Raw genomic sequence first — 55,924 nt, 5'->3', positions numbered from 1 at the left:
ATGTGCCTTTAACTGACCTATCAGGCACACCAGGGGAAGAAAAGTCACTCTCAGCATCCAAGCCATGATCGGCCTGGCTGTTTTCACGGCCTGCCACCTTCTGCTGGCATATGAGGTACTCAGGGAACTCAGACACGCTGGAATGGCCAAATGTGACTGCGTGTCTTAAACTTTTCATTTGTACTTCAGAGATAACAGGGGGACATCTGTGCTCCTAGCTCTCTTGGGAACCACTGCTTACAACCATGTGTCTTGTGTTTCATGACTCTCACCACTTCTCCCCAGTACGGAAGGTGAGCAGCCCAGTCATTGCTCCCACGGGAGACAAGTGAGGCTTTCCCCCAACTGCAACCATATGGCTGTTGCTTCCTCTCCCTCTCTTCAGAGAGAGCAGGAGAAGCGGGACAGAGAAGCTCCCAAAACTGCCAGTAAAAAACTCTCTCCAGACACAAGAGCCACTGGGATAGGTATATGCAGCAGGAGGGGACTAGCAGTTTCCCAGGGTGTGTCCTCAAGGCAGGAAAAATCAACAGTAACTTAAAGACAACTGGTCTTCCGTTAGAAACAGCCATGAGTCTGCCTGTCTGCACAGCTCTTTGGATTACCACACCAAAGCCACAGGCACAACAAATCCCCAAAGCAATTCCCTTCAGGATGCAGGACACTCGCCACTTGCACACTCCCCAGGCACTGCTCTGCTCACTGCCTTCCCCTGGCTCCTCAGCCCAGACACACACAGAAGCTCTTGTGGTGACACCAGAAAGTGGCCAAGGCTCTCTGGGCTCACAAGGTGTGTGGAAAAACCTGAGCACAACACCAGGGCCACAGCAAAGCTCCTTGGGCAATGCTGCTGCTTTTGGAGGGAAGGATGCTGCTCCCTGTGGGCACAGCAGGCTGGTGCCTCATCCCTGGACCCCACCATGCCATGAACCTCCACCTGGGGACAACGGTTAGGGGATCTGCTTTGTAACACTGCAGTTACAGACACAACTCAGAAATGCTTGGAGGTCCTGCAGGTCTCCTGAGCCCAAAGCAACCTCTGTCCCTTTCCTTTCATTAGTTGGACATGCAGGCTCTGTGAAGGGAGAAAGGATGCAGAGTCTTTGAACTGAGACCCAAGCAATGAGACTGCCCCAGACTGGAGCTCTGCTGAAACACCAGCTGCCCTGGGGGCACAGGCTCTGGAGCAGGAGATTTGCCTCTGCAGCTGGGTTTGTGGGACACTGGCTGATGTCTTGGTGCCACAGGCTGCCTGGCACTGGGCACATCTTCATCCCTTGCAGAGTGAGAAGCCCAAGCACTGTGAGACTTCCTCAGCCCACACACAGGAGGCTTTCAGGCACTTAGACACGGGCCTTCAAGACATGCTGCACTTTATGAGAAGAGTCTTTAATTCATCTTAATGGCCATTTTATAGGCCCCAAAGGAAAGGAGGGGGCACAATAGCATTCACTGAGCAGGCCAGTAGTAATAGCATTTGTGGCATGAGGAAGCAGAAGGAGAGCAGAGGTACCAGGAGGTGAACTCATACCTGTCACCCATGGCAGCCAGGTGCATTGAGGGGAGTCTTCACATCCATATATAGCCTCACTTCACTCACTCGCAACTGCTTTCAGAGGGTCACGATGTTTGCAATGATGTTGACAGCTACAGGGATGTACCCTGGCATCCTCCAACCAGCCATGCGGGCACTAGAACTCCACTGGGATCCTACATGAGTGTAGCAACCTAGAAAGAAAGAATTGGAGGGTTATCATAAGTTCTGCTGGCCTTACATAGTCACAGCAGCCCAGGGAAAATGTCTCCCCTCTGTACCGAACCGAACAATCATCAGAGCACAGACAGCTGGGCCCTTGCAGACACTGGACTCCTGGTTTTGGCAAAACTAAGACCCTTTTTTGGATGCTTGGTCTTGTCTGAGCTTCCCAGTTCCCAAAAGGCACTGACACACAGGAGAAAGTCCAGCACAAGGACACCAAAACGGTCAGGGGCTGAAGCATGGGGCAGATAAGGGGAGACTGCGAGAGCTGGGTATGTTCAGCCCAGGCAAGAGAAGGCCCAGAGAGATTGTGACTCTTCACCCTTGGAGATATTCAGAACTTGACGGGACAAGGACTGGAGCAACCTCACCCTCTGGGCCATGCCTTGATCAGGGTGCTGGACCCCCACCTCCACAGGTCCTCCACCACTGCAGGCTCAATACATTTGCTATTTTAGGACTGCATTCCCAAGGGACCAGTGGCTTTGGAGCTGCCACCTCAAGCACTGACCAAGGACAGTCACCTCAATGCCACCCATCACCCCAAGGGGCCTGACTTCCTGTGAGTTGGCATCCCCGCTATCTGTAAGGGTCTGGGCAGGCACAAAGAGGAGAAATGGCTCTGACTCATTTGAGTACCTCCCTATCTCTCTGAAGGACTAGAATGCCTTAGTGCCTGCGATGGGAAGATGCAATGAGTGTCCAGATTCAACAGAAAGTCATTAAGGCATCAACAAACAGTGAGCATCTCTGGGTCATAAAGGGATGCTCCAAGGAGGGAACACGGTCACCAACAATCCCCACATCACACCCCCAAGAAGGACACTGTGATGGCACACTGGGCCCTGGGAGTGCAGTCAGGTCCTCACCTTGCAGTGCTCCCTTCTCCCTGCCTGGCAGGGCTCCCATAGCACTGCTCCCTCCAGACACCTCCTCCTGCACCCAGCACCAACACACTGGGGCCCCCACCCCCACCACAGGGCACCCACTGTGCTGTGACACACTGCCTCCCGACATGCCTCACAGCAGATGTGGGAGAGCCAAGCTTGTTTTTACCCATTTTTGGTGCAAGACACTGTCCTCTAAACCGGCATGAGGGGGCAGGCTGGAGGAAGGACCATTTCTCTTTCCTCTCTTACAAAGAATTTGACCCTCAGTGCTCACCTCATGGGCACCCTGACTTCTCAGCACTGCAGGGAGACTATCCCCTCAGGCCGCAGCAGGAACGAGATCGAAAACAAGAGCGGTTACACTGCAAAAGCTCTGGGACTCTCCCCTCAAAAAAGGAGGGGCAACTCTAAAAGTGCTCAAGTAGAAAACACCAAGCATTAAGGGCTTCAAGCACACAAGGTCCCCAGTACCTGACCAAAAGATGGCAACTTCCTTGGATGACGGCTGTGCTCACCACCACTCCCTAGGCTCCAGCAACTTGCAGCAATGCATCTAGAGCTAAGTGGGGCTCCTCACACCCATCCAAGGCTCAGGAGAAAACACAGCGCCTTGCCCATGTCAGCAGTGGCAGCGTCTAACAACACCACACCTAGAACACTCCTGCCTGCACGTGGGCTGCTCTCTGTGTGCTGTCCTGCACAGACAGCAGGATGATAGAATTCAGAGACTGCAGCTGGGAGGAGGAGAGGTGCAGCTCTTGCAGGGCACTCTTGCTTGGCTTGCCTACTCAAAGGGACTCCTTGTCTAGGGAGATCTGGCACAGCAGGGGAGCAGCACCTTCCAATTCCTCTCCTAGGAACATACTTACCCGTATACAAAGACCCTCTCTCTGCAAAGCTTTCACTCCTCCAAGGAGCTTCCAGCACAGTAACGCCCAGCTGGCAATGAGCAACATACGTGGCCCTCTCCTCCCTCAGAAAACACTGCTGCAGGGGAAGGCTCTCATGAAGAAAAGCAAGCAAGCAGAAAGGGAAAAAGCAGCCTTGGTTCACACTTCAGAGCAAGCAGAAACACTCCCCGGACTTTAGGCAGCATCCTGCCTGCACATCCTGGCAAGAGCTGAGGAAACCCAAGGGCTGAACCTCATCGCAGAGAAGGCAGCAGGCTGCCAGCATCCCTGCCTCACACCATCAAGGCAGCCTGGGCCCTGCAAGCAAAGCCACCTCCTCACCACACAGTGATCCTCATCCCCTCAGCCTAAGGCACTCCTCACAAAGAGCTCTGCTCTCTCCAGACACCTCCTCCTGTGATGAGCACCAAGACACTGGGGTATCGTCTGTCCCCACAACAAGGTACCCCACCACTCTGATACACCACACACCCGTTCCTCACCTCACAGAGGGCTGCCACCCAACATGCAGCTATACATCAGGGACACAGGGCACACAACCAGTCATGGCTGCAGCTAGGGGACCCTCAGGACACATCAACCCTCAGAGATATCATCCACATCTCGGAGAAAAAGCTCAGCAGCCCCCTATGGTTTTGATGGGGCAGAGTTTTCTGCAGCACACAGACACTGGAAATCAGAGATTCCCAATGTCACTGCTCGCACCGGCTCTTAATTCATTTAGAAGCATAAAAATTCTGGCCGGACTCCCTCAGAGACTGGTGCAGGGGTGCAAGCCTGTCCTGAGGAAGAAGCCCCAAGCCAAACTTCAGGTCTGCGCTTACAGCCGTGAGGCTGATGCTGGCCCATCAGGGACTCAGGAAGAGATCACAGTCACCATCACAGCCACGTGCCTGTCACAGGAGCTGGGGAAAGGCCTGCAAGTGATTCTGGGGAGCATTTCCTGACAGCAGCATCGCACGGGAGCAGCGACCACGGGGCTGAAGGCAGCAGGGCCTCACGGCCCAGGCAGAGGGAAAAGCTGCCCCACAGCACAGGCATCTGGCTCCTTCCGCAGGGCTGAGCCACAGGCTGCGCTCCGATTGGCTGGTAGAGCCGTCAGTCAGACCCAGCCCCGCCCCCTGCCTTGCAGCCCTGGGGCGCTGCCATGGCAACACTGTATGCCCATGTGACCAGGCGGGAGCCCCGCCCCTCCCATCCCCTCCCTGCGCCCACGGGATGGTGCCATCTTGTGGGCAACAGTGCGGGGCACGACGGAGGCCTTGGGGCAGCCTGGCGCTGGGTGCCCGGGCAGTGTTGGGCCCCGGGGCCCAGCCGCTGCCCCACAGGGCTGGGCTCTGCCGCAGGGGCCCCATGGGGCTCCTCGCTGCCCTGCGCCCTGGGGCCGTGCCAGGCGTGGGGGACAGCCCTGGGGACTGTGCTGGTGCCAGCCCTGGTGCCGGCGTGGGGGCCCTGGGCATGGCTGGGATGCTGGAGCCCATGGGCAGTGTGCCCTTGCTCCCAGGGCAGGGCCATGTCCTCTCGCCCCTTCTGGCAATGCCCCCTCCTCACGGCAGCCCTGGGGCTCGGTAGCCCTTATGCTGTACCAGGTCATGGCCAGGCAGGGGCTGCTCTCTGTGGGGCTGGGCTGAGCCCCCGGGGGGTCACTCCACAGGGCTGAGGAGCCCCAGGAGCACAGGAGCCTTGGGGCTCAGGGCAGCCCCATTCCCAGGACCCAGCAGTCCTGGCTGCCACATTCTGCCCTGAACCAGGCAGCACCCTCAGGCAGGGCTCTTGTGACAGCCCCCACACTCTCCAGCCACCCCACAGATCAGGGCCCACAGCCATTTTTGCAGTTAACAGTCTCTGTGTGACGTATCAGGAAGGAGCCCCTGAAGCCCTTACCCTTGGTGAAGCGCATAGGACACTTGGGAATAAACAGCTGGAGTCTAAGCTGATAGTGTCACTGCAGGAGCCTCCATCTGGCTTGCTCCCTTGCCCTCAGTTCACCTCTCGATGAAGGGAGGAAGGATGCTCTTCTTGTCTGGTCACCCAAAACTCCTCTCCAACATGTCCCTGCTCCTCTGCCTGTTAGCGAGCAGTCCCAACATGTTCCCGCTGCCTCCTGTCCCTGTTCCTTGCCATGAAGCAGCTCTGAAGGGCAGCAGTGGGGAGGGTGAGAGCAGTGCCCAGCAGCGCCTGGGCCTCGCAGGGAAGTGAGGACATCACCATGTCACCAGGGAGACCTTCCTGTGATGTGTCACATCCCAGTGTGACCTCAGCTCATGTCACCTGGGGCTCAGTAGGTCATTGCCATGGAGATGGCACAGCCAGGGAGAGAGCAGAGAGATTTCCCCTCACATTCTGGAAAGTAGTCACCTCCCCTTACCCCAGTTAAGTTCCAAATATTTCTAATAAACCCTTCAGGAACATCTCCAGATGGTTCCAAAGGATGTGAAATATTTAAAATGAAACACTAGAGGGATCATTTTACGATCCTGCACGGACAGGTCTTTGCACTGGGCAGACCTCTGCAGGAAGCTGGGGCTTGGGGGTTGAATTGGAGGTTGACACCTTTCAAAGACAGGATCAGAGTCATATGGCATCCACATGACAGCACAAAGTCTGACCACGCACTGACATGCTTTTAGTGAGCTTCAAAACTGGTTTATTCTGTGGTTCGCTTTGGTGAGCTTCAAAACTGATAACTACTGTGGGTCACTCTCTTTGCAGAAGTAGGATGTAGAACAGTATAGGACAGGATGCGGTCTTCCTCCCTGAAGCACCAAACCAGATTCTTTGTTTTTAAAAGTGCTCAGCAAAGCTTTTCGTCTGCAGTGCTTGAGGTGGAGATGAGATGCCACAAAAGAGCAAACGTGCCCTTAGTACACATCATCCAGAGAGCTTTACCAGGGATGCTGATCCTTCCCAGGCTCCAAAGCCATAGGAGAGATCAGGTGGCAAATCTGGGGAAGTGTTCCCCTTTCCCATGAATTTTGTCCAGTTTTCCTCCTAGTTGAGCTTAGGGAAAGCAGTTCTCATCTTTGGACCTCTGTTGGCCCCAGGCTTTTCAGCATCAGCTCAGGGCAGTGTTTCTCCCCTGGGTACAGCCCCTGACACCTTGCATCCCCCTGGTGCCCTGCCTCTCCTGGGAAACTGTACTGGCTGGATCTCCCACCGCACCTGCCTCTCCTGGGAGACTGTACAGCCCAGGCTCCCTGAATCCTCCACATTTTTGAGTCTGGGCTTCTGAGGACATGCCCACAGACTGCAGTGTTGCTGTCCAGGCTCCGGTGCAGAGCTTGTAAGACAGTGCTGCACCTCAGGACCTGCGTTTTGGCTCATTTAGGTGTTTGCGATGGCAGCAGCTCCCATCTCTGCAGCTGCTGGAGTTTGAGAATGTCCCTACAACCAGCCTTCCTGCTCTTCCTCGTCTTTGCACTGTCCTGGGGTGACTCTTGCAGAAGGAAGGCTCCATCCCCCTTGAATACTGTGAGAGATCACAGAATCATAGAATGGTTGACATTGGAGAGGACCTTTGGAGATCCTCTGGTCCCACCCTCCTGCTCAATCAAGTCAACCAGAGCATGTTGGACAGGATTGTCTCAAGGTGCCTTTTGAATATCTCCAGAGAAGGAGATTCCATAGCCGCTCTGGGCAATCTATTCCAGTGTTCCGTCACTCTCACCATAAAGAAGTTCTTCCTTATATTCAGGTGGAACTTCCTGTGTTTAAGTTTTTGCCCATTGCCTCTTGCCCTGTCACTTGGCACCACGGAGAAGATTCCAGCCCCATCCACTAAACACCCTTCCTTAAGGTCTTTATAGACGTTGATAAGATCCCCTCTCAGGCTTCTCTTCTCCAGGTTAAACAGGCCCAACTGTCACAGCTTTCCTTCATAAGAGAGATGCTCCAGTCCTTTAATCATCTTTGTAGCCCTATGCTGGACTCTTTCCAGAAGTTCCCATGTCTCTCTTGTACTGGGGAGCCCAGAACTAGGGATACAGTACTCAAGATGAGGCCTCACCAGGGCTGAGTAGAGGGGCAGGATCACCTCCCTCAACCTGCTGGCAACAGTCTTCCTAATGCACCCCAGGATACCGTTGGCCTTCCTGGCCACAAGGGCACATTGCTGGCTCATAGAGGTGGGCCTTTCCGGGTCACCGCAAAAGGAAGGACTCCTTTACTTCCTTGGGTGCCTTATTCAGCCCTTGGCACCACCTAGATGATGCTGTGATCCTCAGACCTGCACCTTTAGCTTTCTGCCCTGTCTACTTTGTGTCTATGCAAGCAGAAGGAAAGCTGGGCAGTATTCATGGGAAAGGGGAAAATTTCCTCGGATTTGCTTCCTGGTCTCCCCCATGGCTTTGGAGACTGGCATGGACCAGGGTCCCAGATAAAGCCCTGTGGATGATGTGTATTAAGGGCACATTTGCTCTTTTCTGGCATCTCCTCTCGCTCTCAAGCACCGCGGACCAAGAAACTTTGCTGAGCACTTTTAAAAACAAGGACAAAGCTTGCACCCTGTCCCATATTGACCTGCATCCTTTTATTCTACACAGAACAGCCACCCACAGGAGAAACCAGTTTTGAGGTTCACCAAAGCAGCTCAGCACCTGGTCACACTTTATGTTGTCATGTGGCATGCCACATGACTTTGATCCTGGTCTTTGAAAAATACCAACCCTCAGTCCAGCCCCCAAAGCCCAGATTCCTGCACAGGTCTACCCAGTGCAGACCAGTCAGGTCAGGAGCACAAAAGTGACCTCTCCAGTGCCTCATTTTAAATATTTCACAGCTTTTGGCACCATCTGGTGATGTTCCTGAAGGATTTATCAGATTTTTTTGGAAAATAACTTAGATGAGGGGACGTGATTCCTTTCCAGAACATGATGGGAAATCTCTGTGCTCTCTCCCAGGCTGTGCCATCTCCATGGTGATGACCTACTGACGCCCCACATGACACAAACTGAGGTCAGAGTGGGACATGACACATCACAGAGTGGTCTCTCCCATGCCACAGCAGTGTCCTCACTTCCCTGTGAGCCCTGGGTGCTCCACCACTGCCCTTCAGAGCTGGTCCATGGGAAGGAGCAGGGACAGGAGGAAACAAGGCCACGTTGATGTTGCTCATCAACAGGCAGATGAACAAGGGACAGGTTGGAGAAAATTTTGGGGTTGAAAAGATAGGAAGACCATCCTTCCTCCCCGGATGGAGAGAAAGATGAGAGCAAGGAAGCAAGGCAGATGGAGGCCTCCTGGACTGATACCATCTACTTGCATTCCATTTCCTTTTTCCCAAGGCTCCTGCACCTCTCCAGCAAGGGTAAGGGCTTTGGGAGCTCCTTCCTGAGGTGTTGTATAAAGACTGTGAACTACAACAACAGCTGTGGATCCTGGGCTGTGAGGGTGGCTGGACAGTGTGGGGGCTGCCACAAGAGCCCTGCCTGAGGGTCCCATCTGGCTCAGGGGACAACGTGGCAGCCCAGCCTCCTGAGTCCCAGGGGTGGGGCTGCCCTGAGCCCCAAGGCTCCTGTGGGGCCAGCTCCATCCTCTCATGGTAGGAGGCTATCCAAGGCCAGTGTTCCTTGGGTGTGAGTCCCCATTTGGGAATTGGCTCTGACAGGAAATGTGTCCTGTGTCCTGGAAGCTGGGGTGTCCTGCAGGTCCCGTGGAACTCTATGTGTCTACTTCTGACACAGCAGAAAGACAGTCTGTTTGCGAGGACAGCTTGGAAACAGATGGAAGTGCCATCCTCATGCCATAGGTCCTCCACAGGTCCACCATCTCTAGCAACCTCCCTGGCCTGCTACCTTCCCCAGGAGATGCACACCAAATACCTGAGCCTGGCACAAGCACACACGGTCATGGGAGAGGGAAAATGCTGCCATTCAGCTACTGTGTGTGAATGCACAGTGTGGGAGCACAGAGCTGTGTGCTTGTGGGGCAAATGTAGGTGTCCTGGGAAAGGCACCAGGACATGGAAGGTGCAAGAGAGAAGAGCCCAGGGTGTTCCCTGTGTTGTATGGACACACTGGGGGAGCTGCCACAGGGCCATTGTCCCAGACCAGCCCCACACAGGTCTCTGTATCCTGACAGAGGGGAAAATACCAGCCTTGCAAGGCCCCTCTTTTCCCAGAAAATCCTGGAGTACAGCTCTCTGCTGACCCCCGTGTGGGGCATAGCCCAGGCTGGGCAGGGGCTGGATGCTCAGACACCCTCCCCCTCCAGACTCTAGGGGATCATTTCAGAGTCATTTAATAATACTCCAGCCCTTTCCGTGTGTGAGGTCTCTGGTGGCAGCTCCAGCTGATCTCTGGCTTTCCTCACTCCATCCCTGCATGCGCAGACAGAATCTTGATGCTCCCCCTAGGCAGCCTGGCCACCTTCCACCCTCTGTGTGCTTCCACCCTCACACCCTGAGTGCTGGTGCTGGTGGCAGGACAGATGTGGAGGATCCCCCGCAGCAGTTCCTGCAGGAGCTCCCCAGGGAAACGCTGTACCCAGCCCCACCTCAGCCCCAGCTGCAGCATGACAGAGGGGAGCTGCCCTGTCCCAGCCCACCCTGGTGGTGCCAGTTCCACCTCAGGCTGCTCCTGAAAGTCTCCAGCACAGCCCTGGAGGGAGCTGGAGTTGCCTCAGGCCCCAAGGTAGTCTGCAGGCAGGAGGGCTTGACTTGGGCACAGCAGCAGTGGTGGTGAGAGCAGAGGCAGGAGCAGGGAAATTGGGGTGAAGACCCCTGCCCTCAGCTGCATGGCTGGGACACTCGACAGCTGATGTCTTTGCAGCTGGCCAGGCCCCAGCTGTGGGGTAGATCCCTCCTTGAGGACAACAGCATCAGAATTGTCATGGGCTCCAGTGTAGCTGTGACTGTGGGGACAGAGCAGACCTAGGCACATGCAACTGCAAAGGCTGGTGGTGGAAAAGGCAGTGTGGGGCTGGTGAAGGCCCTCTCTCTCCTCTCCATGGGGAAGAGAGTCCCCAGGCAATCCTGGACTCCACCTTGGCCTATGGGAGGGGAACACATGGAGGGTGGAAGAGGCAGACAGAGCCTCTGGGAGCAGGGGTGTAAGGGAGTTTTCCAAAGCCCAGGTCTGAGCCTGGGACCTTTGGATCTTCCCCCAACACTCTCCCAACAGACTCAGTCTGCTCTGCCCTAGGTGCTCTCCTCCCCCTGCCACCCATGCCGGTGCAGAGGTAGAGGAGCAGGAATTCATGGAATTGCAGAAGAGTTTTGATGGGAAGAGACCTCTGGAGGTCTCCAGTCTGACCTCCCACACAAAGCAGGGCTGGGTGGAGCCCTCCAGTCCTATCTGGCCATCGCTGGACTGCACCTGATGCCAATTATTAGCCCCAAACCTGCTCTGCTCCTCTTGTCCAGGCAGTGCGGGACAGCACCTCTTGACAGTGGGTCACTTCCCTGACTACCTTGCCAGCACCCTTGACTCCTGGCTCCCTTTCCACATGGAGCAGCCTCACTCCTGCTGCTCCCAACAGCATCTTCTCTGTAGGAGGAACCCTGTCCCAAATGGTTCATAAGCAGGTGAGTTGTATCAGAGAAGGACCTTCTCTCCTGACTGTGCATCGTATAATCAGGCCCAGGCACTTGCCCTTGCTTTTCCATCCACTGAAGAGTCTCTGTTCAATGTTACCTGAGTAGGGGGCCAAATCTGAAATTCTCCTCACATCTTTACATTGGCTGTCAGGCAAGAGTTTCTGCATGGATACAGTAGTCACTTTTATACCCACAATGTTCTCTGTGTCATGCTTGGGTTGCAGCTTTCCTGGCCAAGGCTTTCTAGACTATAGTGAGGTGACAGGACCGAGGTAGAGATGAGGAATTAGGTCAGCAGGACAAGGACAGGGTCAGGTCAGGACTTGCGAGATGCGGGGCCAGGCACAGCCAAGCCCCACAGCGTTACTCAGGCCAGGCCCATGGAAAAGGGCAGCAGCTCCCCATCAAGGGGGATGAGGTCCTGCAGTGAGGCCTGTCACTATCTCCCTTGTTCTTGAGCCCAGCAGATCCTCCTCCTTGTCTGCCTGAAGGCCCTCCATGCCCACCTTGCTGCTGTGAACAGCATGAAAGCCCTGGCCTTGCAGCACCTCCAGCAGCTTCTGCTGCCCTGGGGACAGAGCTGCCTGCCCTAAGATGATACACAGAGGAATCAAGTTCTCCTTCTCTTTTCCTGTCTCTGAATACTGCCCTGCTATTTTGCTGTGACATCTCTGCTCCCCAGAGAACCTTTCTCCTGGTCAGAGTATCCATGCTGGCCTGGCCATTCCTGCACCCCTGCCCTGTGCTCCCTGCAGTGCCCCAGGGTGGTGGAGCTGAGCTCTCCTAATGGACACAGGACCCATGGTCTCACCTCATCGGTATTTATCTGAGCCTGACTCTGGGCCCCTGAGCTCCCTTGGTGTCACTACCAAAAGAGACACTGCAAAGGGAAACTCCTCTCATTGCACATGGGGCATCCAAGCGAGCTCAGCCTTGCAGGCTGTGAGGTTCCTCTGTTAAGAGTTATACTGATGAAACCCTCAAATACTTAACAAGGCTCAAGGACAAGGGAGAGAGGATATTGTAAAACAGTCTTGCAAAGGGCAACCAGCTCCAGTCGAATAATCTTGAGGAAACCACAACATTTTGAAGAATGTGAGGAGTCGACAAGACAAAAACAGCAAAACAGCCCAGAGTAACCTAGAAGTTCATTAAGGCTTATTAACATACTAAACTACACACTCTTAAATGAATAATGAGTATGGAGATGGTGGTGGGAGGCTGCAAATGAGCAGCTGAAAAGAGCCTTGTGTGTCCTTGGCTAGAAGGGGAGTGTGGAGAGCTCCCTCCGGTGCCTGGAGAAAGGGAGGAAAATTTGGAAACCTGCACTTGGTTGCAGGTTTGACATGCAATGACATGATAATGATGTTACAGCCTTCTTCTCTGCTTCTTAAGCTAATGAACAGGAATGTTAAACCACAAATGCAGAGTGAATATGTGATGTAATAAAACTGTAACCAATAGAAAAATTATATATAAAGCACTCCCTGAAAAGTGTGTGTAAGTAAAGAAAGAGAAAGGGAGAAGGTGTGCTAGCTTTGTGGATCTACCACCTAGCACCCATCTCTGTGCAGAAATGAAATAAACAAGTATCTTGAGCCAGTGTTACTTGCACACCGGGTAACAGCACCCAGTTTTGGGACAACACCTCCATCAGTGCCGATGAAGAGAGAAGCCGGGCTTCCTGCTTCAACATAGTCTCTGGGTCCAATTCAAATGAGAGATTTCTGGGGAGATGGAGTATGAACTGAATTTTTTGTTTGTTTTTAACATGGATGCAAAAGGGACAAGAAAGAAATGCACAACACACAGCCTTGGTTCTAGACATCCTAGTGAGTGAATGCACGTGGGCCAGTTATTGGTGCTGACCTTGTACCCATTGGATGAGTTTCCTCAGTGCATCCTTGAGCTCCTTGTTCCTCATGCTGTAGATGAGGGGGTTCACGGTTGGAGGCACCACCACGTACAGAACAGCCACCACCAGATCCAGAGGTGGGGAGGAGAGGGAGGGTAGCTTCAAGTGAGCAAAAAATATTGTGCTGACAAACAGGGAGACCGCAGCCAGGTGCAGGAGGCACATGGAAAAGGCTTTGTGCTGGCCCTGCTCAGAGGGCATCCTCAGCACAGCAGTGAAGACCTGCACATAGGACACCACGATGAAAACAAAACACCCTAAGCCTAAACAGGCAGTAATAACGATAAGCCCAACTTCTCTAAGGTAGGAGTCAGAGCAGGAGAGCCTGAGGATCTGAGGGATTTCACAGAACTGGACCATTGTGTTGCCTTCGCATAGTGGTATGGAAAATGTGTGGGCAGTGTGCAGGGCTGCATTGAGAAAACCACTGGCCCAGGCAGCTGCTGCCGTTTTGACACAGGCTCTGCTGCCCATGATTATGTTGTAGTGCAGGGGTTTGCAGTTGGCAACATAGCGGTCATAGGCCATGACTGTGAGAAGGTAATACTCTGTTGAACATAAGAAAATAAAGAAAAAGACTTGAGCAGCACATCCCAAGTAGGAAATGTCTCTGGTGTCCCACAGGGAATTGACCATGGATTTGGGGACAGTAACAGAGATGGTGCCAAGGTTCAGAACGGAGAGACTGAGGAGGAAGAAATATATGGGGGTGTGCAGGTGGGGGTCGCAGGTTACTGCTGTGATGATGAGGCCGTTGCCCAGGAGGGCAGCCAGGTAGGTGCCCAGGAAGAGTGAGAAGTGCAAGAGCTGCAGCTCTCGTGTGCCTGTGAATGCCAGAAGGAAGAACTCATTGAAGGAGCTGCCGTTGGACATCAGCTCCCACTGGGCACGGGGGGGCTGTCCAAGGAGGAAAAGACAGGGACAAGTTAGGAGAGACTTTTTAAAAAAACAAAACAAATAAAAAGAAATTAATAAATATTTACATTTGTTATTAAAAATCTAACATTGCATCTCTATTTGTGAATAGCTCTGACACTCTGTTTCTGTCAAATGAAATCCACTCATCTTGTGGCAGGGCTTTTCAGCATCTTCACATCACTTCTCAAGAATGGTGGTTACAGAAATGAGTTTCAGGGATTTTCTTAATATTGTTTATTTTCTTTGAGATGCCCCTGTCACCCCTGGAGAGTGCTCCTTAAGACCAGAAATCCTCGGCATTTCCCCTGCAAGTCCTCAGAGGAAAACATCCACTGGCACTTGGTGCAGAGTGGGGACAGTTCGCCTGTCTGTTTGTCTCATTCCCAGCCCTCCTGTGCTCCTGCCCATTTGAGTTGGAGGATGATGTTGCTCTAAAAAGCAGCCAGCCCCTGCTGAGAGCAGAGGAATCCTGTTTCCAAGTGCAGGTTTCCAAATTTTCCTCCCTTTCTCCAGGCACCGGAGGGAGCTCTCCACACTCCCCTTCTAGCCAAGGACACACAAGGCTCTTTTCAGCTGCTCATTTGCAGCCTCCCACCACCATCTCCATACTCCCAGCATCTCTGCACCTTCTGCATGGGGCTCTCAGATATCACAGCAATGATATAGGACAGAAGAGCCTTTCTATAGGGCAGCTTGTAGCCTGGCAGGACACTATAGGGAAACAGCCAAAGGACTCTTAGGACTGGAGATAGGCTCTCCTTAAGGGAGAGTCAGTTCATTTCCCAACCCCACAGATGCCTTTTTCTGGAGCTCCACAGATTAGCAGGGGCCTGGGGACACCTCACTCCCAAGCAGACCCCTCTGTTCCTGACTTGCAGCATCATCGTTTAAACTGCAGCTGAAAATTCCCAACCCCAGAAAGCCCAAAAGCAAGAACAGGAGCATCGTGGAGGGGAAACAAGGAGCAACAGCATGATCCTGCTGCCAAGGGAGGCAAGGGGAGAGAGGCAGATGGGAAGGCAGGCAAGGCTTCACCTTGCCCGGCTGGGCATGCCACCTCACTGACGGCAACATGGCAGGGCAGTGGATCTCCACCCCTTTGTGGGGCAGCGTGAGATGGGCTCGTGGCAAGAGAGATACCCCTCTCCTCTGCCAGAGGTCTGGCTGCAAAGGAGGGGGCTTATACCCTGGACCCCATGGCTGTCAGGGCAGGGACTCTTCTGAGTGGGAGGGGAGAAACTGGAGGCTTGCTCAGAGGAAGGTGTCTGCATCAGAGGGACTGACCTTCACTTGGCCAAATCCATCCTCCCATGATGATTCTGTTCACAGTTCCCTCTCATTCTCTGCCCATCTCTACTGCCTGCAGCTGTTCCTGCTGCCTGGAGCTTCCTCTGTCCAGATGTATTTCCCCTGTCAGTGCACACAGACCCTGTCCCTGTGTGCGCTCAGTTCTGCCCTACAGAAACTTCCCAGCACAGGGCACTGTCCAAGGGCATCTCTGTGCATGCAGGTCCTAAGGAGTAGGTCACAAAAGCCCTGAGAAGTCCATAGAGGTACAGTTGGTGCTGCTGTAGGGGGAAGGGGAGTTGAAGGGCTTTGATGATCTTTCTCACAGACCTGTTGATCTCTGAAAGTGAAGACTTGTGAATCCTAGTTTCTTGTCAAAAAGAGGAAACACTTTCCCTTTTTCTTCCTGTCAAAATTGGGAAACTGAAAGACCTGGAAGGAAAGCTCCTTCCCTTTTCTGTAGCCTTTTCTTCACCTTCCCTGCAGTGCAGGGACACTGCTCTGAATCACAGCGCTGGGCACACCTGGGTGCATATCCCAGCTTCACAGCCCTGCAGCCATCCTTGGGAGAAAGTAGCAGCATGCCCTGTGCTGTGGCAGTGTGGCAGGGGATCTCTGCTCTGAAGCATCCTGCTCTCCTCTACAAAGCAGAGTGATCCTTGAGGGATGTGAAAGTTTTAAGAGACCCCTCCAGGAACCCTCCATAGCATTGCCCTGCAGCCAGAGACTTACTGTGTCAAGGGCTGTGAAGATTTCTCCCACAAGGAGCTCTCCCCTGTCCTCTCATTCCACACAGCCTTTTACCTCTCTGTCATGTCTCATCTCACGTCACCAGCAGGAGGCAGTGCCCAGAGCCCTACTGTTCTTTGCAGAGGAGCTGCTCCTGCACGCAGCTGTCTCTGGGCAGTGCTGCAAGGTTGCCATGAGCTACCTCCATCCCAGGAGCCTGGCCCCACTCAGGAGCAGGGGCCCAGCTGAAGGCATGACTTTCTCTGTCCCTTGGGCTCCCTCCCCCTGCGAAATGTTCGCGGAGGTAAAGCAAAATGATCACCTTTGGTCCCTCTCTAAACAACACAGAGAGACCAGTTACAGCTTTGTCAGTTGTTTCATCAGAGGATGGTTATCTACAAGAGGTGGAAACATCCCACCCTGGAAATCCATATTCCCGTGTCTTAACGAGGGAGGATACCTAGATGGGGACAAGAAGGGAGCCCTTTGACATGAGCATTGACATGCTTCAGGTTCTCATTCAGATGACACAAGCTGGTCATTGCATGCCCATTTAGAAGGCCCTGGGCTGCAGCAGAATTCAGCTCCCTACTGTAAACTCCACTTACACACAGGAGGTGGGATTCCCCTTGCACAAGCTGAAATGGTGCACAGCAGAGAATGTCTGCATGGGTGCACGTTGGCTAAGCTCCATTATAATCACTGGAGATGAAGGCTGGCAGTCAGCTGCTCACATGCAAACACCTGGTGACACTGGAAGAGTCAGAGGTGGTACCAGGCCTGTGCACTGTCTGTTTGCTCTGGTGGAGCAACTGGGAGACCCACATCCTTATGGAGCATCAGCTAAGGGATAGGTAGGGGATTTCCTTGACCATCTCAAATGACAGCAGATGCCTTCTACAATTAGTGCTCCACTCACTCTGAAGCTCAGACATATGAAGATCCCAATGTTACAAACACAAACAGCTCATGTAATTCAGTACAGACACCTGATTTAATGACATAGAAATAGGCTGGCAGGGCCATGTCAGATGTTGCATGTCCAGCAAAACTACAGGTTTCTAGTAGTTACAGTTCGAGACCTAAGGAAAATTATGCTCCCTTGGAGATTTTGCTGGCAAGTGCCCCAGGGCATCTTGGGTTTTCCCCACGTGCCTAAACAACTGAATCCCACTACTGCCTTTAGGTGCAGTCTCTACTGTCTACGTCCAAGCATACTCCACAAATGGGAGGCACATCACACCAAGGCCTCCATTCAAGTCTCTGCACTTTGAAATCAGGCCTCAGGGACTTCTTGAGTGGCACTTTGTCCTGCCTGCAGATTGGTTCAAGTCTGTCACAGGCACCAAGGTGCCACAGAGTCAGCTAGGCAGCCAATCCCTCCCCTGTCAGTACTGGATAGCCCAGCTCTGTTTCTCCCTGGCCTTGGGCACTGTAGGGTCTGCTCTCTTAGCGGGAACCTCCTTTCACCATTACATTACCACCTGCTATCCATGCTGTGATGTCACCACCTGCAGTCAAAGCCTTTCCATACATATGGTTCTTGGCAACATGTTTCTTGGGACAAATCTTCAGCCAGCTCTGTACAGATGCTCTGTAGCCCAGATATACACAAACATATGCAGCCTGGGGTGCAACAAGAAGCAAGTGGAGATGCACAAGGTGTCACAGGAGTGCCACATGGTTAGAATTACAGAGATGTGGTGGGATCAATTGCATGACTGGAGTCCTTCACAAACAGGGTGCAAGTTCTTCAGCAGAGGCCACCAGGGAAAATGGGGAGAAGGATGCCCTGTGTGAGATGGGATAGCTTGGATTTACAGACCTCTTCCATGGGATGGACAAGGGTGGCATCTCTGAAGGGTAGAAGAGCCCAGAAAGGCTGGCAGTAATTAAGTACCTATCAAGCACAAGAATGCTCCATATGATCAGTTTGTAAAGTCAGTGGACATATCCGGAGTCAAGCTTGGCTAAAGAGGGAGCTCACACCTGATTTCCAAGCCAAAGGCTAAACACACTGCTCTCCCAGAGACCTTCCCGGAACCTCACGCCAGGAGCAGGAGGGGATGTACGGGCATGGCCATGTCCAAAAATAGCCTCCAAACAGAATCACTCAATCACAGAATGGCTGATGTTGGAAGGGATCTCTGGAGATCACCTAGTCCAACCTCCCTTCTCTAGCAGGGTTACCTACAGCATGGTAGACAGGGTTGCATCCAGGCGGGCCTTGGATATCCCCAGAGAAGGAGACTCCACAACCTCTCTGGGCAATCTGTTCCAGTGCTCTGTCACTCTCAGAGGAAAGAAATTATCCCTTACATTCAGGTGGAACTTCCTGTGGTTCTTCTTTTGCCCATTGCCTCTTGTCCTGTCACACGGGGCAGTTGAAAAGAGTTTGGCCCCATCCCCTCAACACCTTCCCTTCAGATACTTATACACATTGATAAGACCCCGCCCCCCCAGTCTTCTCTTCCCCAGGCTAAACAGGCCCAGCTCTCGCAGCCGTTCCTCATAGGGCAGAGGACCTCCAGCCCTCTGATCATCCTCGTAGCCCTACACTGGACTCTCTCCAGTAGCTCCATGTCTCACTCATACTGGGGAGCCCAGAACTGGACACAGTACTCAAGAGGTGGCCTCCCCAGGTCTGAGCAGAGCGGCAGGATCACCTCCCTCGACCTGATGGCAACAGTCTTTGTAATGCACCACAGGAGATCATTGGCCTTCCTGGCCACAAGTTCATGCTGCTGGCTCATAGGCAAATGTTTGTCCACCAGCACTCCCCGGTCCTTCTCTGCAGAGCTGCTCTCCAGCAGATCAGCCCCCAGCCTCTACTGGTGCAAGGAGTTATTCCTTGCTAGGAGCAGGAGCCTGCACTTGCCCTTGTTGAACGTGAGGAGGTTCCTCTCTGCCCAGCTCTCCAGCCTGTCCAGGTCTCTCTGAATGGCAGCACAGCCCTCAGGTGTATCAGCCACTCCTCCCAGCTTGGTATCATCAGCAAACTTGCTGAGGAGGCACTCTGTCCCTTCGTCCAGGTCATTGATGAAGAAGTCGAACAGGATGGGACCCAGTCCTGAGCCCTGGGGAACTCCACTAGCCACAGGCCTCCAACTACACTCCGCACCACTGGTGATAACCCTCTGAGCTCTGCTATTCAGCCAGTTCTCAATCCACCTTACTGCCCACTCATCTAACCCACACTTCCTGAGCTTCTCTAGGAGGATGTTATGGGAGACAGCGTCAAAAGCTTTGCTGAAGTCAAGGTACTCAACGTCCACTGCTCTCCCCTCATCTACCCAGCCAGTCATGCCATCCTAGCATAGCATCCTAGGCTATCAGATTGGTTAAGCAGGATTTCCCCTTGGGGAATCCATGCTGACTACTCCTGACCTCTCCTCCATATGCTTGGAGATGACATCCAGAATGAGCTGTTCCATCCCCTTTCCAGGGATGGAGGTGAGGCTGACCTGGATTTGCCTGGGTCCTCCTTCTTGCCCTTTCTGAAGACTGGAGTAACATTGGCTTTCTTCCAGTCCTCCGGCACCTCTTCAGTTCTCCACAACCTTTCAGAGATGATGGAGTGGCCTGGCAACAACGTCCGCCAGCTCCCTCAGTATCCGTGGGGACATCCCTTCAGGACTCACCGAGCTGTGGACATCAGGTTTGCCCAGATCGCTAACCTGATCGTCCTTGACCAAAGGAAACTCTTCCCTTCTCCAGACTTTCTCCCTAACATCCAGGCTGCAGGATTCATAAGGGCTGCCCTTAGCAGTGAAAACTAAAGCAAAGAAGGCATTCAGTAATACTGCCTTCTCTGGAGCCTTTGTCACCAGGGCCCCCGCCTCATTCAGTAGTGGGCCCACACTTTCCCCAGTCCTCCTCTTGCTACTGATGTATTTGAAGAAGCCCTCCCTATTGTCCTTAACGTCCCTTGCCAGACTCAATTCCAACTGAAGGATGAGAACAGTTTGGGAAAACTGTTACTGGTAGGTAACATGGGTCATACGGGCAGAATCGCTTATCTCTAATAAACTCCTGTACTTGACAAACAATTTCTCTCAAGCTCAGTGTGACTAATCCTGGAATCTGAAAGACTCCCGAATGTTCCTCTATTGCTGCGTCACAGCCATGTACCTCCTGCTGGTCTACCAGGTACTGAGGTTGAAGTGACCTCACAAGCACAAACAGCAGCCATGGGCCTGGCACTGACCTACCACGGCCACAGGCACAAGTGACCTCACCATCTGCATCAAAGCCATGTGACCGCTCCCGGTCCATCAGGGACTGAGGCAACGCTTTACAAGCGTTAACCGCACCAATATGCCTGTGCTGGCCAGTGAGGGGCTGAGGCAGAAAGGACCCCACAAGAACAAACAGCAGCAAGGTGCCAGCTACTGGTCTAGCACGTCTTGAGACACAATGACCTCAGCATCATCACCAAAGCCACGTGCACGCGGCTGCTCTCTCAGGTTCTCAGGCACAACATCCCCACTGAGACAGCCAGCAGTAATGGGCCTGATGCTGGCCTACCAGGTATGGATTGAAAAGGGGCCTCACATTAAGCCCTGAAGCCGTGTCCTTGCAGCTGCCCTATCAGCTACTGAGTCACCATTGACCTAACAAAATGTCAGCAGCAGCAATGTGCCTGCTACTGGCCTATCCCACACCGAGGCACCACTGAGCTCACACTCAGACTCGAAGTCATGTGCCTGCTGCTGGCCTATCATGGACTGAGGCAGAAGCACCTCCCAATCTGCACAAGCAGCAGGTAGGTGCCTCCTCCTGGCCCATGAGGTGCTGAGGCAGAAGTCACCTCACAGTCAGCACTCAAGTCAGGTGATGCAGCTCACCTATCAGGTACTGAGGATAAAGGGACCTCACAAGCACCCATCCTCCCCATGAGTCTGCTGCTGACCTATCAGGCACTCAAGCAGAAAGGACCTCAAAGTTCACACTGAAGCTATTAATCAGTTTTCTGCTTAATTGGAGAATACACAGAGGTGAAATCACAGGAACCTGCACCAACCAAGAGCCTGCTGATGGTCAATCAACCCCAGAGATCAAAGAGACCTCACAAGCAACATCCAAGGAACATGCCTTCTACTGACCTGTCATGAACATAGTCCCAAGTGACTTTACAGGTACACATATCATACATGTGCCTTTAACTGACCTATCAGGCACACCAGGGGAAAAAAGTCACTCTCAGCATCCAAGCCATGTTCAGCCTGGCTGCTTTCATGGCCTGCCACCTCCTGCTGATGTATGAAGTACTCAGGGAAGTCAGACACGCTGGAATGGCCAGATGTGACTGCGTATCTTAAACTTTTCATTTGTACTTCAGAGATAACAGTGGGACATCTGTGCTCCCAGGTCTCTTGTGAACCCACTGCTTAGAGTTGTGTTTCTTGGGTGGCATGTCTCTCACCACTTCTCCCCGGTGCAGAGGGTGAGTAGCCCACTGATTGCTCCCATGCGAGACAAGTGAGGCTTTCCCAAATCTGCAGCCATATGGCTGTTGCTTCTTCTCCCTCTCGTCAGAGAGAGCAGGAGAGGGGGAACAGAGCAGCTTCCATAAAATGCTAGCAACAAACTCTCTCCAGACACAAGAGCCATTGGGACACGTCTATGCAGCAGGAGGGGACTAACAGTTTCCCAGGGTGTGTCCTCAAGGCAGGAAAAATCAACAGTAACTTAAAGACAACTGGTCATCCGTCAGAAACAGCCATGAGTCTGCCTGTCTGCACAGCTCTTTGGATTACTACGCCAAAGCCACAGGCAGGACAGTTCCCAGAGCCATTCCCTTCAGGATGCAGGACACTCGCCACTTGCACACTCCCCAGGCACTGCTCTGCTCCTGCCTTCCCCTGGCTCCTCAGCCCAGACACACTCAGAAGCTCTTGTGGTGACACCAGAAGGTGGCCAAGGCACTCTGGGCTCACAAGGCATGTGGAAAAACCTGAGCACAAGACCAGGGCCACAGCAAAGCTCCTTGGGCAATGCTGCTGCTTTCGGAGAGAAGGATGCTGCTCTCTGTGGGCACAGCAGGCTGCTGCCTCATCCCTGGACCCCACCATGCCATGAACCTCCACCTGGGGACAACGGTTAAGGGATTTGTTTTCTAATGCTGAAGTTACAGACACAACTCAGAAACGCTTGGAGGTCCTGCACGTCTCCTGAGCACAAAGCAACCTCTGTCCCTTTCCTTTCATTAGTTGGACACAGAGGCTCTGTGAAGGGAGAAAGATGCTTTGAAACGAGGCCCCAGCAAGGAGACCACCCCAGACTGGACCTCTGCTGAAATGCCAGTTGCCCTGGGGGCACAGGCTCTGGAGCGGGAGACCTGCCTCTGCACTTGGGTTCATGGGGCACTGGCTGATGCCTTAGTGCCACAGGTTGCCTGGCACTGGGCACATCTTCATCCCTTGCAGAGTGAGAAGCCCAAGCACTGTGAGACTTCCTCAGCTCACACACAGGAGGCTTTCAGGCACTTAGACACGGGCCTTCAAGACATGCTGCACTTCATGAGAAGAGTCTTTAATTCATCTTAATGGCCATTTTATAGGCCCCATAGGAAAGAGGGGGCACAACAGCATTCGCTGAGCAGGCCAGTAGTAACAGCTTTTGTGGCATGAGGAAGCAGAAGGAGAGCAGAGGTACCAGGAGGTAATCTCTCACCCTGTCACCCATGGAAGCCAGGTGCATTGAGGGGAGTCTTCACACCCATATGTAGCCTCACCTCACTCACTCGCAGCTGCTTTCAGAGGGTCACGATGTTTGCAAAGATGTTGACAGCTACAGGGATGTACCCTGGCATCCTCCCTCCAGCCATGCGGGCACTAGAACTCCACTGGGATCCTACATGAGTGGAGCAACCTAGAAAGAAAGAATTGGAGGGTTATCATCAGTTCTGCTGGCCTTACATAGTCACAGCAGCCCAGGGAAAATGTCTCCCCTCTGTACTGAACCGAACAATCATCAGAGCACAGACAGCTGGGCCCTTGGAGACACTGGACTCTTGGTTTTGGCAAAACTAAGACCCTTTTTTTTGGATGCTTGGTCTTGTCTGAGCTTCCCAGTTCCCAAAAGGCACTGACACACAGGAGGAAGTCCAGCACAAGGACACCATGATGGTCAGGGGCTGAAGCATGGGGCAGATGAGGAGAGGCTGGAAGAGCTGGGTATGTTCAGCCCAGGCAAGAGAAGGCCCAGAGAGATTGTGACTCTTCACCCTTGGAGATACTCAGAACTTGACGGGACAAGGACTGGAGCAACCTCACCCTCTGGGCCATGCCTTGATCAGGCTGCTGGAACCCCACTTCCACAGGTCCTCCACCACTGCAGGCTCAATACATTTGCTACTTTAGGACTGCATTCCCCAGTGACCAGTGGCTTTGGAGCTGCCACCTTGAGTGCTGACCAAAGACAGGCAACTCAAAGCCACCCATCACCCCAAGAGGCCTGACTTCCTCTGAGGTGGCACACCACTATCTGTAAGGGTCTGGGCAGGCACAAAGAGGAGAAATGGCTCTGACTCATTTGAGTAACTCCCCATCTCTCTGAAGGACTCGAATGGCTTAGTGACTGGCATGGGAAGATGCAATGAGTGTCCAGATTCAACAGAAAGTCATTAAGGTATCAGCAAACAGTGAGCATCTCTGGGTCATACAGGGATGCTCCAAGGAGGGAACACGGTCACCAACAATCCCCACATCACACCCCCAAGAAGGACACTGTGATGGCACACTGGGCCCTGGGAGTGCAGTCAGGTCCTCACCTTGCAGTGCTCCCTTCTCCCTGCCTGGCAGGGCTCCCATAGCACTGCTCCCTCCAGACACCTCCTCCTGCATGCAGCATCAACACACTGGGGCCCACACCCCCACCACAGGGCACCCACCACACTGTGACATGCTTCCTCCCGACATGCCTCACAGAAGGTGTGGGAGAGCCAAGCTTGTTTGTCCCCATTTTTGGTGCAAGACACTGTCCTCTAAACTGGCACGAGGGGGCAGGCTGGAGGAAGGACCATTTCTCTTTCCTCTCTTACAAAGGATTTGACCCTCAGGGCTCACCTCATGGGCACCCTGACTTCTCAGCACTGCAGGGAGACTATCCCCTCAGGCCGCAGCAGGGATGAGATCAAAAACAAGAGTGGTTACACTGCAAAAGCTCTGGGACTCTCCCCTCAAAAAAGGAGGGGCAACTCTAAAAGTGCTCAAGTAGAAAACACCAAGCATTAAGGGCTTCAAGCACACAAGGTCCTCAGTGCCTGACCAAAAGATGGCAACTTCCTTGGATGATGGCTCTGCTCACCACCATTCCCTTGCTCCAGTAACTTGCAGCAATGCATCTAGAGCTAAGTGGGGCTCCTCACACCCATCCAAGGCTCAGGAGAAAACACAGCGCCTTGCCCATGTCAGCAGTGGCAGCGTCTAACAACACCACACCTAGCACACTCCTGCCTGCACGTGGGCTGCCCTCTTCTGTCCCTGCTGCAGCACAGACAGCAGGATGATAGAATTTAGAGACTGCAGCTGGGAGGAGGAGAGGTGCAGCCCTCGCAGGGCACTCTTGCTTGGCTTGCCTACTCAAAGGGACTCCTTGTCTAGGGAGATCTGGCACAGCAAGGGAGCAGCACCTTGCAATTCACCTCCTAGGAAAATACTTACCCGTATACAAAGACCCTCTCTCTGCAAAGCTTTCACTCCTCCAAGGAGCTTCCAGCAGACTGAAACCCAGCCAGCAATGAGCAACACACATGGCCCTCTCCTCCCTCAGCAAGCACTGCTGCAGGGGAAAGCTCTCATGAAGAAAAGCAAGCGAGCAGAAAGGGAAAAAGCAGTCTTGGTTCACACTTCAGAGCAAGCAGAAACACTCCCTACCCTTTAGGCGGCATCCTGCCTGCACATCCTGGCAAGAGCTGAGGAAACCCAAGGCCTGAACCTCATCGCAGAGAAGGCAGCAGGCTCCCAGCATATCTGGCTCACACCATCAAGGTACCTGGCTCCTACAAGCTAGGCCACCTCCTCACCACACAGTGATCCTCATCCCCTCAGCCTAAGGCATTCCTCAGAAACAGCACTGCTCTCTCCAGACACCTCCTCCTGTGATGAGCACCAGGACACCGGGGTATCATCTGTGCCCACCACAAGGTAGCCCACCACTCTGACACACCACATGCCCGCTCCTCACCTCACAGAGGGCTGCCACCCAACATGCAGCTATACATCAGGGATACACAGGGCACACGACCAGCCATGGCTGCAGCTAGGGGACCCTCTGGACACATCACCCCTCAGAGATATCATCCACATCTTGGAGAAAAAGCTCAGCAGCCCCCTATGGTTTTGATGGGGCAGAGTTTTCTCCTGCACACAGACACTGGAAATCAGAGATTCCCAATCTCAGTGCTCGCACCTTCTCTTAATCCATTTAGCAGCATAAAAATTCTACCTGGACTCCCTCAGAGACTGGTGCAGGGGTGCAAGCCTGTCCTGAGGAAGAAGCCCCAAGTCACACTCCAGGTCTGCGCTTACAGCCGTGAGGCTGACGCTAGCTGATCAGGGACTCAGGAAGAGATCACAGTCACCTCCACAGCCACGTGCCTGTCACAGGGGCTGGGGAAAGGCCTGCAAGTGATTCTGGGGAGCATTTCCTGACAGCAGCATCGCACGGGAGCAGTGACCACAGGGCTGAAGGCAGCAGGGCCTCACGGCCCAGGCAGAGGGAGAAGCCGCCCCACAGCGCAGGCGTCTGGGTCCTTACGCAGGGCTGAGCCACAGGCTGCGCTCTGATTGGCTGGCAGAGCCGTCAGTCAGACCCATCCCTGCCCCCTGCCATTGCCGCCCTGGGGCGCTGCCATGGAAACGTTGCGCCCCACCCCCCCATTGTGACCGTACAACAGCCCTGCCCCTCCCCACCCCTCCCCTCCCCTCCTCCTGTGGGATGGCGCCATCTTGTGGTCGGCAGCGGGGGATGCGGCAGGGCCTCGGGGCAGCCTGGCGCCGGGTGCCCGGGCAGTGTGGGGCCCCCGGGGTGCAAGCCGCTGCCCTGCAGGGCTGGGCTCTGCCGCAGGGGCCCCATGGGGCTCCTTGCTGCCCTGTGCCCTTGGGCCGTGCCGGGAGCAGGGGGCAGCCCTGGGGCCTGTGCTGGTGCCAGCCCTGGTGCCGGCGTGGGGGCCCTGGTCATGGCCGGGGTGCTGGAGCCCACGGGCAGCGTGCTGCTGCCCCAGGGCAGGGCAGGGCCGTGTCCTCTCGCCCCTTCTGCCCCGGCCCCCTCCTCACGGCAGCCCTGGGGCTCGACAGCGCTTGTGCTGGGCCCGTCAGTGCTGGGCCATGGCCAGGCAGGGGCTGCTCTCTGTGGGGCTGGGCTGGGCCCCAGGGGGGGGTCACTCCACAGGGCTGAGGTGCCCCAGGAGCTCAGGAGCCTTGGGGCTCAGGGCAGCCCCATTCCCAGGACCCAGCAGTCTTGGCTGCCACATTCTGCCCTGAACCAGGCAGCACCCTCAGGCAGGGCTCTTGTGACAGCCCCCACACTGCCCAGCCACCCCACAGATCAGGGCCCACAGCCATTTTTGCAGTTAACAGATTCTGTGAGACATGTCAGGAAGGAGCCCCTGCAGCCCTTACCCTTGGTGCAGAGCATAGGAGACTTGGGAATAAACAGCTGCAGTCCAAGCTGATAGTGTCAGTGCAGGAGCCTCCATCTGGCTTGCTCCCTTGCCCTCAGCTCACCTCTTGATGCAGGGAGGAAGGATGCTCTTCCTGTCTGGTCACCCAAAACTCCTCTCCAACACGTCCCTGCTCCTCTGCCTGTTAGCGAGCAGTCCCAACATGTTCCCATTGCCTCCTGTCCCTGCTGCTTGCCATGAAGCAGCTCTGAAGGGCAGCAGTGGGGAGGGTGAGAGCAGTGCCCAGCAGCGCCTGGGCCTTGCAGGGAAGTGAGGACATCACCATGTCACCAGGGAGACCTTCCTGTGATGTGTCACATCTCAGTGTGACCTCAGCTCATGTCACCTGGGGGCTCAGTAGGTTATTGCCATGGAGATGCACAGCTGGGGAGAGCTCACAGAGATTTCCCATCACATCCTGGAAAGTAGTCACCTCCCCTCACCCAGTTAAGTTCCAAATATTTCTAATAAACCCTTCAGGAACATCTGCAAAGGTTCCAAAGGCTGTGAAACATTTAAAATGAGGCACTAGAGAGGTCATGTCTGTGCCCCTGCACCGACAGGTCTCTGCACTGGGCAGACCTCTCCTGGAAGCTGGGGCTTTGGGGTTGGATTGGAGGTTGACATCCTTCAAAGACAGGATCAGAGTCATATGACATCCACATGACATCACAAAGTGTGACCACGCACTAAGATGCTTTTAGTGAGCTTGCAAACTGTTTTCCCCTGTGGGTTGCTTTGGTGAGCTTCAAAACTGATAACTACTGTGGGTCACTCTCTTTGTAGAAGTAGGATGCAGAAAAGCATAGGACAGGATGTAGTCTTCCTCCCTGAAGCACCAAAACAGATTAAAAAAAAATTCTTAGCAAGATTTCCTGGTCTGCAGTGCTTGAGATGGAGATGAGATGCCACAAAAGAGCAAATGTGCCCTTAATACACACCATCCTGAGGGCTCTGCCTGGGATGCTGGTCCTTGCCAGTCTCCAAAGCCACAGGGCAGACCAGGTAGTAAATATGAAGAAGTGTTCCCCTTTTCCATGAATTTTGTCCAGCTTTCCTTCTGTCTGAGCCTGGGGAAAGCGGTTCTCATCTCTGGAGCTCTGTTGGTCCTTGGGCTTTTCCATGTCACCTTGGGGCAGTGCTTCTCCCCGGGTACAGCCCCTGACACCCTGCATAACCCCAGCACCCTGCCTATCTTGGGAGACTGTACAGCCCTGGCTCCCTGGATCCCCCACATTTTTGACCCTGGTCTTTGGAGGACATGCCCACACAGTGCAGAGCTACTTTCCAGGCTCTGGTGCAGAGCCTGTAAGGCAGTGCTGTGCCTCCGGACCTGCCTTTTGGCTCATTCAGGTGTTTGTGCAGTGACCAGCTCCCAGCTCTGCAGCTGCTGGAGTTTGAGAATGTCCCTACACCCAGCCTTCCTGATTGTCCTAGTTTTGCACTGTCCTGGTGCGACTATTGCAGAAGGGAGGCTCCACCCCCCTTGAATACTGTCAGAGATGGGGCTTCCAAGTCACTGCAAATGGAGGGACTCCTTTACTTCCTTGGGTTGCTTATTGAGCCCTTGGCACTGCCTAGCTGACGCTGTGAGCCCCAGCCCTGCACCCTTAGCTCTTCACCTTGTCTATTGTATGTCTGCTCAAAGACTCCTCTAGGCACCTGGGGCATGGGAAGTGTTGCTTTAGAGAGCTCACTTGAAGATGTTTCACGTTGTGGAGCTGAAGGCCTCATGGAGGCTAGTCTAGGACATGGCCATGCCCCTGTATCCTCTCCTGCTGCTGCTGTGAGGGTCCAGGAAGGTGTGTGGGGAGAGCAGTGGGTTTTGTGTGGGTGCGAGGGGTTTTCCTCCACGTGCCTGAGTTCTGCAGGAGTAGCTCAGAGTAACCAGGAAAAATCTCTTTTCTCTAGGGCATCGAGGCTTTTCTAGACGTTTGTACAGAAACACAGCCTGGTCCTAGAGGCCCAAGAGCAGTACAGCCCACATGGCCTGGGTCCTGTAGGAGCTGTGTTACTCTCTCTTCTTTTTCCACATGCTCCTATTAAATTGACGTTTTCTATCATCACCTTTACAGCACCCTAGCTGGACATTTTAAGTTTCCCTTTTTTCCATTTTTCCTCCTCTTACTCTTGATTCATAAAGATGCTGAGCTGCTGATTTGCCCGTCAGGGAGTTTAAGGCTTATTCCATCTTCCGAAATCTGTCTCTTTAGCCAAGTCTTTAATTCTGTTTCTATCTACAGTTTCCTATCTGTCCCAAAGATTTCTAGAGAGGCTGTCTCCTGTGGAAGGTGAACCTCATTGAAAGTAACTTAGTATAGTGTTGAGAACTGTAATTATTTTAATGAAACTCTATCATATTTTGTTTCTGTCTTTTTATTTTCTTTTTATGTTTTTGCAATAAAAAAAAAGTCCTTGCTTGATGATTTGCAGCTAGTTCTCTAGGTAAAGCGGGAGGGAATTGGGACCTATGAGCTGTAACAAACAGTTGCAGACTTGAGTGGAATAAGGTTAGCTTTTACCAAGAGTGATGTCAGTCCCAGGTGGCTGAGGAGAGCACTGGCTATGTTGGGGACATGGGGAGGAAGATTATCCTCCCAGGGTCTGACCTCCAGGACACTGCTTTTCCTAGATGTCCTGACTTCCCTAGGAGACACTCTGGATGGATCTCAACAGGAGACTGTTGCTGTCACTTCTTCTGAAAGCTCCAAAATAATAATACTAAAAGAAACCCTCAAAAGTAGTAATTCTTGTGTATTATTGAAGTCTCCATCTTTCAGCTGCACTCTTGACACCTCTCCAATTAGACTACAGGATCTGAAGAAAATTACAGTGAGGGGCATGGTTTGTCAGGGCTTTTTTCATTTTAATGAGCCCCACAGTACATGTGGTGCTGAGTTGATGGAACTCAGCTCCTGAGAGGAACCTGAAGAAATATTCCAGCAGTAGAATTCAGAAGCGAAGCCCAAGTTTTATCAAGTGTTAATGGGTCCCACTGAGGACTGTTATCCAGAAAGACTCCCTGGGGGCTGATTATAGCAGAAAATTGTACTCACGGATTACAAGCAGGCAAAGGAAATGTGCAGACAGCTCTGATTGCCAAGCCTTGATGTGTTTTATCAAGCAAAATGCCTGAGCACAGGCACCGGACACTGAATCCCTAGGATGGGATATCCTTTCCCTTTCACATTGCCCATGCCTGTTTCTGGGGCAGTGTGCAGGTGGGGGTGTGCAGTACCAAGTGCAGGACAACCACATGATTCCTCCTGGGCTCCCTGGGCTGCCAGGAGGCAACGAGGCCCCGGTGTCTCCTGGTGGGGCTCAGTGGCAGAGAGAACAGCCAGAGCCAAGGAGACACAGACATCAGTTCTGTCAGGGCCCTTCAGCTTTGCCAGGGCCCTTGGCCATTTCCAACTCAGGCCATTCTGTGCTGTCCCACTCCTGTGCCTGTGTCCCTGGAGACTGTAGACTCCCAACCTGCTTCTCCACTTCGATTTCTCTCCAGATTCTCCCCTCCCTTACTGATGTCTCTCTGTCCACTGGCTGTTCTTGGAAACGCACAACCATGGACTGATCACAGACTGTTTCTGGTGTCCTTTTGTACCACAGCACTACCCTTGGAGTGATATTTCTTCAGCCTACTGTCTAGTCTGGGCTACTCAAGCTATAGTTTTGTAGCTCTTTCCCCTTCCATGCTGCTTCCCACTACCAAGAACTGCTTCTGAAAACCCCAAATGGGTCACACTCGTGCTAAGTTGAGGAGGATAATAACTCCCCTTGTCTGGGTGGCCATGCTCGTCCTAATGCAGCCCTGTAGGCTTTTGGCCTTATTCCTAGGGAGGGAGCATGCACCAATGGCTCCTAGGGCATCCTTCATAACACTCAGGCATTCTCCTGGATGAAACCACTCCTGGGTTTGTCAGGTCCCAAACTATCCTTATACACAGGGTTTTTCTTTCCTAGGTGCAGCACTTGCCACTTCTCTTTGTAAGACTTGATGAGATTTCTGCTGGCTGAATCCTTCCGTTTCTCAAGTTCCCCACAGACTGAGGCTGTCCTGTGGCACTGTTAATATGTGTATGTCGATGGCTCCCCCTGACCTATGGTGCCTCCAGCAAGACAACAGGATGGGCAATGCATTCAGGTGCTTGAACATCCTCTCAGCAGAGAGGCTTTCTGCTTCTCTTCAGCCTGTTTCTCTCTAGCTTCAACTTAAAGCCATTGTCTCTCTTTATCCTGCCACACACTGTTATGCAGAACCTATCTTTACCTTCTTGATGACCTCCCTGTACAGGGAGGTCCTTGTTCTGCGGAGCCCAAAATTGGATGCAATATTGCACATTCTGTCTAGAAGGTTCCAAGGAGAAGGAAATAATCACGTCCCTTGACCTCCTGGCCATGCTCCTATTCATACAGCCCAGGCTGCTGTTGGCCTTCTCTGCTGCCTGGGCACAAACCTGTCTCATACTTTGCCTTCTGTCTGCCCAAATCCTCAGGTCCTTTTCTGCAGAGCTACTCCATGGACACTTGGTCCCCAGCCTGTATCTCTGCAGGATTTTGGTCTGTCCTACGTGCAGGGACATGGCCCTTGTCCCTGCTGAATTTCATGAGATTACTGGCAGCCTTTTCTTCCTGCCTGTCCAGGGCCTTCTCAGTTGCAGCTCTCAAGCATAAGACTGCTCCCCACTCAGGTTGGGGTCATCTACAAGCATGCTGAAAGTTACCTTTTCCAGGTCATTCATGAAGGTTTAAAACACGACAGGTTCCAGGGAGGAGCCTGTGTTACTCCATTACTCTTGAACTCTTCAGGAAGAGTACCGTCCTTTCACCAATATCTTCTGAGCCTTATCATCCAATTATGTGGCCATTTGGTTGTCTACGCATTCAGACCACAAAGACCTAATCGATGTGCAAGTCTTCTGTGGGAGAAACTGTTGCAAGCCTTCCTAAGCTCGAGTTAACCGATGTTCACTGCTCTCTGATGGTTGACCAATACAGTTCTTTTAACCTAGAAGGCCATGCAGTTGGGGAGGCATGATTTACCCTTGGTAAACCTATATGGACTCTTCCCAGTCACCTTCTTCTCCTTCATGGGCCCAGAACTGTGATCAGAGAAGACTCACTCCATGACACTCACCTGATCAGAGTGAGTCTGAACAGCCTATACTTCCCCAGGTTGTCCCTGTGGCCTTTGTGGAAGATAGATGCCACTTTGCCTTTCTCCAGACATTGGGGCCTCCTCGAGTCTCCACACCTTTCCAAGATGATAGAGAGTGGCCTTGCAAGATAGCTGCCAGCTCTCCCAGCATTCTCAGCTGCAGCCTGTCCAATGCCATAGACCTGTGTTCTTGCAAAGAATTCCTGACTCAACTATCAAGCATTCCTGACCCTTCAGAGGTGCCTCCCACGGGACCCCTCTACCAGCCCCCCTAGTAGGCCCAAGTCTGCTCTTCTGACCGCCAGAGTCTGGAGTCTGCTTCTCCTCTTTACAAGCCTGACACTGAATATCACATCCCTGATCAGTTCTTCCCCATTGACAGGTTACAAGGTCAGGAAAATGGCACCTTTGTTGGTATATCTGGCTTAGCTGTTTTAGGAGGTGGTCCTCCACACCCTCCAGAATTCCCCTGGATAGTTTGAATCCTGCTGCACTGCTTTCCCAGTGAGAGTCAGGGAGATTAAAGTCCCCCCATGAGAATCAGGCTCTGTGATCCATAGGCTTCCTCTGGGTGCTTCAGAATGTAGCAGTTCTGTCACAGGTTGTGCATCTCTACTTCCTGCTGTTTGCGTGCCAGGCTTTGTGCATTTGTGTATATTCAGAATGTGGAACCTCAGCTGTGGCACCAGGGCTGAGTGCAGATTTGTCGCTGTGAAATGTGGTCCCAGAGCCAAGGACACTGTGTATGCAAAGGCCTCGCTTCAGAGCAGAGACATGCTGGTATAGATGGCAACTGAGGATGTAATGCTGACATGAGGCTTCCGCTAAGAGAGTAAACGCTACAGTACCCAAGGCCAGAGAGAGACAGAACTGGGCCATGCAGTTGTGGCAGAAGAGGTGTTTTGTACCCAAGGTGACTCTGCAGTATCTTGGGGCCTGTGACAGAAGTGAGCAGATCTCCAGGAAGGAAAGGTACCACTGAAAAAGTCACTGGGCCTGAACAGCCTGCAATGCAGGCACTCTGTGGCTGCATCATTAACACAGTCCCTGTTCATGTCAGTGGGAATCAGAAAAAGTTTGGAGACAGGAGAACAACTGGGCTTTGAGAGTGTAGGCAAATATGTGGAGAACTTGGTGTGATATGCTGTCCATCTTTGCAGCATGCTTGGCTGTAAATGGGGTAGACTTTGTGTGAAGACAGTGATGGGAACCCACTCTCTGGGGATACGCAGGAAATCCAGGATGCCCTGGAGTGTTTGACAGCAACCACTCCAGAAGGGCATGGAGTTCCTGGAGGTCCTGTGCTGGACCTGCTGGAAACGTGGTGGTTGTGCTGCACACCCCATGCATCTGGCATGGCCCTGAAGGCCTCTTGTCATTGCATTAAATCAAGTGTGAGCACTGAATTACAGGAGCTGTTTGCAGTGTTGGGATCTGTATGTGTCCTGGCTTTGGAGTGAGTGGAGCTCTTGCAGTTGTCGGTAGCAAGTGTCATTGCAGATGGCCAAGGAGATTCTCCCCTTGGCCCCCAGCTCGTGCTCTGGAAGGATTTGTGTCTCATAGTTACTCTGTCAGAGCAGGCAGACAGACACCGGCACATGTCTTGGATGACCTCTGTCTCTTCCAGTGCCACCAGGTGTTTGTGTGTGAACAACTTTCTCCCATCCTATTTCACCTTTGATTCCAATGGGAGCTTCGAGAAGGAGCTCCCATGCAGACATTCATTTTGTTTACCCCCAAATGTGGGCAAGGGGAATCCCACATCCTATGAGTTTGTGGGTCCACAGTAGGGAAGGAACTGAATGCCACTGCACCCCAGGGGCTTATCAGTGGGTGTTAGATGTATTGATGAACTCCTCTAAACAGGTCCCTGAAGCACAGGTAAATGAACTCCCTTCTTCTCCCTGTGTCTAGGTGTCCTGTCTTCCTATGAGATGGGAGCAGGGCCTTCTAGAGTGGGACGTTTCCACCTCTCTTAGGTAACCATCCTCTGATGAGACCAACCGCAAGGCTGGACTCAGTCTCTCTCCACTCTTTCAGGAAGGACCGTTGCTGATTATTTTAGTCTTCTTCAGTGGACTTCATGTGAGACTGCTGCCTTTCAGGAGCTGTCAATCCTGGAGTTCCGAGGACGTCTTGAGTGTGCACAGGGGACAGAGACAGTCATGCTTTCAGCTGGGACTCTGCCTCTGAGCTGCACTTGGCTCCTGTAACCATGGTAGCCCTTGGCAACCTGTCAGGTGCTGCAGAGAGATGGCTCTGTCCAGGAGCAGCTCCTCTTAAAAGAGCAGCAAGGCTCAGAGCCAGGTTCTTTCTCCCTCTCTTTAACTGAGAAGTTAAAGACAATTGGGAGTGGGAGGATGACTGAGAGTTCCCTGCAGGGATAAACCTTCACAGCCCCCAACACAGTAAGTCTCTGGCTGCAGGGCAATGCTGCTGTGGTTCCTGACAGGTTCTTCTGCAGCTGGCACCTTCCATAGCTGAAAGGGTCTCTCAGGGTGGCTCTCCCAGCTCCTCCTGTTTGTAGCAGGTGGTGCTTTAGAGTAGGGATTCATTGCTATGTGGTCAGAGGGACAGGGCATCACAGAACGCTGCAGGGGAGTAAAGCCAGGGAGTGCACCCAGGTCTGCCCAGCGCTGTAGTTCAGAGCAGTGTCCCTGTGCCCCGTGGTGCTGTGTGCCTGGGGCAGTGACTGTGCTGCCTGTGAGGGTAACAGAGGTTACCTTAAAGACTGGGGACTCTCCTGAGTCTGTGCTTTCATTTTCCTGTTTGCAGAGTGCTCACAGGGAAGAAATAGGGCAGAGAGAAACAGCTCCCAGGAGGAAAAGCTCCGAGCAGTGAAGATATGCTCAGTGAAGGACAGGAAACTAGAACAAAAAATGCTGTGGGGCGGGGGGTAATTTGGAGACCTCCCTGTCATCCTCTTTAATTCAATCTCTTAGCAAGCACTGCTGGGTCTCCTCTCCCACCTAGCAGACGTCCACCCTCACAGCCAGGGGGTCCTGGGCGTGACAGTCCTCTTCACAGCCTGAGCTCCAGCCGAGGAGAGAGGCATCTCTAATTGCAACATGCCCATTTCCCACTGTGTGGCAAAGGGGCTGAGAGCCACTGTCCTGCGATGTTGCCACCTGGGAGGTGGTGTGCACAGCTGGGTGAGGGGAAGTCTTTCCTGAGTGCCCATCTCTCCCTTACTCTTTGCTTTTTCCTGTGGCAGGAGTGATAGAGCAACTACTCCTTGTTTCCTCACCTCTCCGTGCTGGTCTGGTTTTGCTCTCCTGCTCTCTGGGGCTAAGGAGGGGGTTCAGCTGCAGCTGAGGCAACAACATCACACTCCCACTACGCTGCCTGGAGAAACATTGCAGTTAGTACAGTGATGTGAGGGCAGGGTCCTTCTCAGTTGGAAAGACATGCTTAAGAAGGACTGGGTCAACCCCTGCCTTCACTGCACTGTTTCCCTCCCTTGGCAGGGTGGGAGCTGGTGTGATTGATCCAGATACAGACACCCAGTTCAAGAGGGTAAAGCCTGGGGAGATGAACCCCTCAGAAGGACTTTCTCTTTCAGGCACAGCTGCCATGAGTGCTAAGTTTTTCTCTCATAAGGATAAAAAGAGAATATTCCCCCTGGGTCGCCAGACCAAATCCCCTTTCCTCAGCTCAGGGCATCTATTCCCAGGTATCCCCATCAAATACACAGGGAAGTCTGACACCTCCATTTACAAATCTCAGTGGCTGATTCTTCTGGAGGTCATGGTCAGAGGCCCCTGCGTTGCTGGGCACCCTCAGCACAAGCTGTGGGCCAGGAAAGGAGCTGAACAAGGTAAAGGAGAGAGGTAATGTGGGGATGCTTTGAAGAATGGAGAGGGTTTTGCTCAGAAAAGCCTGTTCTAACTTGTCAATGCCTTTTCCTCCTTGGACAGTGCCCTGAACCGAGACAGAGCAAATGTCCAACAGCAGCTCCCTCAGTGAGTTCCTCCTCCTGGCATTTGCAGACACACAGGACCTGCAGCTCTTGCACTTCCCGCTCTTCCTGGACATCTACCTGGCTGCCCTCCTGGGCAACAGCCTCATCATCACAGCCATAGTCTGCGACCACCGCCTCCACACCCCCATGTACTTCTTCCTCCTGAACCTCTCCCTCCTCGACCTTGGCTCCATCTCCACCACTGTCCCCAAATCCATGGCCAATTCCCTGTGGGACACCAGGGCCATTTCCTACTCAGGATGTGTTGCACAAATGTTTCTATTTCTCTTCTTGTTAGGAGGAGAGTATTGTCTTCTCACAGCCATGGCTTATGAGCGCTACGTTGCCATGTGCACACCCCTACACTATAGCACACTCATGGACAGCAGAGCCTGTGTCAAAATGGCAGCAGCTGCCTGGGCCAGTGGTTTTCTCCATGTTCTCCTGCACACTGCCAACACATTTTCCATACCCCTCTGCCAAGGCAACACAGTGGACCAGTTTTTCTGTGAGATTCCCCAGATCCTCAAGCTCTCCTGCTCAGATGCCTACTTCAGGGAAATTTGGCTTCTTATGGTTATTGCTTTTTTATTCTTTGGGTGTTTCATTTTCATTGTGGTGTCCTATGTGCAGATCTTCACCGCTGTGCTGAGGATCCCCTCTGAGCAGGGCCAGCACAAAGCCTTTTCCATGTGCCTCCCTAATCTGACCATGGTCTCCCTGTGTGTCAGCACTGGCATGTTTGCCTACCTGAAGCCCCCCTCCCTCTCATCCCCAGCTCTGGATCTGGTGGTGGCTGTTCTGTAGTCGGTGCTGCCTCCAACACTGAATCCCCTCATTTACAGGATGAGGAACAAGGAGCTCAAGGATGCCCTGAGGAAACTGATTCAGCGCATCCTAGATCAGCAGCAATAAGCTGCCCTTCCCTCTTCACAAGTGGTTTCTCATTTGTCTCAGACAACTGTTGTGCTCTGGGCATTCTCCCTGTGATAAACATGTTTGTATAGGAGTGTCTGAATTTATCCCACTTCTCCAAAGGCATGACCTCAGTCTGTCTGACCCAGAGGCCTCCTGTGAATGTGTCTGTCCCTGTGTCACAGCTGGCCTCCCTCTAATAAAAGGCAGTGCAGTGTAGTGCTTGAAGGTTGGGCTCTTCTTTTAACACTAGAGCCAAGAATGTCTAAAGGACTTTCACGCTGAAAGACTCTTGTTTCTCCAGGTGCTGCTTGGGCTTAAGCCAATGAGCACATCGGTGATGTGTTAGGGAATGAGGGCTGGATTCAGTTCTGACTTGTGGGGGCCCAGTGCTCCTGCAGGTGGGGAATGGTCAAGCAGCATCTCCCATATGACAGGGCTGGAGACTGATGCCTGTCCTTCTCAAAGGGAGTATGGAGCCCCCAGGAGAGCACAGGGCACCTCCAAGGGCACCATGTGCCTCGAGGTGAAGGGAGCGTCACAAAGTCAAGTGGAGTTACCCAAAGGTAGAGGGCAAAACCAATGAATGTCCAGGCTAGTGAGAGCTCTACAATCCCAGAAGAGGCAGTGGGCACTGAGCAAGCACAGAGGAGGGAACTTGGGGTGTTTTTCATACCATCTTCAATCAAAAACCATGGGCTGGGATCTAGAATCATAGAATCATAGAATCAGTAAGGTTGGAAGGGACCTCTGGAGATCATCTAATCCAACCTCCCTGCTCAGCAGGGTCACCTAGAGCATGTTAGATAGGGTTGCATCCAGGCAGGCCTTGAATATCTCCAGAGAAGGAGACTCCACAACCTCTCTGGGCAACCTGTTCCAGTGCTCTGCCACTCTCACAGTGAAGAAATTGCCTCTCATGTTCAGGCGATCTGGGACAGAGCCTGAGGCATTTGAAATGCCCTGTGCTTGCTGAGAGCATCCTCCAGAGCCACAGACACTTTGGTGGGAATTGTCAGGTGCAATGATGCCCATCCAACATCCCAGGAGTCTCCTGGTCACCAGAACAAGGGACACAGAGTGTCACTGTGCTCTGCCTCCTTGTGTCACGGGGCCAGTCTCAGCTTGGAGGCTGATGGAGCTGACACATCTCCTTCCCCATGGAGCTGCTGTGCCTGCTGTGGGGCTGAGGCTGTGGAGTGAGTGCCCAGAGCTCTGCAGCCCCCTGTGGCAGGCACCGCTGTGGGGCCACCACCATCCTGGGCTACTTTGCTGAGTGGGCTGTGGAGAGGGTAGGGGAGATGGGGAGAGATGGGGAGAGGCTGGGCTGGGCTGGAAAGGGCCTGAGAGAGGAAAAGTGGCAATGTCAGCTCAGTTGTGTGAGCTGGCAGGGTGAGGTCACAGGCTAGGGGTGTTGTGATATAGAGCCAGGTCTCATGGAGGGGAACCAAGACGTGCCTGGTGCAGAGGAGAGGAGGTCAGTCTGTGCTCTTGGTTGCATGGAGCAACCATGGCATGGTGCCCCCAGGCATTTGTCACAGACCGACCTCTCACATTGGCCATTTCTAGTGCTCCTTACACACCCCTGGTTTCTGGGTGCATTTTGACGTGTGGCCAGCTCCTTCCTCCTGGGCTCGCTGCCTGTGTCTAGGGGAACAGTCAGCCCTGCCTGGCCCCTCCCTAGCCCGGACCCTGGCAGACCCTAGAGGATGGCTATGTATGATCTCCAGTGTGGGACAAGGCCTGGGCTGGGCGGGGGCTCGATGCTGGGGAGGCGGCTAAAGCAGGAGGGCTGTGGGTGGATGGGTCACGGAGGGCTGTTATGGGGGCCATGACAGGGAGATGCTCTCCCAACCCTGAATGTACCCAACCTTGTGCAGTGCCTACACAGTAGGGCCATGGCACTGTGTGGGGTGCAGGGATGGGTACAGATGGGAGCCATGATGCTCCTCAGCACTCCATTGCAAAAGAGAACCTCCCAGGAGAGCTCTCCCTGCCTGGCCCCATGAGCTCTTATCCCTGCTCCAGCTGTGCCAAGCAGAGGCTGAGGACCAAGACGTCCCTCAGCAAGACTGTGCCAGACTTGGGAATCTTGCCCTGAGCACCAGGACAGGCAGAGCACCCTCCTATTATGTCCCTGTCCTGATGGGAGGGTGACGTGAACCCCAGAGAAACAGGGCAGGACTTATGCATGTGAGATGAACACAACAGCTGCTGTGCTGCAGAAACACCGACCACAGCCCCTCACTGCAGCCTCCACTGCCCCTTGCCCCTGTCCTGCTGACCTGCTACCGCCCTTGCATTGTCCCATCTCCCGTCCCCTCTCTCCACACTGCAGGGACCAACAGTGCAGCAGGAGCTGACACAGCCCTGCAGCTGCTGCCTGGCCCCTGGCCCTCCCCACCTCCCCACAAAACATGACATCCATCTTCAAGAAGGACAAGAAAGAGGATCTAGGCAATGACCTGGAGGTCTTGGTGGACATCAAATTGGCGAGAGGTCAACAGGGTGCTCCTGTAGCAAGGATGGCCACCATACTGGGCTGTACTAGCAAGAGTGCAGACAGCAGCGTGAGTGCAGTGGGACACACGAAACACTCTGGCAGCCTCAACTAAAGAGAAGCAAAATAAAGAAAGTGCTGAATTAGCAGACTGCCCATCTTGGAGAGAGAGGTATGATAAATAAAGGACCAAAAAGAAAAGAAAAAAGAAAAGAAAATAGAGAAGAGAAGAGAAGAGAAGAGAAGAGAAGAGAAGAGAAGAGAAGAGAAGAGAAGAGAAGAGAAGAGAAGAGGGAAGGGAAGGGAAGGGAAGGGAAGGGAAGGGAAGGGAAGGGAAGGGAAGGGAAGGGAAGGGAAGGGAAGGGAAGGGAAGGAAAGGAAAGGAAAAGTATTTTTGCCATGGGCCAAGTGGCTCAAGCCAAATGTGCCCAGACTTGCTCACAAGGCAGAGTGCCAGGGGGACTTCTGATTTATTTGACCTCTGATAGCATGCCCAGAATTATGATTCAGTGATATATTTGTGCAAATCTAACTAAAACCAAGACTGAAGCACTATGATTGATACTCCAGAACATTGATGTGGGGGAAAAAAAAAAAAAAAAAAAAAAAAAAAACAAACTCTTTCTATTGTCTTCAGTGGCTGTGGGATGAAGCCTGAGTTTAGTCTGAAAGAGAAAAGATTGGGACTGAATATCCGGAGGGTGGCTGTAAACTACTTGATGCCCTCTCTCCTCTTCAGTGATACTTGCTAGGGTCATGCCTCAGTCAACAATACCTTCTATCTTTTCCCTTGCATAATAAACAAAACTGTGAAGAATTATGATGATCTGTGGAGCCCTTGAAAGAGTAAGTATGTGCGTGAGAGCTCACAGCACCAGTCTGGAAAAGCCAAGTGGCAGTGGCCCGCCCGAGGTGCCAAGGATCCCAAGCCCTGAGCCATAGGGCTGGATACAGTCTCCTCTGCTCATGCCATGGGCTCCTGACTCACCTCACAGAGTAAGACAAGTTTCTGTGGGAGAGGTGGAGGAAGAAAGTAGAAATGAATCAAAACAGGGAGATTTAGGCCAGGGGTCCCACCAGTAAACCTCTCTAGCTATGGGTCCATTTACCACCTCTCTGGAAAGGCCATTTCTTCCATGAGCAGCAGCACCTGAGGGCATGCTTCTGATGGACTCCCATAAGCACTCAAGGTGTTCCCTTCACCCAGCTGGAGGGGCACAGATGGGACCTGGCCCTTCCTGTTCCTCCCAAGCATGTTGTTTGAGGAAGTGCTGGAAGAGCAGGCCTGGCGGGATCCTCATGGCACTGCCCTGCCTGGGGCTGTGAGAACAGCCCTGCACACACTTCCTAGGCCTGGTGCTTGGGGACAAACAGCCGGCTGTGCTTATGGGAGCATGCCTTCCTGGTGGGCAAGGAGAGCTCAGGCTCCTGTCACCCTGCTGGAGAGGAGCTGGCTGCTCCAAAGAATTAAGGGGAGGAGGGACAGGTCCCACAGCTCATGAGGTGTAGGTGCTGACACGTGCCTTTTGCCAGATCCCTCCTAAGCCCTCTCCCAGCTCCTGGAAAGCCACTGCAGGAGCAAGCAAATCCTGGAGATCACCATTCCCCAGGTTCCTGGGAGTGAATGACATGGTTACCTGTGTGTGAGAACATAACCGGCCAGCACCAGCGACATGGCTGGAGTTTGTACTTGTGAGGTCACCGCCACCCAAGTACCTGATAGGCCAGCAGCAGGCACATGGCTCAGATCGATGCTGTGAGGTCACTTCTCTCTGAAGATGATGGGCTACAGCAGACTCTTGGTTCATGGAAAATCTTTCTGTTTCCTCTGTATCTGCTACTCAGAGGCCAGGAACAGGCTTATGGCTTTGACACTGATTTTGAGATCGTTTTCCCATCAGCACTTGATATGCCAGAAGCAGAGAGAAGACTGAAGTTTGTGCTTGTGAGGTCACTTCTGCCTGAGTGCTGATAGGCCAGCAGTGGGCACATGGCTTTGATTCTGATTGTGAGGTCACTTCTGCCTCAGTACCTGATAGGCCAGCAGGAAGCTCTTGCAGTTTCTAGTGATGTCACCTCAGTCTCTGGTGGTGATAGGCCAGAAACAGGCACATGGCTTGTATGTTCTTTGTGAGGTCAGTGCTGCCTGAGTACCTGATAGGTCAAAAGCGGGGACATGGCTCTGATGCTGATTGTGAGGTCACTTCCTGCTCTGCAGCTGATGCGCCAACAGGAGGCCCTTGGTTGCTGTTGGTTTCATGTAAAGTCCCCTCTACCTCTGCTGCTGACAAGCCAGAAGCAGGTTCATGGCCTCAGTGCAGACCGTGAGGTCACTGCTGCCCGAGTACCGGATAGGCCAGCAGCAGGAACAGCATCAGCAGAGCAGCTGTGAGGTCACTTCAGCCTGAGCAGCTGAGCAGCAGCAACAGGGCTGTGGAATGGCTTGGGAGGACGCTTCTGGCTCTGAAGACAACAGGCCAGAAGGGCTGTTCCCTGCAGGGCTGGGGCTCTCCAGAGAGGCCTGAGCCGCCTCCCAGGCTGTGCTGGGCAGGGGACTCGTGCCAGGTGCCCAATGCCATGGGTCCAGCATGGAGTCCACTGAATGGGCTCATCACTAAGTTCCTGCAAGCAGGGATTTAGTTGGCCTCTCTGGGACTTTTTGGACACTGAGAGAAAGAGACTACCTCGGTTTTGCAGTTGCAGGATGTGGAGGGTGTTGCGGAGGGTGGGATCCTGGGGCGGAGACCCCATCCTACTGAGCTCCTCTCTAGCAGAATAAGCTGCCTCTGCCCCATCATCCCACAGTTTTAACAGCCACTCTATCAACCCTCCATGGGGCTGCTGCCTGCAGAACCCCTGCACATCCTGCAGCTCTGATGCTTTACAATCATGAGTAGTGGTGGCCCCTTGCAAATTGGCTGTATTTGGTCTGGTGAGCTGCTGCTCTGCCACCTGCCAGGCAGCTGCCTCCTCTTCATGCTCTGTGCCTGATTCCAAGCTGGGAGGCTTGTCAGGGTCTCTGATGTCACCAGTGTTGGTGACCACAGGAGGAGATGATCAGGCTGTGACAGGCTCAGCTGTCTGCCTTCTCCCGCCTTTCAAGTCAGGCTTGCCCCTTGGGACTTCCTCACCTGCAAAGTGTATTTGGAAGAAAACCCTTCTGACTTGAGACTGAAGGAGACTGCCTGATCCAGCTGCTGGTGCAGAAGGAAATCTGAAGAAACAAAGGTCGCTGTTACTTGGACACGCCAGCCCCTGTGGAAGTAGCTGTAAGTAGCACAGATGGTTGGAAAGGGGAAGTTTCAATGTAGGAGATACCACTAAAGCCACTGTATTCGATCCTCACCATCTCTAGCAGCCTCCCCAGCCTGATACCTTTTCCTGGGAGATGCACACTAAATACTTGAGCCTGGCACAAGCACACACAGCCCTGGGAGAAGAAAAATGCTGCCACTCAGCTACTATGTCTGAACAGCAGCATTGGAGCACACAGCTGTGTGCTTGCAGGGCAAATGCAGGTGTCCTGAGAAAGGCACCAGGACTTGGAGGGTGCAGATGAGAAGAGTCCAGGGTGTTCCTTGTATAGCACAGACACGCTGGGAAGCTACACGAGGGCCATCGTCCCAGACAAACCCCTCACACGTCTCTGTGTCCTGTCAGAGGGGAAAATCCCAGCCTTGCATGGCCTCTCTTTTGCACCAGGTCTCAGCACACCCTGGAGCACAGCTGTCTGCTGACTATGACATGGGGCACAGCCCAGGCTGGTCAGGGACTGAGTGCTCAGACTCCCCCAGACTGAGAGATCATTTAAGAGTCATTTAGTAATACTCCAGCCCTTTCCATGTCCAGGCACTCTGCCAGACCCATGGCAGCTGGAGCCTGGCACGAGCCCCCTGCCCAGCACAGCCTGAGGTCTGCTCAGGCAGCCCTGGAGAGCCCCAGCCCAGCAGAGGTCTCTGGTGTCAGCTCCAGCTGAGTTCCGGCTTTCCGCACCCCTTCCCTGAATGCACAGACAAGGTCATGATGTTCCCCCAGGCAGCCTGGCCCCCTTGACCCTCTCTATTCCCTTCCACGCCAGCACCCATAGCACTGGTGCTGCTGCCAGGACAGAGGTGGAGCATCCCTTGCAGTGGTTTCTACAGGAGCTCCCCAGGGAAATGCTGTGCCCAGCCCCAGCCTCAGCTCCAGTATGAGGGAGGGGAGCTGCTGTCTCCTGACCCACCCTGGTGGTGCCAGTCCCACCTCAGCTTGCTCCTGAATGTCGCCAGTGCAGTCCTGGAAGGGAGATTGAGCTGCCTCAGGCCCTGGGGCATTCTGGTGGCAGGAGAGTTTGACATGGGCACAGCAGCAGCAGTGCCAAGAGCAGAGGAGGAGCAGGGAAACTGGGGCGAAGACTCCTGCCCTTGGCTGCACGGCTGGGGCACTGGATGGGAGGTGCATTTGTGGCTGGCCAGGCTCCAGGTGTGGGGTGGGTGCCAGCTGGAGGGCAGGAGTGCCAGGATTTTCTTGGGCTACAGGGCAGCTGTGACTGTGGTGAAGGCAAGTGGGCAGACCCAGGCACGTACAAATGCAAAGGCCAGGGGTGGAAAGGACAGCGTGGGGCTGCTGAAGGCCCTCTCTTTCCTCCCCATAGGGAAGAGAGTCCCCAGGCGATGCTGGACTCGGCCTTCGCTGATGGGAGAGGAGCACAGGGAGGGTGAAAGAGGCAACCGAAGCCTCTCAGGGTGCATGAGGGAGTTTCCCACGCCCAGGGCTGAGCCAGGGACCTTTGGATCTTCCCCATGACCATCTCCCAGTCGTGCTCATTTTGCTCTGCCCTGAGTGCTCTCCTTGCTCTGCCAGCCATGCCAGAGCGGGATCAAGCTTGGGTCACAGCTTTCCTGGCCAAGGCTTTCCTGACTGGAGTTAGGGGCCAGTTCCGAGGTACAGATGAGGAGTTAGGTCAGCAGGAGGAAGACAGTGTCAGATCAAGAGGTGAGAGGAGCAGAGCTATGTACAGCCATGTCCACAGCATATCTCAGGCATATCACAGCAGCTCCACACCAAGGAGGATGAGGTCCTGCAGTGAGGCCTGGTCTCTCTCTGTCTCCCCTGTTCTGGTGCCCAGCGGATCCTCCTTCCTGTCTGCCTGCAGCCCCTCCATGCCCCCCACCTTGCCACCAAGCACAGCATGAGAGTGCTGGCCCTGCAGCCCCTCGGGCAGCTCCTGCTGCCCTGGGGACACAGCCACCTGTGCAGGTGCACAGAGAAACCTGGTTCTTGTTCTCATTTCCTATTTCTGAGTGCTGCCTTGATCTTCTCCTATGACATCCCTGCTCCCCGGAGAGCCTTTCCCCAGGTCAGCATGTCCATGCTGGCCTGGCCATTCCCACACCCCTGCTCTGTGCTCCCAACAAGACCCAAGCTGGCCGTGCTGCTCTGCAGTGCAAGCAGGCTGTGGGGCCTTGGGGCCTCACAGTGACTCCTGCCTCAGTTCTGGTCATGTTGGTCAGGTCAGGAAGCAGATTTGGCCAGACAGGGATCACCCACCGATTACTGGCATGTGTCTGTGCTCATGGATGGTGCTCAGAGTGAACCCAGGACATCTGCAGTGTCAGATGTGTTTGGGTGGGCACTAGCTCCAGCCTGTGGTGTTTCACTGAGGGTGCAGGAATCGCTCTCCAGTGACTGTTCCCGGGGCCTCCTTGGTCCTCCCTGCCTCTCCGGGGATTGCAGAGTCCTCATTTCCCCATGCATAGCTGGATTTAGTGCCTTACTTTCTGGTCACTCCACCGTGGACCATCCCTCGTTTTGTGAGGCTCCACTCACTGTCCACCCCCAAGCAGGCACTCTCCCTGGAGATCCCCTGAGCTCTCCTGGGGCTCAGATTCCCCGCTAGAAGGATGGCCATCTCTCATCAGAACTGCCACCTGTGGGACAGCCCTGGGCAGGCAATTCAGAGACCATCCCCCATCTCCAATGGTCACTGAGTGGTGAACCCTGAACCCGACCTGCAGTCTGTAGCAGATCAGCCAGGGAATCTGAGCACATCCGCTGGAGGCTATAGAGCTGACAAGCTGAAGAGCAGGCCCTTTTGTTGTGCAATCCCTTGGGCTTATTTTTGACTCTAACTTCTGAAGAAAGGCAGGATTTGAACAGGTCAAAGAGGAGATCCGCTTTTATTATGGAAATGTTTTACTATGGAAATGTTATTGTGGAGGCCAAGTCTGGCATAAGGGTGTCCCATGTCTGGTCCTGCCTGAGCTCACAGAAATGCACAAGGAAGCACCATGTTACAAAGAGCACTTAGGCCATATACATACATGAGAGCACAACAGGGCAATCTAGAAATGAGGAGAGTAGCCCTGAAAAGAGAAGGTGCTGCTGCTGATGGTGGATGCAGGTCCAGGATATGTGCAGGCCTCAAGTGAAGACCACAGCAACTAAATGCCTGCTGCAGCAGTGTAGAGATGGTCCCAAGGAGAAGATCTGTTCCCACAGGCTGCATCTAAGCTCTCCTCCTCTCCACTCCTGCTCTGCTGTGAGTACTGGAGCTCTATACAGGGAAGGGACCAGCCATCCGCTGGATCCTCCCTCGCAGGAGGTGGGTGTGAGATCACACCCTGACAGCGGCCAGGGGAGCTGAGCTCTCCAAACGGGCAGGGGACTCAGGATCTCACCTTGTCTGTACTCACCTGAGCCTGACTCTGTCCCCCCAAGCTCCCTTGGTGTCAGTGCTGAAAGAGACACTGCAAAGGAAAAATCTCCTCACTGCACTGGGGGGCGTCCGAGGGAGCTCACACTAGCAGGCTCCGAAATTCTCCCATCTCTGATGATGAAGGGGGAAGCCTAGCTCACTACTTCAACGTACTCTGTGAGTCATATTCCAATGAGAGAGAAGTGGCATAAATCAAAACATTTTTCTTTCTTTTCACAAGAAAGTATCAGCAAAAAGTAAGGAAAAAAATGAATCGCACAGATCCTTGATGCCAAATGCCATGTGACCATTGAGTGGATGCACATGGGATGGTTATTGGTGCTGACATTGGACCCACTGGATCAGTTTCCTCAGGGCATCCTTGAGCTCCTTGTTCCTCATGCTATTGATGAGGGGGTTCACTGCTGGAGAAACCACTGAGTACAGGACAGCCACCACCAGATCCAGAGCTGGGGAAGAGAGGGAGGGGGGCTTCAGGTAGGCAAAAAATGCTGTGCTGACAAATAGGGAGACCACGGCCAGGTGTGGGAGGCACATGGAAAAGGCTTTGTGCTGGCCCTGCTCAGAGGGGATCGTCAGCACAACAGTGAAGATCTGCACATAGGACAGTACAATGAAAATGAAACACCCAAAGAATAAACAAGCACTAACCACAAGAAGCCCAACTTCCCTGAAGTAGGAGTCTGAGTAGGAGAGCTTGAGGATCTGGGGAATCTCACAGAAGAACTGGTCCACTGTGTTGCCTTGGCAGAGGGGTATGGAGAATGTGTTGGCAGTGTGCAGGAGAGCATAGAGAAAACCACTGGCCCAGGCAGCTGCTGCCATTTTGATACAAGCTCTGCTGCCCATGAGTGTGCCGTACTGCAGGGGATTGCAGATGGCCACATAGCAGTCATAGGCCATGGCTGTGAGGAGAGAACACTCTCCTCCTAACAAGAAGACAAATAGAAAGACTTGAGCAGCACATCCTGAGTAGGAAATGGCTCTGGTGTCCCACAGGGAACTGGCCATGGGTTTGGGGACAGTGGTGGAGATGGAGCCAAGGTCGAGAACAGAGAGGTTGAGGAGGAAGAAGTACATGGGGGTGTGGAGACGGTGGTCGCAGACTATGGCTGTGATGATGAGGCTGTTGCCCAGGAGGGCAGCCAGGTAGATGCCCAGGAAGAGCGAGAAGTGCAAGAGCTGCAGGTCCTGTGTGTCTGCAAATGCCAGGAGGAGGAATTCACTGAGGAAGCTCCTGTTGGACATTTGTTCACATTAATCACAAGGGCTGTTGAAAGGAGAAAAGACATTAAGAAGTTAGGAGAGACTTTTATAGAACAATAAATAAATAAATAAATACATAAATTTCTTCTTAACAATCCCATATTGCTTCTCTCTTTATTGGGATGCCCTTTGTGCAGTTCCCTTCCTCCAGCTCTCATTTATGCTGGCTGAGTGCGTCATGAAGAGCAAAGACCTCTGCCCATGGTCCCAAGTGTCTGTCCTACTGTACCTGCAGGGGGTATGTGAGAATTCTGGTGACTCACTCTGACATTAACAATTTCTGTTAAGTGAAATCCGTTCTTCTTGTGGAAGGGTTTTGCAGCATCTTCACTCCCAATTCTAAACAATAAGAATTGCAGAAATGTGTTTTGAGGATCTTTTTCATATTATTTTCATTGAGATGCCCCTGTCACCCCTGGGAGTGCTCTTTAAGAGCAGAAATCCTCAGCATTTCTACTCTGAGTCCTGAGAGGAAAACATCCACTGTCACTTGGAGTGGGAACATCTCACCTGCCTGTTAGTCTCATTCCCAGCTCTCCTGCGCTCACAACTCTTTGAGCTGGAGGATGATGTTACTCTAAAAAGAAACCAGCCCCTGCTGAGAGCAGATGAATCCAGTTTCCAAGTGCAGATCTCCAAACTTCCCTCCCTTTCTGCAGGCACCAGAGGGAGGTCTCCACACTCCCCTTCTAGCCAAGCACCTCTGCAGCTTCTTCATGGGTCTCTCAGATATCACAGAGGTGCTCTGAGACAGCGGAGCCTTTCTAGAGGGCAGCTCGCAGCCCGGCAGCACACCCCAGGGAAACTCTCCTTAAGGGAGAGTCAGCTCATTTCCCAACCCCACGGACTGCATTTCCTGGGGCTCCACAGGTCAACATCCAACCCCAGAGAGCCCAAGGACAAGAACAGGAGAAGCATGGAGGGGAAACAAGGAGTAACAGTGTGATCCTGCTGCCAAGGGAGGCAAGGAGAGAGAGATAGAGGGGCCAGACTTGGGAAAGCCTTCACCTTACCCAGCTGGGCATGCAGCCCGGCAGATGGTGTCATTGCAGGGCAGTTTTTCTCAGCCCCTTTGCTGGGCAGCATGAAACGGGCCTGAGGTAGGAGATATGCCCTTCTCCTCGGCTGGAGGTCTGGCTGCAGGGGAGGAGGCTCATGGCCTGGACCCCATGGCTGTCAGGACAGAGGCTTTGCAGGGTGAGAGAGGAGACACAGGGGAGGAAGGTGCTCAGAGGAAGGTGTCTGGGAGCTCCCTCTCTGTCTTAGGGTCTTTTCCCAGTCAATTCTGACAGACCTCAACCCACCCTCTGGGTGCTCAGCTCTGCCCTACAGAAATCTCCTGGATCACGGCACTTGCCAGGGGGCATCTCTGTGTATGCGGGTCCTAAGGAACAGGTCACAAAAACCCTGGGGAGGTCAAAAATGTGATGTTGATGCTGTCTGGAGGCTAAGGTGAGGATGAAGCAGCTTGGAGAGATTTCTCATAGACCTATCAATCTCTCGGAGTGAAGGCTTTGCACTCCCAGTTCCTTGCCAAAACAGAAAACACTTTCCTTTTTTTTTTTCTCCCTGACAGAATTAGGGAGAAAACTGGAAGCACAGAGACCAGAAGAAAACTCCTTCCCTTTCAAGTAGCCCTTCTCCTGATCTGCCTCTTGAAAAGATCCCTTGGACATGTCCAGTGCCTGAGCTAGAGCTGTGAGCAGCCTTGACCCATGCATCACCTCTCAACAGAAGAACAAATCTGACCCACTTTGGATCACTCCTCTCATCCAGAGCTTTGTCCCAAAGTAGCACAGTGAGCTCTTCAGGCAGGCTGAGTGCTAGCTCTTGCAGGGAGGAGATTCCTGGGCACACAGCACCCTGGGGCTCAAGGACACTGCTCTGAATCACAAACCTGGGCAGACCTGTTTGCACACCCCCAGCTTCACACCCCTGCATCCATCCCTGGAAGAAGGGAGCAGCATTCCCTGTCCCTCTGACTGTGTGTAGCTGAATCCATGCTCTGAAGCATCTTATATGACTTCTTATGCCCTGAAGGAACCACAGGGGTGATCCTTAAAAAGTCTATCAGCCAAGATAGCCCCACTTGGGCTGGGTTCAGGAGACCCCTCCAGGAACCTCCGTAGCATTGCCCTGCAGGCAGAGACCTACCGTGTCAGGGGCTGGGAAGATTTCTCCCACAAGGAGCTCTCCTCTGTCCTCCCACTCAAAGCTGCTTTTCACTTCTCTCTGCCTTGTCTCATCTCATATCAGCAGCAGCAGGCAGTGCCCGGAGCCTTGCTGCTCCTAGCAGAGGAGCTGCTCCTGGACAGAGCTATCTCTGGGCAGTGCTGTCAGGTTGCCATGAGCTCCCTCAGTCTCAGGAGCCTGGCCCTGCTAAGGAGCAGGGGCCCAGCTGTAGGCATGAATTTCTCTGTCCCTTGGGCTCCCTCCTCCTGGGAAATGTTCTCTGAAAGAGACAAAATAATCACCAATAGTTCCTCTCTAAGCACTGAGGAAAAGCTGATTCTGGCACTGCAAATTGTCTCATCAGAGGATGGTAATCTGCAAGAGGTGGAAATGTCCCACTCTGGAAGCCCCTATTCCTATCTCTTAACTAGGCAGGACTCCTTGATGGGGTCAGGAAGGGAGTTCATCTACCCATGGTACAGGTGTTGATTCAGAAGAGTCAGCTGAGGCATCTCGTGGCAGTGTAGAAACCCCCAGGCTGGAATGCGATTCAGCTCCCTCCCATGAACTCTACAACACACAGGAGGTGGGATTCTGCTTGCTGAAGCTGAAGTGTGCACAACATAAGTGTCTGTGTGCAAACTCCTTGCCTAAGCTGCTGTTGTAATCAGTGGAGATGGACAGTGGGAGTCAGTTACCTGGTAACACCTGGTGACAGTTACAGAGATGAAGGTGGTCCAAGGCATGTGCCAGTGTCTGCTTGCTCTGATGGAGCAAGGCAGAGACCTGCATCCTTCTAGAGCATGAGGTGGGGGCCAGGTGGGGAATTTCCTTGGACATCTGAAATGACACTATTTCCCACTACTGTTAGAGCACCACCCACTACGACACAGAGACACATGGAGATGCCCACAGTGCAAACTGCTAATGTAATTCAGTGCAGACCCTTGATTTAATAACATAAAACAGTCAGACAGGTCCACGTCAGATGCCTGGGGTTTGTAGCACAACCATCTCGGACCTACAGGACAGCTATCCCTTTTGGAGTGGTTTCTGGGCAAACACTCCCGGTTATCTAAGGCTTTTCTACCTGTGCCCAGACCAATGAATCCCACCATTGCCTTTAGGGAAAGTCCATCCCGTCTGCCTCCAAGCATGCTGCATAAATGGGAGGCACATCACAACAAGGTCTCCACTCTAGTCTCTGCACTCTCAAACCCTGCTTGCCCTCCTCCCCCTCAATGTCATCTCACCCCTGGAGGGTTTGAACCAGGACTGGGCTAATGATGACCTCAGGATGGCTGGGTCACAGGCTGCCCAGGCCCAGGGACTTCTTCAGTGGCACCTTGTCCTGCCTGGAGATGGATTCCATTCTGTCACAGGCCTCATATTGCTGCAGAGTCAACTCAGGCATCAAATCCCTCTCCTGATGTTTAGACACAGCTCAACTCTGTTTCTCCCTGGCCTTGGGCACTCCAGTTTTTTTTTTTCTTTTAGTGGGAACCTTCTTTAATCATTCCATTGCTACCTGCTATCTGTGCCAGCATGGCTCTGCTCTGAAGTGGGACCGTTGCACACGCAGTGCCCTTGGCTCTTGGAAACAGGTTTTTACCATGACCGATCTGCTCTCAGTGCCACACCTGAGGCTCTGCAACCCAAATACGCAAATGCATGCATGTTGGGACACAGTTAGGAGCATATGGAGATGCACAAGCTCTCACGGGCCTGAAACATCATTGAAATGACTGAGATGTGGTGAGATCACTCACGGGAGTGGAGGGCTGTGCTTGCAGAGTTCAAGCACTTCAGGAGAGGCTGTCAAGGAAGATGAGAAGGGGGGATTCTCTTTACGTGAAGGGGAAGCTCAGATGTGTGGAGCTTTTGCATGGGATGGAGAAGGGTTTGGGTGAGAGCTTGTGGGTGAGTGTCACAGTAAGGGTGACATCATGGTGGGTGCTACAGACTACCCAATCAGGGTGAGGAGGTGGATGACATCTCCTGTGAGCCAAGTGATAAAGTCTGTCCATCAGAGACCCTGGTTCTTCCTGGGGGGACTTTAAGCCTCCTGACATTCAATGGAAGGGCAAAGAGCAGAGCGCAAGCCGTCCAGGAGGTTTCTGAAGGGCATCAAGGACAACTCTTTCATACAGCTGCCAGATGGGCTGCTAAGAGTGATGCTTTCTTGTATCTGGAAATTTGAAAAAGTGAAGAATGGATCAGAAATGGGATAGTAAGTGTCAGCCTTGTCTACTGTGACCATGAAAATGTGCATTCCTAGATCTTCAGGGAGGTGAGGAAGGCCAGTAGCAGAGCACAGACCCTGGACATCAGGGGAGCAGACACTGGCGAGTACCTGGGACTGATGGGAGGACCCACGGGATGCAGCTCTTCAGCTCCCCAGGCCACTAAGGCAGCATACCAGAAGCAAAAGGAGGGAGAAGCTGTAATGGAAGAATTTAGAAATATTGCCCAATAGGAATGATGTTAGGGAAGAAAAACTCCTGTAGGACTGACACTTGCAGGGGATGCCAAGGGCATAAAGATGACCTACTACTGCTTCAGTGAGAATAAAGAATAAAAAGGAAAAATGTGGCCTCACTGCTAAATGGGACAGGGAATCTTGTAGCAGCAGATGCAGACAGGTCTGAGAACTCAGCCCCTTGTTAGCTCCCGTTTCCACAAGCAAGGTCTCCTGGGCTATTGTACCTTGAGTCAAGACTGCAGAGGAGAAAAACAGGCAACAATGGATGAGGTTAGTGAGGGATTTACTTGGGAGAACTCAGACTATACAAGTCAATGGGGTTGGATGGGCTGCATACAAGGGTGTTGTGAGAGCCGACTGCTATCACTGAAAGGCCACTGGCTATCATCTTTGGAAGATTGTGGAGATGGGGTGAGGTCTCAATGTCTGGAGAAAGAGAAACGTTACAGCCATTTTCAGTAAAGGCTTCAGGAACAACCTGTGGAGCTGCAGGCAGTTCAGCCTCACTTTGGTGAGGAGTGAATCATGGAATGAATCCTCTCAGATCACATTTCCAGGAATATGATGGAGAAGATGCCTGGGAACCATTAGCATGCATTTACCCACAGGAGATTATACCTCACCAGTCTGACTATCTGCTATGAATAAAGAGCTGTATTTGTGGATGGAGAAGAATAAATGTCTTTTCCCAAAACTTTAGCAAGGTGTTTGACATTGTCTCCCACAGTATTCTTGCATGCACATCAGAATGTTTCAGTCTAAAAGAGCAGACAACTGGATGGGTAAAAACCTGCTTGGTTGGTCAGGCTCAGAAGGCAGTGGTGAATGGGTAGTACTCTTCCTGGAGGCCATGGAGAGGAGGAGCACCACAGGGTCTCTCCAGGAACTTGTCCTGTTTATTAATGACACAAAGCAGGCAACACTCGCCATGCTTGTAGGTGATCTCAGACTGGGGATGTGGTGGTGGGGCAGCCGTATTCTTGAGGGCAGCCATTCAGAGGGACCTGGACAGGCAGGAGGAATGGGCTGTCAGGCACCTCAGGGAATTCAGGCACCTCAGGGAATTCAACAAGGCCAAATGCAAGGTCTTGCACGTTTGATAAATCGACATCCGGTAGTGTTATAGACTGGGGCCAAAGTGCCTGGAGAGCAGCTCCGTGAGAAAGGACCTGAAGGTTCTGGTGAACAGAGGCAAAACAGGAGCTAGTAGCATTCCCTGGCAGCAAAGAAAGAAGGCCAAAAGCATTGTGGGCTGTATGACCAGGAGCACAGCCAGGAGGTCGAGGGGAGCGATGATTGCCTTCTAGTTAGGATTCATTAGGCCACATCTAGAACACTGCATCCAGGTTTGGTTTCCCAGGAAAAGAAAGAGATTGGTAACTGGGAGCAAACTTGGCTGAGGGCCTTCAAAATAGTCTGGCAGCTGGGGCACTTGCTCTGTGGAGAAGCATTGGAACTGATTGCCAGAGAGGCTGTGCAGTCTCCTCCCTTGGAGGTTTCCAAGACCAGACTGGATGAAGACTCAGAACTGATCCTGCTGTGAGCAAGGCAATTGGGCTAGGGACCTGCTGAGGTCCTTTCTAGCCTGAAGGAGTCCATGAATCTTCCCATTCTTGATCTTCCCTTACTGATATCAGGGAAAGTACCAAGGTACCCTGTGACAGTGGAAGAAGGCCAACTTTCTTGTCCTGCTCCAGTCAGAATTATTCAAATGCAGGGCTTCTTGGCAGGAATCCCCCAAAAGCCCTGATCAATCCTTTGCTTCGCTTTTAATTTCCTCATCTTTTTTTTCTTTCCTTTCTTTCATGTTTGTCTCCTCTACCACTCTCATCCCTTCCCATACAGTCCACCCCTGCTTACCCTCCATCTATTGGCTATGGTGTTGGTGGTGGTGGTGGTGTGGTTTTGTTCTCTTATGTTTTGACACAGAAGAGCTTCAGTCCTAAAGGATCTTGAGAAACTTGGGTGATTCGGACAACAGATACCTCATGAAGATTTAAAAGAGAAGTGTCAGGTGCTGTGCTTAGGTGAGAATAATTCCATCCATGAGGAGAGACTGCAGGACCTGGGCATCTTTAGCCTGGTGAAGTGGAGGCATAGGGCAGTAGAACAGTAGCCTGTGACTGCTTGAAGGGTGCTTTCAGAGATGAGGGAGCGTTTCTTCATAGTGGGAAACAGCATGAGAAGCAGAAAAAGACACAAACAGCAGCTTGTGGGGTTTAGATGTCACTTTTGGAAAAAAAATCTCTTGAAGGCTAGTGTTGTGGTGCTACAGGTCAACCAGAGGGAGTCTGTGGTGAATGCATGACTTTGTGTTTCAAGGAAAAGCAAGTGAGGACAGGAAGACATCAGGAGAGGTAGGGAGAGCCCTGGGTGAGAGCAAGTGGGGAAGCAGGCTGGGTGTGTACAGGCTGCAGGGAAGCAGGCGCAGGCATGGGAAAGCATAGGACAGGCTGTGGTGGAGATGGCTGAGGGCACTGCCGTGGCTGAAAGCCTCCAACAGAACTCAGGTCTCTGTCCCCTTGGATGTGGCTGGTGTCTCTGTCACCAAGGCCCATGAGAAGGCACTGTTTCCATAAAGCACTGTGGGCTTGCTACCTCCTTGTCCCCTGTGAGCCCAGGAGCTGCCATATCATGGTCCTGCACTCAGCACTGTGCACCCCCACCCACAAATTGGCCCCAGGACAAGCCCTGAGCAAAGCATGATGGAAGGATCAGCCTTCCCAGGGGAGTGGTGTCAGTGCCTGGTCACTCTGCTTCAGAGCACACATCAAGGTTGACTAGGCATCAGAGGCACCTGCACATTGCCTTTGCCAAACTGCTATTAGTGCCTCCAACTTTCTGCTCTATTCAGCCCCTGGGGAGGCTTGGTTGGTAATGACCCTCAGTGGGACCTGCTAATGCTCCAAGAAACTTGGGATTTGCTTCTGACTTTAACTTCTTGAGAGGTTTCTTCATTCTGCTATCAGCATCTGAGGTTCATGGGCTAAAGACCTGAGGGGTCATTAAAATGCAAAATCCCCTAAGGAGCCATGCCTCTTTCCATAATTTTCATCAGCTTCTCAGTTCTTCTGTGGCTAATTGGGGAGGTTTCACTGAGCATCTGGAAGAGAAAGATGTCTGCTTCTTAAGCTTTTTCTGGTTTTCAGATTAAGGGATATCCACCTTCTCCAATTCATACTGACCCACAATGCCTCCTAATGAAGTCCGGATATGTAGAAAAAGCAGTCTTTTTGATAAGAGGCAGGTATGGACAACCTTCCTCCCCACCTCCCCAGACCTGCCATTTCTCTCATCTGCCACTGGGGACATTCATCACTCTTGTCAAAATCTGACCTTTCTCCACATAACTCTGTAGCTGAATGTTACAGTTCATGTGCACCAGTTCCCACCTGCTTTCCTTAGAGAATTAGTTGCAAGCAGACACAGAAGGGATTTTCTTAAAACCAACCAAACAAAATTATAATTTGAAACAGTTTAATAAAAGCTGAAAGGCACTCCTCAATTGTATGGCAAGCCCAAGCTGCCTCCAGTGAGGTCCACTGCCCACAAGACGTAACGATCCTTGAAATGTTTTCGATTGATGGGTAGGAAAGGATGGACTGAAACACAACAGAGGAGCTGGCTAAAGAGACCATGAGACTCCTGAAAAATGACACAATCTACAGACTCCCAGAAGCTCGGAGCAGAACTGGAGAGTTGAGAGGCATCAGAATGGATAAAGAGCAACCAGAAGAGTAAAACTGGGCAACTATGGGAAGTGCATATGCCCAGAGAGTCTGATGCAAGCTGATCAGCTTCACTAAAATACTGTATTTATAAATGGCCTAATTTGCACCAATCTCAATGTTCCTCAGTTATAGTGATGTCTAAACATCTAGCCACTCTCCCTTTCCATTCCTTGCATGGTCGTGAAGTGCAGCTCCATTTGAGGTGACGACAGGGATGGAAATTATCTGACTCAGTGCCAGACCCTTTCAGTGCCGATGTCTCTGACTAACCCAGCTGTCTGGACTTCCCTTTCTACTCAGTGGAAAGAGAAATGTTGTCCCACAGAGAGGTCTTGAGAGGCTTCTCCTGGTGACCAAGTGATATTCCAGAAAGGTTCCCATAGTTCCTGTCTCACATTTCTCAGGACCACATGGCAATACAGCTTCACAGGGC

The 55,924-nt window shown here is 52.8% G+C and overlaps 1 pseudogene; it reads left to right on the top strand.

The window, feature by feature from the left end:
- Nucleotides 1-20,041: 20,041 nt before the first annotated feature.
- LOC134154917 (olfactory receptor 14C36-like) lies at nt 20,042-36,643 on the top strand (annotated as a pseudogene).
- Nucleotides 36,644-55,924: the final 19,281 nt, after the last annotated feature.

This window comes from Rhea pennata, unplaced genomic scaffold (assembly GCF_028389875.1).
Source record: "Rhea pennata isolate bPtePen1 unplaced genomic scaffold, bPtePen1.pri scaffold_77, whole genome shotgun sequence".
Classification (NCBI taxonomy): Eukaryota; Metazoa; Chordata; class Aves; order Rheiformes; family Rheidae; genus Rhea; species Rhea pennata.
The sequence above is the reverse complement of the archived record's forward strand: the minus strand, read 5'-3'. Positions and strand labels throughout refer to the sequence as shown.